This window comes from Cydia pomonella, chromosome 8 (assembly GCF_033807575.1).
Source record: "Cydia pomonella isolate Wapato2018A chromosome 8, ilCydPomo1, whole genome shotgun sequence".
Taxonomy (NCBI): domain Eukaryota; kingdom Metazoa; phylum Arthropoda; class Insecta; order Lepidoptera; family Tortricidae; genus Cydia; species Cydia pomonella.
Genome location: NC_084710.1, coordinates 12,606,095 through 12,678,183, shown reverse-complemented (window position 1 = coordinate 12,678,183; position 72,089 = coordinate 12,606,095). Strand labels below are relative to the sequence as shown.

The 72,089-nt window shown below is 36.9% G+C and overlaps 3 protein-coding genes across 3 annotated transcripts in view; 1 reads left to right on the top strand and 2 right to left on the bottom strand.

Moving 5' to 3' along the window:
• The window catches only part of LOC133520609 (cytochrome b5-related protein-like), a 2,876-nt gene extending 384 nt beyond the window's left edge, over positions 1 to 2,492 (bottom strand). Inside the window, exons 1-4 of the mRNA XM_061855126.1 lie at positions 2,191 to 2,492; positions 1,364 to 1,767; positions 877 to 1,068; positions 249 to 479 (exon numbers count right to left, since the gene is read on the bottom strand). Coding sequence (XP_061711110.1) covers positions 249 to 479; positions 877 to 1,068; positions 1,364 to 1,767; positions 2,191 to 2,445 — 1,082 coding nt within the window. The 5' untranslated portion in view covers positions 2,446 to 2,492. The remainder of the gene's footprint in view (positions 1 to 248; positions 480 to 876; positions 1,069 to 1,363; positions 1,768 to 2,190) is intronic.
• Positions 2,493 to 46,263: 43,771 nt separating this feature from the next.
• On the top strand, positions 46,264 to 48,660 carry LOC133520608 (ommochrome-binding protein-like). The gene is made up of 2 exons (XM_061855125.1): positions 46,264 to 46,371; positions 47,528 to 48,660. The coding sequence occupies exon 2, from the start codon at positions 47,528 to 47,530 to the stop codon at positions 48,353 to 48,355; it is 828 nt and encodes a 275-aa protein (XP_061711109.1). The 5' UTR covers positions 46,264 to 46,371; the 3' UTR covers positions 48,356 to 48,660.
• Positions 48,661 to 54,644: 5,984 nt separating this feature from the next.
• LOC133520607 (ommochrome-binding protein-like) lies at positions 54,645 to 59,968 on the bottom strand. Its single transcript, XM_061855124.1, has 2 exons — positions 59,597 to 59,968; positions 54,645 to 56,394 (listed from the first exon to the last, which is right to left on the bottom strand). The coding sequence occupies exon 2, from the start codon at positions 56,392 to 56,394 to the stop codon at positions 55,564 to 55,566; it is 831 nt and encodes a 276-aa protein (XP_061711108.1). The 5' UTR covers positions 59,597 to 59,968; the 3' UTR covers positions 54,645 to 55,563.
• Positions 59,969 to 72,089: the final 12,121 nt, after the last annotated feature.

Below are 72,089 nucleotides of genomic sequence, written 5' to 3'. Positions count from 1 at the left end.
TGATACAGATGAAATCTACAGATTGCAAAGATTTCATAAGATAACACAAGTTACACTGCTTTTCAGAAATAAATTGTGTTTGTGGAGTCAGTTTATAATAATTAAAGTTGTTTATTTCGTACTTAACTGTGTACCTAAGTATTTATTTTTCTAAAGACCACACTACGCAATGTTTGTCCCGTAGAGACGGAGTTAATAGTATTTGTGTATTGTTATCATTTGATATTCCGATATCAAATGTTAATTACCTGGGCTGGTCACCATCTTTCCAAATATCAGGATGGTGGTGCGCTGCATTGGAACCAATTTTGTAGAAGACCAAGCTTGCACCGGCAACAATACACAACCAAGTGGTAAACACGTGATAGAAAGTAGCTCCGCTGACTACCCACATCCACAGTGGCACCAGAAAACCGACCAAATCCGTGATGCGCCAATGCTTCTTGAAATAGTCTTTGCGGAATATGGCCGACAAGTTCCTGTTTACAAAAGATACAATGTAAGATGATGATTAGATTGATTTACCAGATTTTAAACCACAGAACGCCTATATTCGCCAAGAAAAGCAGAAAGAGGCAAGATTATAAAGAAATTACTTTTTTAACCCGATTACGATTTTATTCAAAATAAATATTTAAGTAAAGCAAAATATAAACCGTCTATAAAGTGATCCTAGTCTAATTTAGCTTAGTCACTTCACACAAAGATTCTCATTAAATAAACTTCTAAACAAGTTCACAATAATTATGATAATGATGATCATTTATACGAGTGTTGGTCGCTCCACAGCTGGGTGTTCACGCTGGCCTAGTGTTGGTCGGGCACATTATGTTCTTAAACTACATTAATATAATTGTTACCAGAGACATTACCAACCTTACAAAGAAGTTATTGATAGCTGCAAACGGAAAGTATAAAAGTTCAATTAGAAATGCGAAGTATCTGGAAAAGAAAGGCTTCTCTTTTCTTGGAGTCCAAAATACTAAAGGCTCAAAGGCACTGACTTCCATGTCCATAAGAGTATTAGGATACAGATGATGAGATAGCGCATGCGATACTCGGAAATCCCTGTAAAAATAAATTTACATGAATCCGCCGGCCTAAATATTGGTAATTCTATGTTCTATTAGAGATGCTCAGGTGTAAACCACTCCACAACTACACTGTAATGGGTGTGCCGAATAAAAAGAAAGCCTCGAAAGTATTAAGTGTGTGAAAGGGTTTAAGAAGTACAATATTTTCATACATTGTACATTCGAAATCTTCATTAACGTCCCGTGGTCTCGATATTAGACATTTTTCTGTTTTTCGTGTTTAGTACTATGATTATTTCACAATACATATTAAATAAATGATTACTAACCGATAAGACCACATGCTCATTGAAAAAAGGTACATCCTCCAATTTGACCTCCTGTGTATATAATTATGAGATGCAACTACTGTCCACCCGAGCATTAATGAAGCGAGCATCCACGACAAATTCGCCAGTATGGATATTTTTGTATAGCATGAGAAAGCTGCTAAAAGTAAATAGGCTGCGAATAGGCTATCTATAATCCTGTCCGACTTATTAGTAACATTTTTTGGAATCTTTGGCAATTCTTCAATAATAGCTCTCTTCAGTGACCGGTAAAATCCATTCTCATCGAAAGTGAACGGGGAGTTTCTTGGCGTTTTTGCGTCTCTTACGTAGTATTTTGCTAAAATTTTGTCGACAGATTTACTTAAATGATGACACTCGTAAGCTTCTGTGATATCGGTACCCTGAAAATAATATTAGTAAGCATTTGAAAATTAAAATAGATTTTTTTTGTTTAAATATAAGTTACGTAAAATGGGTATAATGTAGTAATAATTTATATTCTGCACAGCGTTTAGCAATAAATTAAGATACCCTGTATGTCTGTTTGTTGGCACTTTTTTTAAAATGATGAGCCATTTTAGACAAAATTTTATTTATATTTAAGATAAGAGAGTTTTTATCATAGAAATCATGCTTCAAAGGGTAACTGATGTGCATTTGGATATTAATTTATATTCTGATATAGGTAGTTTTAAAATGCATGAATTATACAAAGATTGCATTACGAGGTACGCACGCAACAACTTACAAGACATAATTACGAATAAGAGTTTAAACAAATTATTGATGAAATTATCTGTTAACATGCCATAAGGCAGGATTACCTTAGTAAGCTCCAACCAATCCGCGCCACCGGGATGTTTGTTGATAAACGCATCTAAATCGTATAGACCATTATGCACACGCCATAACCCCTCGGCCCCGTCATCCATCGCCTTTCCCTCTAGCCATTGTACCGAGTCCTTTAAACCGGTATCCCTTAACGACGGGTACTTTAGTTGAGGGAACGTTACATGAGTCTTTTTCTCTATAGCTCGTTGGTTAGCTATTTCGATATACTCCGCTCCTTTCGGCGCCATGACTGCGTCTGCGCTCTGTGAACTTCAAATAACAACTACTCGTGTTTACAACTGTACACCATTTTATCTAAGTTACACACTGTGGTATCATATAGACCTTCACCTTATAATGTCAAGTCATTGCACTGGGGTTATCACCATTATAAATTTTCTATTGGGGTTCTTAGGATGATTATTGCTATTCATTTAGACCAGTAAAGGTTTTTGTTAAATGGAAGAAAACAGTAGGGGATAGCGGGGCTAGAAGTTCCGATTTTCCAACAACATGATGTTTTGATATAAAAATTATGGATATAATCTTTATAATATCGAAATGTTCAAGAAATGTTTATCTCTCTATGTATTGGTATTACCTTTTCTACTAATATCTCAACAGTTTTTTTAAAGAAGCAATTATTGGGGTTATCACCATTATAAATTTTCTATTGGGGTTCTTAGGATGATTATTGCTATTCATTTAGACCAGTAAAGGTTTTTGTTAAATGGAAGAAAACAGTAGGGGATAGCGGGGCTAGAAGTTCCGATTTTCCAACAACATGATGTTTTGATATAAAAATTATGGATATAATCTTTATAATATCGAAATGTTCAAGAAATGTTTATCTCTCTATGTATTGGTATTACCTTTTCTACTAATATCTCAACAGTTTTTTTAAAGAAGCAATTTTTGACAAATTTCGGAGCGGAATATTTAGCCCCGTTTCCGGGCAAATGGTTTCACCTTTGAAGCAACTTGTTCCGCATTGATTATGTCAATAAATTATCAATTTAACTTAGCTATCCTTTAATAAGACAACTACAAAAAACACAAAAAAACTTTACTGTTTATGCTTTACACTAATAAATTTCAATGTTTCTTGCCAAATTTTATTGCTACTTTTTAAACGTTTTACCTAGGGCTCGCGGTCGTGTCCGTGATTCGTGAACCCGTAGCCGTGCGCCCGGTTTCGTGTTTCACGGCAACGGTTTTATGGTCCGTTCCGCACGTGACATTCGGCTACGTGAAATTAGGGTACGTGAATCCGTGTAAATCCGTGTAGGCGTGATCACGGCTTCACGTATCTTAAGAACACGCCGGTTCGGTCCGCCCGCGACGTTGAGTGAAGATACGATGCGGTCTCTAAGAGCTACGAATAAACATGTATCGTGAGTTTTTTATTCATAGCTCTAATTTCGTTTCATTACTTTTGAATTAAAATTTATTTCCAATAGTAAGGCCTTATAAATATTAATGAGTAATAAATGAAAGGAACCAAACATTGATTACAATGAATAGCTACTTTAATAAACGGGTTGCTAAAATACGACAAATAATACGACAGGAAAACTCATTATTTGTGCGATCATTGCACAAGGTACATAAAGCTGTATCTCCGACTCTGGTGGCATATCTCCACACCCAACTTCTCTTCATTGTTAATAGTTTAAACACACCATTAGAGTAACACTAATCATACACTAACAATAAAAAAAAAAAATACGAAACAACAACAAAAATAACTTTAAATTCACGGCTAAATTAAAACTTGAAGACCAACTGTGATGTCAGGAGAAACTAATGACAATGAATGTGAGTTCAAAATTCTAAACTGCCCCCTCCAGATTAAATAAAAAATACCACGAATTTGTAAAACAAAACATCGCGGTCACTTCTTCCAACTTCACGAACAAAAGGTAAAGCCCACAGCTACTTATGTATGAATGTTTGTTTCATTTTAATAAGTCGCTCGCAAATCTTATTATCTTTGTCTGCACGTGCAACTGCACTTATTATCTACAAAAAAAAACCGGTATGTTGGCTTAGCTTGTTAGTCATACAATAAAACACTCTAACAATAATATGTCATTATTACCTTCAATCTAGAAACAAAACAGTACTCTTTAATGTGCCGAAAGTCCGAAACTGATAAGTACTGCAGCTGCGTACTTTTTTTTCCGTGGCCCCGTACATGTGTTTTTGTTGAATTTGTTTACCTGTATTATCTTTATCATACCTACCAAAGTATAGCAGCCCGCGGCGCTATATCTGCCGACGATAGCTCAATGGAGAAGGCACCGGGCTGTCGCCACCACTCCTACTGCCAAGACCGTGACCACGGCCCTCTACGTCGCCGCGTGAAGAGGGGCGAATACGATGCGCGAGGAGATAGCTAAATAAACTACTGTTTCGCACAAACTCACTTTTATTAAACGCGATACAAAGGTATAAAAATACTCCTACAGTCCCTACTACGCGATTGAACCGCTTCTGGTTCTCTTCCGGTTGGTTTCTTCTTGAGGCTTCTGGTTGCTGGATCACTCGACGACTGACTACCATTTCTCTCCGTTCCTTCCTCGCTTATATACGAATTTCGTAGAAAAGGAACACCCTTACGATAAGGAGATAAGACGCGTTTCGATTCGTTCTGAATCAAGCCCTCTGATTGGTCGGTTACTTGATTCGGCTTTGTTCGGGTTAAATCGTGTTATCTCGTTATCGTTTACATCACTATAATTCTCACAAATATCTAATTATTGACTTAAATATTGCATAACACGCCAACTCGGTTACTAGGTCAGTGAAACAAAACAATAACACCTGTCCGACTCGCTTACTTCATGAATACAAAGCCTATTGTTCGCCCGCGCTCGGAACAATAGCCCGTTTCTCGACGGTTTACAGCATGCTATTATCTAATAGCTAGGATTACGACAACATGACCTATATTAGGGTGTTAAGCAATTCACGCTCTACGATTATACGTAACATTCAGTAGTCTAATTGAAGTAATTACTGCGATAATAACCTAAATATGTGCGTCTCATAGTACAACTGAGCGTAATCGAATTCTGTACGGGAAATTGACTGACCAATCACGATCGAGATTTTCTGTCTCACTGTTTTTTACCTTTCCTTGTCTTTATTTGCGTGTGATTGGCTATAATTATGAACCAATGAATAAGTTTTCTTTATTTTCTTATTCCTTCGTTCATCTCGCTCTTCGAATAAGGATTTGGGATTTAGGGTTTGCGTGACCTAAATATCGAATAATACCTGATATAACGAACGATTACATAATTCTTATGTCTAATAACAATCTAATTTTCTGCTTGCCCTACCTAACGGATAAAATCTTTATTTCGAATACAGCCTTAATCGTATTTAAACTTAACTAATCTTAGCGTCATCTAAGTTTTCAGTCGCGTCGCTAACATTTTGTCCCCGCAGTCGAAGACTCCTGGTGCATGGGTTGCGACGCGATGACCGCCAGTCTGCAGCTCGGCCTGCGTAGCGTCCCGTGCCTCGTCCTGACGTCTGCGGAGCGGACCCGTCCATCGGGGCCTGGATAGACGACCTCGACGACTCCTTTGGGCCATACACTGCGAGGTCCATTGGGTTCAGCGATGATGACCACGTCTCCCGGCTGGATCTGTCGTCCTCCCTCGTCGGACGATTTACGTGGTGCTAACAGGGGGAAGTACTCTTTCGTCCAGCGCCGCCAGAAGTGGTCTGCGAGCGCCTGTGCAACCTTCCACTGCTTCTTGTCGTTTTCTTCGTAGACTCCGATCATAGGTAGGTTTGCGTTGTGCAGTAGTAGAAAGTGTGCCGGTGTAAGACTTTCCTCGGATTGCGGGTCGACGTTAACGTGTGTGAGAGGTCTTCTATTAACGATATTCTCGATCTCTGCTAATAGTGTTTCGAAGACTTCTGTTCGCGGTGCTCTTGTATGGAATGTGTACGCCATTGCCGTCTTCACGGTACGCACCATGCGTTCCCAAGCTCCGCCTGCAGAGGGATTACCAGGCGGGATGAACTTCCATTCCATCCGATGATGTAGACCGTAAGCACGTAGCTGTGGTAGCCACTGCTTATATGCTTCTCGTAGCTCCGTTGATGCCGCCTTGAAGCATGTCGCGTTGTCGCTGTACATCGTGTGTGGCCATCCTCGTCGCGCAGCGAATCGTCGTAGGGCGAGTAGCGCGCTGTCCGTCGACAAACTATGCACGCTCTCCAGATGGATGGCTCTGGTGACTAGGCATGTGTATAAACAGACCCAGCGTTTTTCTCTTCGCCGGCCTATAGTCACGTACATGGGGCCTAGATAGTCTTGCGCGGTGTAGGTAAACGGTCGTTGATAAGCCTGTAGTCGCTCGGGGGGTAGGTCTCCGAAGGGCTGCGCTCGCGGTGAAGCTCGACGTAGCTTGCAAAGTGCGCAGTCTCTCGCTACGGCTTTCACTATCGGTCGTAGATGCAAAATCCAATAATCTTGACGTAACTGATTTATCACGGCTTCGTTATGTATGTGCGCTGATCGTCTGTGGGCTCTCTGAATCAGCAATCGAGTGAATGAGTCTCTGCCGTCCAGTATTATCGGATGTAGTGACGTGTAGAGTACTGGAGCGTTGCCCAATCTCGTTTTCATACGTAGCACGCCGTCGTCGCATAACTCTGGTGCTAGCGTATATAGCTTCGATTTCCTGTCGATTTCGCGTCCGATGTGCAGAGTACGTATTTCGTCTGGAAAGCTTCTCCGTTGACTATTCTGTATCCACATATGCTCTGCTCGCTTAATGTGTTGCACTTGTAGCTGTAGTCTCCTATTCTTGGATTTCAGCTTATCGATGAAAAGTAGCACGTAGGCTGTAGAATTAATCAATCGATCGTAATTACTGAAGCGACGTATATCGGGTAATACGCTTGATGGCTCCATTTTCGATGTCGTAGTCGATAAAACGATTCCTGACTTGACTTTCAGCTTCCTTTCAGGAAGATCTTCGGTGCGGCTTACTGTAATATCTCGGCTCGGCCACTCCACCTCGTCTAGGTAGAGAAACTGCGGTCCTCTGTACCAATCATCCTGTATATCGATCCTCCTTGTAGGCTTGCCTCGTGTAGCACGGTCTGCCGGATTAAGATCGGTCGGTACATATCTCCATGCTTGACGATTCGATTTCTCGGTGATCTCGGCTAATCGATGTGATACGAATGGCTTATAATTTCGTGCGTCGTCTTTGATCCATCCTAGTAGGACTCTTGAATCCGTCCAATAAATCACTTCGTCGATGTCGTATCGTTGCTCATTGCAGATTGTTTCTGCTAACCGTACTCCGATGACTGCCGCTGTTAGCTCCAATTTCGGTACGGATAGCACCTTCAGTGGACAAACTCTGCTTTTGCCCGCTGCTAAACTTACTCGAACCTCTTGCTCTGAGTTTTCTATGCGCCAATATGCTGCAGCGCAATATGCTTCCGTTGACGCGTCGGTGAAAATATGCAGAGTATATTTCGTAGCAGCTCTCGGTGTCTCGTACTGTCGCGGTATGCGTAGCGTAGCTACATGTTTCAGTGCATTCAGCCACTGAAAAAAGTCTTCAGCTTCTTGGTATGGTAGCGGTGCGTCCCAATCCGTTCCTTTTGACCAAACTCGCTGAAATATTATCTTCGCGCTTATCACGAATTGAGCGATAAGTCCCATCGGGTCGTAGATTGACATTATCGCGCTGAGTAACTCTCGTTTCGTCGGTGATCGCTCGTGATTCTTTACTGCGTCCGGTACGCGCAGCATCTTCGTATTGTATCCTAGAGTATCGGTGCTAGGATCCCAAGTCATTCCTAGAACGGTCTGTTGCTTCTCGCCTAGATGCGTCGGTTCTTGTGCGTGAAGCTCTGGCTCGATGCTCGCTAACAGTCGCTCGCTGTTGCTCGCGTAGCCTCGTAGGTGAAAGTTTCCCTCGGCGTGAGAGTCTCGTACCTGCGATGACACTCTCAGTAGCTCATCTTCAGTCTTGTAGGACGCCACATAATCATCCATGTAATGATTATTGTGTATATCGTAGACCGCCTCTGGATACTTGTCCTCGTTGTCGGTTGCGTTACGATTGCACACTGAATGCGCGAGAAACGGTGACGATACGTTTCCGAAACAAACTCTGTTTAGTTTGTAGACTTGCGGCTCCATGTCTCTTCTCGTACCTCGCCACAAGAATAGCTGGCTCTGCTGGTCTTCGGCTCGAATCTGGATTTGCAGAAACATCTCCTGTATATCTGCTACTACTGCGAAGCTCCATTCGCGAAACCTCAGTAGTATACCCAGTAGGCTTTTTAGCAGGTCTGGTCCCGCTAAAATATAGTCGTTCAGACTATTTCCTTGACTTTTCGCGGCACAATCGAATACGGCTCTTCCTTTGCCTTTATTCAAATTGAAAACACTAAAGTGCGGCAAAAACCAAGTCTTGTCGGTTTGCGGTGGTTCCATAATACGCTCGGCATATCCTTTTTTCAGCAACTTCTGAATCTGGGCTTCGTAGTCCTCCGCGAAGTCCTTGTCGCGACGCATTCTCGCTTCCAAACTATGTAATCTTGAACGCGCCATAGCGTAGCTCGGTGGTAACTTCACGTCGTCTGACGCCCATAGCTGGCCAACCTCGTAGCGATTTCCAACTTTTCTCACGGTTTTATTGAATATATCGATGGCTCGTTGATCGCTCGGACTCACGTTCTCCTTTTGCGTTACGCCTAACGCCTCGATCGACCAATGTTTCTTCACTTGCTCGTTGAGATCTTCATTCCCCATACGGCAGTGTAACACGGTTTGCTCGTTCGTACGAATAATGCGTGGCATTCTACCGAAAAACGCCCAACCTAGTGGTGTTTTCATAGCGCACGGCTCGTTCTCGCCGCCCTGCCTGATTTCCGTCGGTGTAATCAAGTGACTATAATCACCTCCGATTAACATCTGTGGTACGCCTGTTCCGACGTAGCATTCGTCGCCTAAGTCCGCCAGATGTTTATATTTGAGTAGTTGCTCCTTATTGAGCGACTGTGACCTGATTCCTAGGCCATCTACGGTCTTGACGGTAATCTCGTGTTCGGTACCTCCTTTCGCCGGTCTCACGGTGGCCTTAACAGTCTGTGTTATCGACGTGTGCTTGAGATTCCTTATTCCTCGAATACATAACGGCTCGTCTTGACCCACTGCACCTATCTCATCAGCAACGTCTTGATCGATCATCGACAATGTCGATCCGTCGTCGATAAAAGCGAAAATATGCGCTGTTCCTTGCGGGCCTGTTACCGTTACAGGCAACACTTTCAACAACACGTTGTAGTTCGGGGTCGATGACACGTAGACTCGTGGGTCGTTGTCTTCTCGTTGCGTAACTTGCGTAGATTGCGTCTCTTGTGCCGCCGTCGGCTCGATCGATGCCGTAGTAACTCGCGCTACGGCCGCTCGTTGCGTAGCATGAGTCATCGCCATCGCGGTATTATCACGGAGCTCCTGCGTCGTCTCCGCGTGGAGCAGACGATGATGCACGTGCGGACAGCCTGCCACACCGCACCCTTTCGCCTTGCACTGTATTTTGAGGTGCTTCGCGTCCATGCACCTATAGCATATACGGTTGAGTTTTGCCCACTCCCATCTTGCGCCTATGCTCTGTGCGGCTAGCTTGCGACATTCCGGCGTTGAATGATTGCCGCCGCAATACAGGCACGTCGACTTCGATGTACTGGCTTGACGCGTCGCATACGTCACCTTCTGTGCTGTGGCGTATCGACCTCCGGGTGTGGTAGCGGGAATCGTATAACGCGGCGCGGATGTATTCGTACGAGTGCCGGTCGCGCGCGCGTTCAGTGCTGCTGACGGTACCTGCGCACGCCTCGGGGCTGCGCGGGCATGACAAAACGCCATTTCTTGTTCACTTTCCTCCATCAGAAAGTCAGCAAGTTGCAGGATCTCAGGTTCGTCGGTATCACGATGATTGCGTGCGTAGTCGCACCACCTGCTTCGAATATGGGGCGATAACCGGTCCGTTACTTCGCGAATCAGCAACGGGTTGTCGGCGTAGTGTCTCCGATCTATATCCATAATAGTGGACACTATGTTCATAATTTTGATTGCGAAGCTGTTGAGATCGTTCGCTGTAGGTCCCAACGCTGGCAGCTTGCGCAAATCTTCGATTGCTCTGTCTAGCAATACTTCGCTCCGATCAAATTGCTTTTTCAGTATTCGTATAATCATATCTGGACGAGTTGCGGTCGATAGGACGTGTGACACACATGTCTTCGCGTCCCCGCGTAACGCCATACGCAGTCTAGCGACGTTCTCGTAGTCGGTAAACTTGTATCTTCTCGACGTCTCGGTGTACGTGTTGTAGAAACTTTGCCACTCACTCACATCTCCGTAGAAGTGAGGTAGTTCGAAGATATCCTTCGGTGCCGGACGAGCCGCCATTTGCATCTTCTCGAATAACTGCAACATAGACTCCGCTACGGTTCCTTCCTGAGTGAGCTGTGTACGCTCCGTGTGCGGCGTACGTGGCTCGATCGGTGGCGATAACGATCGCCGACGGTCCTCGCGGCTCGGTGAGCGACGTCGAATATGCCTCTCTTCCCGCGTGGAGCGCCTTGGAGTCTCGTAATCCGGTGGGGGCTCGTTGGCTAACCTCTTCTTGGACTTGACGGGCTCGGTTAGCGTCTTGTCCTGCGATTCGTCCATCCATGTCAGGATGCGCTGGTGTTGCGGTCCGATTTCGCTCCTATCGGATGCCGCGTCGGATTCACTGGCTTCTGCACGAATTTGCAGCTTCTGGGCTTCCAACCTCTTCTTCACTAACTCGGCTTCTAACTGCAGCTCCTTCTTCTGAATCTCCGCTAGCCGCTCGCTCGCCTCCAGCTCGGCTTGCGAGAGTCTGGCCTCGATGACGGTACTCGCTTGTGAGCACACGGACTGCGCACGGGTGTGCCTACCCGGAGTGCTCGCCTCCTTTGGAGTATCCTTCGGTCGTTGCGATGTGGTAACGTCTTTAACCACTGTCTTCGGATGACGTAACGGGATCGGTGTAGGTCTCGCAAGACGTCGCAGGCGTTTGTTCAGGTCCCTACGCCATAGCAACATCGTATCTTGCGAGGGAGACCTCGGTGGCCTCTGGTAGACGTCGTCGATCGATAATGTAGCCGCTGCGCCTAACGGTTCCGCACTAGCAGCTCGATGGGTGACCGCTGCCGCGTCGGCCGACTCGCCAGGGGGGAGGGGAGGGCGCTCCGCGTCGGCGTCCTCTGTCCTCTCAGCGTGTTCGCGGGCAACCTCACGATGTTGGGCCGCCGCCGCGCCTTCGTCTAGGAAACGCTGCCTGTCTTCGTCGCTCTGTACCGACGTAGCCTTCTTGGTCCGAATTATCGGCATCTTGACGATGTCGCACGATGGGGTTCTTCACGCAGAGTAGAAGCTGATCTCGACGGTCTTGATGGGCTGACAGTTGATCCGGTGCTCGAAGGACCAGGAAAATATAGCAGCCCGCGGCGCTATATCTGCCGACGATAGCTCAATGGAGAAGGCACCGGGCTGTCGCCACCACTCCTACTGCCAAGACCGTGACCACGGCCCTCTACGTCGCCGCGTGAAGAGGGGCGAATACGATGCGCGAGGAGATAGCTAAATAAACTACTGTTTCGCACAAACTCACTTTTATTAAACGCGATACAAAGGTATAAAAATACTCCTACAGTCCCTACTACGCGATTGAACCGCTTCTGGTTCTCTTCCGGTTGGTTTCTTCTTGAGGCTTCTGGTTGCTGGATCACTCGACGACTGACTACCATTTCTCTCCGTTCCTTCCTCGCTTATATACGAATTTCGTAGAAAAGGAACACCCTTACGATAAGGAGATAAGACGCGTTTCGATTCGTTCTGAATCAAGCCCTCTGATTGGTCGGTTACTTGATTCGGCTTTGTTCGGGTTAAATCGTGTTATCTCGTTATCGTTTACATCACTATAATTCTCACAAATATCTAATTATTGACTTAAATATTGCATAACACGCCAACTCGGTTACTAGGTCAGTGAAACAAAACAATAACACCTGTCCGACTCGCTTACTTCATGAATACAAAGCCTATTGTTCGCCCGCGCTCGGAACAATAGCCCGTTTCTCGACGGTTTACAGCATGCTATTATCTAATAGCTAGGATTACGACAACATGACCTATATTAGGGTGTTAAGCAATTCACGCTCTACGATTATACGTAACATTCAGTAGTCTAATTGAAGTAATTACTGCGATAATAACCTAAATATGTGCGTCTCATAGTACAACTGAGCGTAATCGAATTCTGTACGGGAAATTGACTGACCAATCACGATCGAGATTTTCTGTCTCACTGTTTTTTACCTTTCCTTGTCTTTATTTGCGTGTGATTGGCTATAATTATGAACCAATGAATAAGTTTTCTTTATTTTCTTATTCCTTCGTTCATCTCGCTCTTCGAATAAGGATTTGGGATTTAGGGTTTGCGTGACCTAAATATCGAATAATACCTGATATAACGAACGATTACATAATTCTTATGTCTAATAACAATCTAATTTTCTGCTTGCCCTACCTAACGGATAAAATCTTTATTTCGAATACAGCCTTAATCGTATTTAAACTTAACTAATCTTAGCGTCATCTAAGTTTTCAGTCGCGTCGCTAACACAAAGATTTGCAGAAATTTACCCTTTTGTTTCTTTGGATTAGGATTGCCTTGTTTATATTTAGGCTACGTTATATTCTTTGATAGTAGCCTTGATTTAATAATGACAACCAGTAGCACAGCGTTGCTTAAGTTCATAATTTTATAATGATACTTACACCGGAGTTTTACACCTTATGTTTATATTAGTGCAATGCAACGAGCAGGTCACTAGTTTTGACTAAAATCAATAGCTGGTTATACAAAAAACAGAATAACCCCATAAATTATTTAGATATAACCATTATATTCAAATCGATGCAAAAATACAATTTAAGTTTAATTCACACGTAAATGTTTGTCCGATGAACGTCCCGTATTCAATATACTAAGTGGTAACTCAATTCAATAATACCTAGTCCTTATTTATTTTTCTCCCGGCCGTGTCGAACTTACGAGACGTGCGATAAGTACCTATCCAACGGAACCGAGCCCCACGAACGCAGGTACGGGCTACGTATCATGGCGTGTCACGGTCACGGCGTGTCACGTGAATCCGGACGCGAACGCAGGTACGAGGTACGTACCTTGCCGTGTTTGTGAAATTCGTGATCTTAGTACCGCCGGGCTTAAGAACCCGTAGCTACGGATCGGCGTGTATCACGGATATCAGGAGCCCTTTTACCTGCGTTTGTTTTGACCTTGTCTGTTTGTGGTTTTGCGTAGTCTAAATAAGAAAATCCGGCAAAAAAATTTTTTTGGGTATAAATGAGGTCGATCAGTATCTATTTAGATCTTGGAAACACCCAGCCCCTTTAAAAAGGTTCTCCTTGATTTTTATGTACTGACGTACCGAAAACCGAATGGAATCAATTTAATAAATACTTGAACAATAAGATATCTAACTAGTCTCACTACAGTTGAGGAAATTATTACATTAATCGGTCCCTAATAGACACATACGTACCGATTAGTTTAATTAAATCACAAATATATTTACAAGTGTAATATTTTGATAGCCCCTGAAGACAGACACTCAACTATTGTTGCTAAAATAACTAAAATGGCTGCCAAAGCTGCGCGTTACTTGACAGTATATTAATACTACGCACTTTAAATATATTGTTATCTTTCTTCCTTACAAAGTTAATATCGTAGGAACAGCTTACCTCGGTAACTTCTAGCCCCACACTCCTCTACCTTACTTAACAGAATCGGGCGTTACTTTGCAGAAATCCATATTAAGTAATTTATTATTTTGCGGATTAGCATAGCAATATTTTTGTTTCAGAAAGTACTTCAGTTCGCTAAATTCAGTAAGTGCTCGTGATGACGAGTGTATAAAATTATGTGCACAAATGGCTATGCTTTAATAATTCCCTTAGCCGCTTGGCACGTAATTGTTTTGTTTGTAAAGTTGAAACCTTCTATTTTTTAATAAAAAAAAAGTGAAATATTTAGTAAAGTAATTTCACAATTAAGTAACTTGAAATAATATAATACTCATTTTTAAATATTATACACACATGACTTGACAACGACGTTAAGTTGTTAAACAAGCCTGTTTAGCCTTTTAGATTTCATAATAACCAGTGCAAATGTTTCCAAAGGGTCCAAAGGGTCGGCAACGCGCATGTAACACCTCTGGAGTTGCAGGCGTCCATAGGCTGCGGTGACTACTTATCATCAGGCGGGCCGTTGCTTGTTTGTCACCGGCGTGGTATAAAAAAAACTCGAATAATAATAGAACATCTGAAAACATATAACAACTCAAAAATACGCGTTTCACAGGTACTAATTTTTTTGCCGCAAATTCACATAAGTGAACAATAACTTATTTAAAGAACTTAACATATTTAACTTTCTTTAAAGAATTAGTGCGTCCTTTGCGCGAAAGGGGTTGCGATCCTCGCTCTGGGTCGTATTATTAAATTTTAATTGTAATTTAATTTGTCATGTAACATGACTTGAAATTTAGATGTATGTAATTTAGTTATGTTTTATTCGTAATATGGATTTAATTTATTTTATTCTGATGCATTGTTGCGTATCTTCCTAAAATAAATAACTTTTATTAGATAACAATATTAATACGATTGAACCTCGTACAGTGTTACAACCCATATCGTATGCCATCTTACACAAACATTGGCGGCTCTCAAGATCATCCCTAAATCTCATTCTACAACCCAGGCTAGGTAAGGATAAATCCCTTTACGAGAATCGGATTTCTAGTAGAATTTGCCTCCGTCTTGTATTGCATCATATCTTGTAAAGGTGGGTAAACTTTGATATTAGTAATATCGCAGTCGTATGATTTTTATGTTAAATTTTGTCTACATAAGTTGAACATTGTTTTTTTCCCCGAAAGTAATTTTCAAAATAATACATAATCAATTATTGTTTGCTCTGAATGGAAGCGAAAACGTTTTATTGGCCATAACAGAGCTCTATCACTATTATTTCATTAAATAGATTTAGCCATGTGAGTTCTTAAAAATAAATAACTAAAGCCTATTGCTCTACGAAGAAGGAGGTCCCAGGTTCAAATCCGGGTAAGGACATTTATTTGTGTGTTCATCACGAACTGTTCTTGAGTTATATATGTTATCAATGTATTTAATTATAGCGTCGCCTTCTACCCATAGTACAAGCATTGCTTGTTTTGGGCTAAGTTGAACTGTGTAAGATTATTTCCAAATAGGTAACGACGATATAATATAGATATATGAAAACGTCCATACCGAACAATAGTAGTAGTAGAGTTTCGATAGAAACGCCAATAAATGTCCGTACCGGGACTTGAACCCGGGATTTCCATTTCATATGCAGCTTTATACCACTTCCTGCAATACCAGCCGTCCTTACTCATTTTGAAGGAAAAGAGAGAGAGAGAGAGAGAGAGAGAGAGAGAGAGAGAGAGAAGGTATATTCGGGCAAAGCTTTTTCCTTCTTTTAAGAACTAAACAATTGCTACCCATATTTTTCTTTTATCTTCTGACCACTGACGCGCGAAATTCGTTAGCTTTGTACGAGTAACGAAGAACGTCCACAAATTAAATGTTATGTGTTACAACGCCAAGCTTTCTCGCTTGAGTGGATGGTACTTAAAAGGACTCTCGATTTAATAACAACATGACTTAAAAATAAGTCGCTCGGTAAATGGGAAAGGTTTTCTCCGTAAAGGTTCATAAAAGTTAATGATTCTTTTAAAAATATTACATTCAATCTTCATTCATCATTACGTACTTATTTCGTCAAAAAAATTAAATCAGCTTGTATATTTTATTGAACGGTATATTTAGCTTAGTCGGTAATGACCCAAACTACGAATTTGGGGACCTCGAATTCAAGTCCCAATAAGGTAAAATTAAGGTTGATTTCTATGTAAATTTTTACCTGTATAAGTGATTTATTGATCTCACAATATACAATTTCACCTAAAATTACACATCTATTTTTATGTATAATTATTGTCACCTACGCTACGCCCTTATTAATTTGGAGCTAGGTTTATCTGCATAAAGTAAAGTTATTTGTTGTTTTTTTTGGGGTTTCGTAGCTCCAAAGATGAAATGGATCAAGTATAGGAACTCCATTTGCCTGTAAAGACCCTCAAGACTAAATAACGAATGCGCCGCTATCGAGTTGAAAGTTAATCTAATAATAATTCTGCTAATGTGAAATTTGTTGTTAATTTCTGCAGTAAAGGACAAATGAGTTGAACATGCGATACGTGAAGAATATACTCAAGTATGCTTGGTGAATGTCGATGGCAAGCATAATAGACAATAATGTCTTCGCTTGTCTTGCAGACTACGCCTAAGCACTTTGTGGGGACTCTTGAACACGCCCCGCTTGAGTACAATCGGCGTCACACAAAATATAGTACGAAATAAGTTCCCATAACAGAATCATTATAGTCAGTTAACCTCTTTTTATGTATTTGAACTCGTTATGTTTCATTGTAAATCATTTTCTTGTAATAATTTAGTAGGCTACTCAATGGTAAGTATTATGTACCATTATTATATTTCAGCGAAAGTAACTAAATGCAAGTTTAAGTTTAGGTTTCAATATTACAGACTATAAGCGCAAGTCGTCTCCGAGCCCTATCAAATTTCACAAGGTTCCATTTGGTAGTAAGCGTGAAACCTAAGTTACGAGTGAATGAAAAGATTTGAAACATAATTAAAATATCGTGGCTTCAAAGTAGATTAATGCCGCTCAATAAATACAATAAATATATTAATTTATAAAGTGTTTGTTCCTATACAGATTTAAATTCAACCCGCTGTCGATACCATCCCAATTACGTAGCCAATAAATTTGCAAGCGGAAGATAAGCCCCACATGTGCTGGTAGACTAAATCGCCTTTTCATTAATAATGAACAATATACAGTAACATGAACTAATTTAAAGTTTGATGTAAAATCATTCACCTAGAAAACAACACATAAAATATAAAATTTACACACACAACACACAATTTTCATATCATATCTTGCCTAAAGACTAGACTAAAACCACTAAACTCTCGAAACTTCCTACTTTGAGGCTACCAGAAATTACTGAAGCGCTCTAATAATCCATTAATTAACCGGATTCAATAAAATGCCATCGCGTTGTGTTATATCACCCTTTCCTCCATACGAGGAAACTTACTCACTATAATTACTTACCTTCAACACATGGACCTATAAGTTGTAGGACTTAATTTCCTCCAAGTTCCGCTTACTTGTAAGACGTGATGGATAGAAGCCGATTGAGAATGCCTCTTTGGTGAGTGCAAGCAAGTCTTTCACAAATAACCTAACACCAGCTCAATAAATTACAGATTGTACATTTTTATTATCCTATTTACCTACGACAGTTAAGTAGTTCCCTTATTTTGAACGCTTGCAGACTGAAGTTATCTTCAGATCTTGGCAATTCATTCTCCACAAATTGGCCATTCATCCTCACATAAGCGTGAGTTATTGAGGTGCTGCGGTCTTCTAGATAAACATCTTAAGCCGTAACGCGGTATTAAACTCATAACAAAAATTTAATTTTCTTCCCTTCAAACCATTATGTTAATAGTGGCGTTTACATTTTAAAATTAACTTTCAGGTTTATTACATCTTATTGTTGGTCGGTATAATAATAAATAATACACTGGATTAAATACCAATAGGTATGTAATTATTCAACAGTATAGTTCTTATAGTTTCGGAAAAAAGTGGCTGTGACATATGGACGGACAGACAGACAGACATGACGAATCCATAAGGGTTCTGTTTTTAGCCATTTGGCTACGGAACCCTAAAAATGAAAAGCAAATATTTAAATGATAGACGAATTTGCGCAACCGACCGAGCGCAATATGAAACTAGTTTTCATCAAGAAAAATCTTTATTTACTTACATTTCCTCCTTCCTTTAATTTTTCCTCATATTTTGGAGGGATTCAAAGTGGTTTAAAAAAAATCTAAACAGTACGAGTACATTCAATATAGGTAGGATTAAAGCAAAAAAAAACATGCCCACTTAACAATATACCGGAACTACCCAAACGTTATTTTTAAACTGAATAAAATATACGTGACTGAATAAAAGTGACAAAGCCCTCCAGTGACGGAGACTGGATGTATATAATATATATTATATAGTAGTGTGATTAGGTAATACTTCAAAAATTACATATCAAAATATTTGATAAAAATATTTGATTTGTTCCCAATGTTCCCCAAATGTTTCTAAATTCTATATTGCGTTTTTCTATTTTGACGTTCTGTTTGATATATTTGCCCATGCCAACATGCAGTTATCTAGTACTAACAATCAGATAAGCGACAGACGTACATTATTGTACATATCGATAAAATACCGCAGTATCTTAAGACGAAATAGGGTCTGTACTAATATAAATTTTAATAAAAAGTACATAATTTTACGTAACATCGTAAATATTGTAGCAGGCACGGTAGTTATGCTAATAATGATTGTAGTTATTACTCCAGTTGTAGGTATTATATACTCATAACCTGTTTTGCATTTTCATATAATGTTCATATTCATAGACTAAAAACACAGCGAGTGCAAGTGAAGCTCGCAGGATAGAACAAAAGCCTTTGGTTTATTGTTACGAATACAATACACCATTGATGTCAAACCGTTCACAGGAAAAAAGCTTGCATAGGTGTGACGGTTATACCCAGTATGAAGTGCCATGATATTGCAAAATATTTCAGCCAATATTTTTGCAATACACCTAGTATTTCAATATTGGAATGACTGTTGAACTTGTAAAGCATGTGCAACATATGAAATTAAATATCCTGGGCGGTAATACGTGAGTTATTTTAGCACGCAAAATACGTAACTTATTTGTGATCTCATTTATGCGACGCTACTTTAATTATAAATATTACCAAAACACATCATCATCATTATAACAGCTACATCATCATCATTAAGACATCTTCACTCCATAATTAAATAGAGGCTGGTAGGGCGCTACCCTGTTTCAATCAGACCTGCATCTGCAGCTTCAACTTGAGCAAATGTCAGTGTTTTCCACATTGCGATGTCAGCACATTCGCCAATCAAGAGCATTATGAATACGTACGTGTGTCTAAACCTACTACTAGTAGAAGTTATGCAGCCAGTTTATATAATTTCAAATTGAGTAGTAGGGGATTACATTTTTATGGGTTAAAATTTACTGTCAATACTTTGCCAAGTATTCATCAAATCAAATCGCTTTAACTTCAATCTTTCGTTATTTGTATGTTACGTTATGTTTAGTTAGTTGCTGGAGAATTTAGGTCGACCCCTCCCTCCAGTAGGTATACTAGCTAGATCTTCTTAGGCATTGAGTGCTTGGCATCCACCCGAGATGCGTTTGATCTTAAATCAATACTCGCATGTGCCAGATAGCTCGTACGACATAAGAACACTCGACGTCTCCGTGGAGACACAGCATCCACTTAACAATAAAATCGGCTCACTAGCTTTATTATGACATTAAAATCGCAGGATCGTTGTTATTTAGAGTCAACCCTGTGTATCAAGGCTAATTTCTCATAGGTGAATTTAGTAAACAAACTATAACATTTTATTCACTATATAAAGAAATATGCCTTATAGTGCGGATAATACTAATGTGTGCTAGTCGTTCCAACAAACACTGGAAAAAATATGGGATTACTTTTCATGTAAGTATAGTTTAGTTAGGATCATATTATTTTGATTTCTCTTGAACAAAACGGGTTTTATATGGGGATGATGTTATGCATTTTAATCAACCATTGATATTAAACTTTCATTTTTAATTTGTTCAGGTTGTTGTTTTAATAGGTAATTTAAATTTGTGTGTGTGAATCGTCGTTGTAGGTGGAGGTTTTCTAGGTGTAATTTTTTACTAAGTCCTGGTATCTCGCTGCTATTTATAACTTTTCGTTATAATCGATATATGATGATACGAAAGGACCTTTATAATGAATCTGATATAAAAAATGAAAAAAAAAGTCCGCTATCTTGGATGTCTGCATTTTGGCTCTGATCGAGGTGAAAATCGATATCTAAGGATTCGAGCGGCCCTTCATTATGATTCTGAGGTCAAATTTGGCAAAAACGCCCGATCACTTAAATTTCTCCGTGTTAGCTTTTATTATGATGAAAATCGACATCTGAGGATCCGAGAGGACCTTTAAACTTATTAAATTTGAGGTCAAAATTGAAAAAAAAAAGAAACGCCTGCTATCTTGGATTTCTTCACTTTTGCTTTGATTAAGATGAAAGTTGAAATCTGAAGATCCTAGAGGACGTTCAGTATGATTCCGAGGTCAAATTTGGTAAAAACGCCCGCCATCTTGATCAAAGCTAAAATGTACAAATCCAAGATGACGGGCATTTTTTTTTTTTCATTTTTGACCACAGATTCTTTATAAAGTTTCTCTCGGATCCTCCAATATCAATTTTCATCTTGATTAGAGCAGAAACGGAGAAATTCAATTTTTTTACCAAATTTGACCTCAGACTCATAATGAAGGGCCACTCAGATCCTCAGATATCGATTTTTATCTTGGTCAGAGCAAAAAATGGAGAAATTCAAGATGGATGGAGCTTTTACCAAATATGAACTCAGAATCATAATGATATTGATTTTCATCTTGATCAGAGGAAAAATGCAGAAATACAATATGGCGAACGTTTTTTTTCATGTTTGATTTAAAATTCGTTATAAAGGTCCTCTCGGACTCTTAGATATCGATTTTCATCTTGATCTGATGAAAAATTCTAAAATTCAAACATTCGGCATTTTTTTTTTAATTTTCTCAATTCATAATAAAAGGCCTCACGGATCATCAGATATCGGTTTTCATCTTGATCAGAGCAAAATTTAAAAATCGCAAATGCCAGCTGTTTTGTTCCAATCTTGACCTATCAAATTTACATTAATCTGACATATTTCTGTGCCACCTAACTAAATGTCGCAGGTGCCCTAAGAGATGAACGATACAATGTATTAATTGGTTCGAAGGCTTAATTGCCTTTAAACACGTGCGACAAACGAACAAATAATAAGCCTGAATATTAAAAACACTTTAAAATAAAATTGTAAATTATCATACAAAAATATTGCATTTAAGACATGTTTTATATTGCATGATAACGTCTACTTAGAGTTGGTTTCCATTGTCATGTATTTTCTAGTGACAACGCTACAGCGAATCACAGCGCCTCATTTTGTAATAGACCAATCGTAGTTTGGGTGGTTTAAATTGACTAATCATGGTCAAATGAAGTTTCGTCGAAGAAAACAAGACCTAAACTTTGACGAGTTGCAATTGGTCCGTTATGGGTATTTGCATGTTTTAATAGTGGGGCCACTTTTACGCTGATATTTTGTTTGACGTTAGTCTTCTGTGTTTTTATCGTTCGCTGGTATAGGTACTATTTTCTGTATAATTTGATTTGGTTTTATTTTATACATACCTATTGTTATGATTTATTATTTACACTATATTTGCATGCACGTAACAGCAAATAAATCTTTTGAATTGATTTGACAGTAATGTCGCGCTGCAAAACTGTGGCAGTAACGCTAGTGCAGTTTGAATCTGATTGTCACCTTAAGGAGCTTTTAATTGGCAAAAAAAAAACAAAATTGACAATTTTGTTGCCGAGTGTAATTTTTTTCAAAAATATATATGTTTATGTCAGTAATTGTTAATTAAAAAGTTAGGGCAGCTCTTCTAAGACCATTTTACTGCTGTAGCACGGCATCTAGTAACTGTCCGCAGTGCCCCAGTTAAAAAAATCCATCCTGTATACTTACTCCATCTCGGCATGTAAATTATCCTCACGCAATCTTGAAACTACCTTCCAAAGTTAAACGAAGTTTGTCCCTATTTATCGAATGAAAGTTTTGTTGTATCTAGAAAATAGTTTCCGATGTCTGTTACGGCCGAAAGTTTTAATACCAACCCTTGTCGGATATGACATGTCAGGATATTTAAATTAAACGTAATGTTTTGTTTTGTAAAACAGGTAGTAGGTACTTAAGGGTAGTTTTTGAAAAATCGTAGCGCTTCTTGAGATCACAATACGGTCGCCAAAATTTTTATTAGCAATCTTGAAGCCTTTTTCCTAATAACTTCATCGATTCGAAACCTGATGTCTTGACTTTCGCTCGATAGAAAAAATCACGAGCATAGGTCTAAACCGCACTTTAAACCTTTATATCAAAAACAAAAAGTATAAAAAATGCTTCTAAAATTTGTTAAAAATTCTAAGAAATAAAATTAAAAAACACACTATCAGAGATGGCTAACTTACGCTAACGCTCATTGAGACTGAGAGAAGATCCTGATCTCACGAAGCCTTAAAATATATTTGAAGTTTCCAAATACCTATTCTTGTTTCTTTAATGTCCGTATTTTTTCATAACAGCGGCAAACGTAAGCCTTGCCGATTTGATCGAAAGCGGAAATAGTAAGTAGCATATGGATACCTACTTGCTAAGGGTAAAGCGCATGGTGGTCATATTTTATATGAGTAGGTATATAGGGAAACGCCGTATTGGCAAATTAAGGACAAAATGCAAATACCTCACAGCCGTCATAGTACATTCTTGGGAGCTCTGGCTAACCAACAGATTACCAGTAGTTGCTGTTGGTGATCTGTAAAATTAAATTGCGGCAAAGAGATAAAATTATAGCAACTATGACTTTTCCTCTGTAACTTTGTAGACCCTCTCCTCCACATTCGGCTTTGTAATTTAACGGGCTGGGACGTTTAAGACTTGTGATTTTACGTTTGTCAAGACTTTAACTATTTCACAAAGCTGAAAGATTTGAATTCCCCGTGGCTATAGTCTGACATTTATTTTCTATATTTGTGTTGAATGTATTTTGTGGCTTTAAGTTTAAGATTACCTACATATTATTTATTCAAACACATACACTTACAGTTGAACTACCCAAGACGCTTATGATATAAATTAGTAATGTATCCCCTGAGGCGGCAATGCAATGTTTTTAACTATCCCGACGCCCTGGACCATCCGGCTGTCAAAGTTTGCAAGTTGGCCAGGCTGCTCGCTACAGGCCGATAAGTATTAAATGCGACGAATAACTATTTCTATCACGGTCATAATTGCAAAACTGGTAGAGTAAAAGAAAAGGAATCAATAAAAACGTAGAGCACATCGTCAAACGTATTAAGTAAAGTAATGTAATAATCCATCGAGGTGAATTAGGGCGTTACCACACTAATCGATCGATCCATTTGTCTAGGTAGAAACTATTGATCGATGTCGATTGTTCCATGTCGACGTCGATCGATTGGAATGGTGACACCCTTAGTTAGTGTTTGAAAATGGCGCGCTAAGTTTCAATCGCTGTGTATGGAAAATAAACCAATAAAAAAATATTCGTCGTAAATACCATGCTGACAGTGTTTTCAAATATGATAAGATTCAATATATTGGGTGCTTTTGTTATCACTGACCAAACTCTGGGGGGTGAATATGTAGGTCATACTGAACAAGTTTAAGTATGCTATGGGGCCAAAGCCAAACCCAAAGTCGCGTAAATAAATCAGGTGTTCTATAGAAAAAAAAAACATTGACCAGATGTTTCACAAGTGTGCAAAATGTAAAAAAACCTTCAACCAGACTTTATCATTAATAGCAATGTTATAACGTACAATAAAGGTTACATACAAGTGCACAGCATTGCAGTGTGCAGCAGGCGTGCTGTAGAAATATCACCGTCGATTATTTTGGTTAATTGAGTTACCACCGTTGCCGCATTGCCGTCGCGACTGGACCGTTGAATTCCGTCACTGAGTCCACCGAGGGCGAGGCTATTGACAATGGCATCACTTGTTTCCTGCTGCTGGATGCCGCGTCTTGCAACGTTGCTCAATAATGCAGTCGTAACCGGAATGTAACTTAAACCTATTCAATTAATCACGCTTATTCTGTCAAGCACAAATGCCACTACGGTTATATTGATTAGTATAAATACAATGCCATTTTCGATCTCATGTGTAACAGGAAATATGAGATAGGGAATAATGGGCAAGAAGCGGAAGAATATTTCTCACTAGAAAAAATAATGTTATTACTTCCACCTCTGAAACGAACATCTTGCGGAAAATATTCAGTAAATTATCATAATACCTGAGCCCATATATATATATATATATATATATATATATATATTCTATATAACAGTAAATTAAAAAATTAGGCGTTTGAAGTCCTTTCAATTCATCTCTTTAAATATAAACAAGCAAAATGTAGGCATTTTTGTTATATTTCGCGAAACTGGCTTGACCTATATGAGTAAAAATGCCACCAGCGCATTACCGATATAATAATCAATCCCGCTGGAAGACATATTTATTTACGTGTTAACATGCGTTATTTAATGTAAAACTCCTACACCATTTCAATAAGCAACATTTTATTTATGGACGTGTTTCAATACTTTCAATATGTGTCACTATAATGTTAAATAGATAGAATACTCTTTATTGGCACACCTCAGTTAAAAGATACAAGAAAATAAACAATTGATTAAATGTAGAGACAGACAACAGGCGGTCTTATCGCTAAAGAGTGATCTCTTCCAGACAACCTTTGGGTAGCGGAAATAGAGAAGTTAATCGAAAAAGTAGGTGTTGCTAAACCGTAATGAAGCCTACATTCACACACAATTACAGTGAATAAACATACACATATAAGGAATACAAATAGACATACATATAAATATATATAAAATTAACCGAAACATAGCTACATATGACAGTTAATGTTACTATGTTAGTAAGTGTAACTTCTGCCACCCAAATCATACTCATTTTTCCCAGATAGCAATACCATACAATAGGTAAGGTTGGAAACCTTCACAGTCTCGTGGTGGATAACTGGCAACGATTATTTGAATTCAGAAATATCGCACTACTGAAGGAATAAAGATCTGCAGGCGATTCATTCCGAAAGCGGCAATTATTTATGGTAATCGATATTTGTGTTATTACTGTTTGAAGAAAAAAATGAATTAAATATTACCAGAAATCTACAATAGAGCTCGAGCGTTTACATTCCCCACCGCAGATAGACCGTATCCCTTTACAATACTTACTTTAACGAGAATAACAAACTAAACTTTGGGGCAATATTAAATACCAAGGTATTTTTAGGTTTCAAATACATATAACTGTTATTGCACGTTGTATGGGAATAAAATGACAAAATACCAATAATTGGGTGGGTAATAAAAACAGTTAAGTGAAACTTAACCGCCTGACCGCCTGTTGTTACCTGGTTCTATTTTCCTTTAAAATTCATTTGTAGTTTTACATGTATGTAAAATGTATAATTGTTGGTGCAATAAAGAATATTTACTTACTTACTTACTGCCACTAAAAACATTGGTCTTCCCATCTGCTACACCGTAAGGCGTAGCACATATTGCTGGTGTACAGAAAAAAAAGCTTGTAGCAAAGACGTCTAGCAATAAAGCAGCATGTGCGACAAACTTTTGTTTTTCCATAAATGCATGGGCCTCGTAGCAAACAAATTGAGAATAAAGAAACTTATCGGTATTTGGAGACGATTACACCTGCATCGATTGGTGTACGAATTGTTACGCACATATATTTTAAATAGTTTTTTTTTGCAATAACAGTGTGTATGTGGTCTGTGGTTGTATTGTTTAATATGGGTGGGTAGATTTGTTATAAGTTTTGCATTGTTTAGTTTCTTTATGTAACGTGCTATTTCGTCTTATACGAGTACGTAATATTTAGGTAAAATCGATTGTGAAATGAAAGGAAATAATTATAATTTTTTTATATTATTATGTACGTACTTATAATATACGTATTGAAAAGCAATAGTAGGTACATTGTATTAATATTATAAAATTAAGGGCGGTAAACAAGATTTACGAACGAGTGGGAATTGAACAAACGAACAAACTTAATAGGCACGAATTAGTAATTCCTGTACCGCCTGTGGCACAACAACGTTTTCATCACGGCTGTTAGGAAACTAAAGGAAATAAATAAAACTTCAGCTTAATTTCGGACGTACATTAAAGCTCAAGGTCGAGATTTAGAATTTAGGAACCGCATCGCCTACAAGTAAACTTTTAAGAGCAAGTGTGATGAAAATATGTCTCCACGGCTGGCAAAACATCCCATTTTATGGCTTGCTGTAAGGACGAGAGTTTCTTGTATATTTATAATAATAACCTGTCAGCTTTGACAGTCCTTATGGCAAGCGACAAAGTGGTACGTTTTGCCGGCTTTGGACACATATGATTAACAGGCAGGTTAAATCAATATTACATTTTTTTTTAGTTTTCCGAATGATCCTTGTATAAAAAAAATATTGAAGCAACTGGTTGTAAAATTGTTTTCTCACAACATTATAAAATACTAGATTGTGTCAAAAGAGAGCAAATTGATGTATTTACGGGGATAGTAGTATATATAAAGGCGAAGCGAAAAAGTAGGCAATAATTTTGCTTATGAGTAACACAAACCTACTGCTATTCACATTCATCACCTACGGGGAAAATAGAAATAAAATGTAAAATATTAAAATAGAATCGTTAAAATTTTATACAAAAAACGGTATATTAAAATAGATAATAATCGCTTAGATCCCTGATTTGAGGGAAATAATAGCTATTTTCTGAATAATGTGGTTTGAAAGCGGATTTTGTTTTGATGGATCTTATATCTACATTTACGTTACATGTATAATGTAGTAACCAAACTCGAAAAAGAATTCTTCAATGGAAGTAAAGGTGTGCTGTGCAGCCTTTGCATTATGCAGTGCCGTTGAGCACAGTTTAATTAATTTAAAATAGCTAATTAAGTAGAGAGAGAGGTATCATATTTATTGCTTTTTTCTGCTTACTCTTACTTTCATACTTTTACATCTCTTAAATTTACTATCCTCTGTCGGTTCTTATCGATATCGATGGCCATGCCTAGAATCGGATTGCCGCGTTCCAATCGATGTTTTTAAATCGTTTACACGCGGCTCATGTCTCCCATCACTCGTGACGTCAAAGTGTCTTCGCAAAATGTTACACGCTCGGTCCCCTTATAAATCGATCAACTCTTTTCTTCTATCTCGATATAGTTCTGTGGCCTAGACAGTTTGCAAGTGAAATTGAAAGTTTTTAATGAAGATAAGTGAAAAATAAACTATCCGAAAAACAAGGCAATCAATTAAGTAGTTTGAAAAAAAAAACTGTTTTTTTTTGGCATAATGACATAATGTTCAGTAAAATAGGTATTTTTACAGCTGATAGTACTCGGCTCCAGTACCCCTAGTGTAACTAATTTCGACAGCGAAACGTGACGTACGCGTTTGCGTTAAGTGTCATTTTGTATGAGATTTTTGACTTTCCAAAACGTCCCGCTTGGCGCGCTGTTCAAAAACCCATACAAAATGAGACTAAACGCAAACGCGTACGTCACGTTTCAAAATCGAATTTATTTACACTAGGGGTACTGGAGTATATTCAAGTATGAAACATGGTTTTAAGATGTTTTTTCGAGAAAATTGGAAATGAAATTTGCTACGTAAAAACTCCCTGTTAATGAGATAATTAAATGAGACATGAAAGAAAGTGTTAAACATCTTGTCAGTTAAATGCACATAATGATTATTTTTAGATTTTTTTTTTTCGGTAAATGAAAATCAAAACTTTATATAAAATGTTTTCTTAATTTCTATTTAAAGTTAATTGTTTTAGTTGGAAGTACTGTCTCTTAAAATATCGGTAGCTAATATGTTAGCACGTTAATATAAGATTTTTATAAAGTTGATGTTTTTTTTATCCTATAACGATTCTAGATTGGCACATTCATGTGCCAATTTAATTCAATTGAATGAATATTAATAAATTACTACAAATCACCAGTATTCATAGGTAATTTTCAATCAATCAATTTAGTTTTAATCTATATTTATATGTACCTACCCCTGACTTACATTATGGAGAGATAGCGGGAAAAAGTTTAAAAGTACAAATACATTCTGCTTCGCACCAGTAAAACTGTACTACCAAATTGGTCATCTATCTTGACACAAACGTTACACCGTAATCGAATCCAACAAAGAAGATAGAAAAAATAAACTGGGTACGTGAGAAGAAACCCGGATCACGCCTACTCAGCACTTGTTTTGTAAGTCAATGAGAACCTATGTAGTGACGATGTTTGTAAAAAAACTCATTGCATATTGAAAGCATGTGTGAGCACGGCTTACATATGCGAGTATGTACCTCGGGTTGAGGGGGTGTTGAGGCTAAATATTAAAATGTCAGTGAGATGTATCTTTTGACGCAATTCTCCATCACTAGATGTTTTTATAATGCCTATTAATTTAGCTGTTCATGATAAAACACCGACGTGTTAATAATAAGTTATTAGCATGGTCCTTTGCCATGGCTTTAAACCAATGAAAAATGTATTTTTTTTACTCTAAGAACAGATTTAATTACCTTCTACGCAAAAAAAATAATTTATGTTTTTTTTACTAGTAGACACACTACTATTTAAACTATAGACGAAATAAATGTCATATACAAAGGAAAAAATTACCATATGCTCCGGCAACCACAAGTGCTCAGGGCTGGAATCGAACCGGTGTCCTCCGTTTGCGCGACATATAGCTGAACCGCTTGGACACCCGGGCTTGTTGGCATGGGTCGAAATTTCCAAGTATATGACAATTTCCGAAGGCTTGTGGCGCCCCTTGTGGTTTTTTCCTTTGTATATGACATTTATTTTGTTTCTAATTTTTTTTAATTATCAATGTAAATACGTAATAATTAACCGTCGTAGTGTTTCTTCACCGACCAAAGATTGTCCAAATTGATGTTTATTAACCGGCTTTATAAAGGAGGCGATTCTCAATTCATTAGATTCATCCCCAAAGTTAAATATCATGTGCCTTGTTCTTGTGTCAACTAAAGGCTTTCTTTTTTAAATGCCTCTAACGCTAACGAAAATGGAATAAAAATTTGCACGCCACTCTATTTGCTTTAGAACGCTTAGGTATATCAAGCAGTCAGCGGTTAGCAGAACGCGGAACTCCTGACTGCTCTCTTTGCGCGTTGGTTCTAATTTTATTCAAATTGTGTACTGCAAGTCGCGGTTGAAAAATACGTTTTATGCATATTCCCTATTTAATCAAAATTAAAATGTATAAATAGATGTACCATCTATTCAGATAGTGAAGTTCACATTTCTACTTGAGTACATTAAGTGTCTTTTAAGACTAATTACCTACTAATTGGACTAAATACTCGTAATTAGGCAGCTAATATCAAACTGCGAGTAAATTAAGGAGGCTAATTCGAGCTTACATAAAAAAAAAAATTGTTTTCATTCATGCAAGGTCAATCGAAGAAACTACGCTTTATTCAAATGTGGGAATATTTATTTCTACTCAGAATCACGAGGTCCTTCTAGGTAATAAACCATGATGGGTTCAAAATATCCATTTTTCGGTCCTATCATCCCGTTACCGTTATACAAAAGGCCATCTCTGGATAAGCTAAGTGAATCTGCCCCCAGCGAGTTTTGGCTTGTTTTTTTGATGATATGGTTTTATATTAATAGCAAGTATGCAAAATATCAGCCCCCCAAATGTTATAGATTTTGGTAAAAAAAATTAAATAAATAAACTATGTTCTTCCTTTAATATGTTTTTTTTTCTAGCGAGCCAATTTTGACGTGCGTGGCATATATTGTGCATATAGAAAAGGCAATAATACGACATCAATTATATGACACATTGCCATACAAAAAAAATATTTTTTTTAAAGTACTTTTACGTCAGCGACACCTCCAAGTTTTTCACCAAAGCTAGCCTCTGTAATAAGCTACAAAATGAATGTATTTACTTAATTTTATCTGTGGTATAACAGGTTGTTTTTGTTTTAATTGAATACATCACTATACATTTTCTCTACCCGCTCGTTAAAACTAACCAATTAAAGCCTTTTTAGAGAAACGTGTATTGAAATTTAAATGAAAAATTAATATAATAAAATTAAAAAGTATTAATTAATTCTGTGCCGGTTAATTAGTATTACTTACTGTTTTCCTGGAATCCATTTTTAACTAAAATTATTTCCGATAAATATCTAAAGTTTATGTGAATAACCGGCACAGAAGGAATTAATACTTTTTAATTATTTTTTTAATTTTTGTATGTGCCAGTGTTCATTTTATACATATTCACTTAGCTTATCCAGGCATGGCCTTTATGAAAAATGGTACTTAACGGAATGTAAATAAAAAACTACACTTTTGTACTTGAGTACTAAAGTTGTCTGGAAGAGATCGCTTACAGTGATAAGACCGCCTGTTGCAACCTTTCTTTACAACTGTTAAATTTGTTTTCTTTGTGGTGCAATAAAGAATATTTACTTACTTTTTTTCCTAATATTAGGATAGAAAGCGATCGTGAGTTTGAGTATTAATAAAAAGCGGGCAAGTGCGAGTCGGACTCGCCCATGAAGGGTTCTGGGTTACCATTATGACGTATTAAAAAAAACTACTTACTAGATCTCGTTCAAACCAATTTTCGGTGGAAGTTTGCATGGTAATGTATATCATATATTGTTTTTAGATTTTTCCTTTTGTTATTTTAGAATTTACAGGGGGGGGGGGGAACACACATTTTACCACTTTGGAAGTGTCTCTCACGCAAACTATTCAGTTTAGAAAAAATGATATTAGAAACCTAAATATCATTTTTGAAGACCTATCCATAGATACCCCACACGTATGGGTTTGATGAAAAATTATTTTTTGAGTTTCAGTTCTAAGTATTTGGAACCCCCAAAATTTTATGTTGTTTTTCTATTTTTGTGTGAAAATCTTAATGCGGTTCACAGAATACATCTAGTTACCAAGTTTCAACAGTATAGTTCTTATATTTTCGGAAAAAAAGTGGCTGTGACATAAACGGACAGACAGACGGACATGACGAATCCATAAGGGTTCCGTTTTTTGCCATTTGGCTACGGAACCCAAAAAAATACAAATTACAATAAAATGGCGTGGCGGTTCGGTCGTAGGTACGGGCAAATTACATTTTGATATCATAATGTGAGTTCGAAATGAAAGTGTTTTTAATAAACACTTCTACATGCAGGAGCACTTATAATATGAACCTTTGATATGAACATATTCTGCAATAATGCTCTAGTTATATTTTGATCTTATTGTCACACCAATTTACAGAACTGGAGCCAATTTATACAATTTTGTAGAATTATTTGAATACAAAAGAAAACAATCAGTTTACGATTTCTTACTCTTCTTTACCCCTAGTGTAAATATTTTCGACAGCGAAACGTGACGTACGCGTTTGCGTTAAGTGTCATTTTGTATGAGATTTTTGACTTTCCAAAACGTCCTGCTTGGCGCGCTGTTCAAAAACTAGGTAAGTATTTAAACTTCGTTTTTTCATTCTATTCTTATAAAACAAAATACAACATGGCCGGCTGACTATTAAAATTTACAAAGAAACGACTTTTCCTTTTAAAATCCCACAAGACGTTAGAGTCTATATATTTTAAACCACATTGAACGTTGCAATCTCCAAGTAGTGTTAAGCTAGAGTGAAATATGATACATCAATCTTTACGTGTACTAGGACTCAGTGAAATCGATTGAGGTCAATACAAGTCATACGTCTTAGTCAGCTCCGAGCTCGTGCGATGCACTAAGCCCCAAATGTAGGAGTTTCAGAATAAAAATGGGAACGTGCAATGTTAAAGGTAATTTTATCCGACAGTGGTTAAAATGATTGAATTATGTTTTTTTAAACTATTTACAGGTATTATTGTTAGTGAAAATGCAAAACAAAACATACAACCGAATTGCTCCTTTTGAAATCTTGAAGTCGGTTAAAAAATGTGAAAATAACTTTCATTTCAGAAATCAGAAATATACTACACACTTTTATTTCGGAATCACGACTATTATGTATGTCATATTAGTTTCCATTCATTGTTTTATAGCAACAGTAAAACTGACGAAACTTATGTACGGCACGAGTAGGCACCTATAGTGGAAAATATAATTTGACTACATAAATCTTCTCTATTCTAAGAAAATTCACCAAAACGATGTTTACAAATGCCGCAATAAGCCGACATAATAATCATTGAGTAGGTATGCATTTTTGTTAAACTACGTCTGTGGCAAACAAACATACGGTATGCCGCTTGATAGTAAGCAGTCTCCGTAGCCTATGTACGGCTGAAACCCCAGAAAGGTTATGTGCGCGATGCCGACCCTAACACCCGCACCCTAGTTAAGCTCTGGTAACCTTACTCACCGGCAGGAACACAGCACTACGAGTATGAGTAGGGTCTAGTGTTATTTGGCTGCGGTTTTCTGTAAGGTGGAGGTACTTCCCCAGTTGGGCTCTGCTCTAGATCTGTAATAATACAAATTCAGTCATTTAAGTACCTACAGTTTACAAATTCGGTGTCAAAACAAGTTTTAAAAGTTATAAAAGGAAATCTACTGATAAGATTGCCTAAAGATTTTCTCGCCTCTCATTAATTTTTGAAACAAACCTCACGCCCAACAATTTGTCATGCCGTATGAGTTGTGTGCTTGATAATAAAGATAGACGACGAATACATCTACGACTATTTCACTATATACCTATATCGTTAAATATTTTAGACTGATTTCAGTAAATTGCTTATTATCGTTTGATGTCATAGATTTTAAACATAAAACGGAATATTCTGGAGAACAATTATTAAATCCATAAGTATTTACATACGATACACTTTCATGAGTATTTGCAATGAATTTTCTTAGAATCCTTAGCTCCTAAGCTTAGACCATACACTGAAATTGCATCAACGTTTATTATTTTAAACAGTTCCATATTATGAGCCTATCGAACAAAACAGTAAATTTTAATAGCTAAATTTGATAATTTTGAGTAGCTAAAATTTAGAGACTTCGTTTATTTTTATCGTTTTTTCAATACATAGAAATGTTCACACAGTTTTTACATTACTGTTTTGTATTTTACTCTTTTTCAATCATTAATCTCTCGAACTCGAACGAAAAAATTGTTATAAAATTTTATTACAAAGTATAACAAGAATTGATGAAAACTTAGGGACGGAAACTTTAAATCCCGTTCCATATAAAACAGCGTAGAAACTCTTTTATAAAGCGACATTTTGTGATATAACCCCGTATGTAGTGCATGTGACGAGAGCTAATATACGAGGCAATATCTCATGGCTTGCAACTGCGGCCGCGTGTCCGGGGACGGGAAGTACCTACAGAGTTCATTACATGTACCAACCGGGCATTTTGAGGACTAATAGGGCAGTAACGAGTTTTCTCTTAGCCATTATATAGGCCATATTTCAAATAAGATGTCAGCCAAATGTTAACAAGCTGTAAAAGTACAATCAATAAAATTGGACACATTTTTTTGTTTATTATTCAGAACACATACTGTCACATAAAAATAAAGATATATGTTAAAAATAATAATAAAAACAGACCTGGAGACCTGGAAATATAAACATGTAAACATCAAAAGATGCAGAAGCGTTTTTGCATAGTTTGGATCTCATATGTTCTTTTAAATCAGCAAGAGAGTGCTTAAATGTCACAGAAATACTCATTATAGTTTTTCGATGCTCGTTTGAAAAAAGTATGTCTAGAATAATTAGTACGTGCGAAACTCACATAAAACAGGACACAGCGTGACCATTAGCGATACCAATAATGATCAATGAGGTGTATTCTGATTGTAATATCAAGTTATACATTTTGTTTATTCTACCTGAAACGACTCTTTTGAAACTGACAGATTATATCCATAACAAATCCAGATCAAATTCATAGCCGGCTATTAGACACAGAATACGCCTCCATAATCATTGTCACACTTATTTATATATTAATTACTTATTAATTTAATTGGTATGTGTTTACAAACGGGTATGAATCGTGTCGCGTCTTGTTAGACAACAAGTGAGGCACGTAAATTAATTTGCAAAATGTGTGAATGTTATCAAAGGTTACAAGTTGGATAAACTTTGACAATAAGAAAAACGCATTTATAAATGACATAAATATCGGTTAACTATGTCAAATATAATAAAAATGAAAAATGAACATGTTTAGAACACTAACCAAAAATAATGCAGATAAATCAATATGGTTACAAGTAGCATAACCTACACAACACTTTTGATTACGTAGTAGAAAAATATATTAAAACAAATTGGTGTTCAGAAAAATGTGCAGCAAATATTCGAATGCTTATGTAAGTAGGTATTTTCGATCGATTTACATCATCAAACAAGAAGGCCCCCAACAAAATCGGTGATCTTGATACAAGAACCATTGGATGAGAGTAACTCACAGTCATTGTAGACTACGTACTCGTAGGACATCTGTCAGCTGATATGATAATGATTATGAACAATCAATGTCGTTACGAAATGCCCCTCTACGAAAACTCCAGATGGAAAAAATAAAATGTAATCTCATGTTTGACGCGGGGTGCTGTGTCCGGTTGTCGAAGAAAAAACACTCCCAGTAGCTTGGCGCTCCTTGGGGAGCCATAGGGAATGGGTGGGACAGGTCCCGTGACACAGCCTTTGCTTAGCTGGCCGTGTAGGATGGAGTCACTAAAGATGTTGTCTCCAGGGAGTTTTTGGTAGCATACGTAGACAGCTGACTAATTATGTGATAAGTACAGTGACAACTCTTTACCTCCGGCGCTCGGCTCAGTGTTGAAATTTGGCCATTACGTGGCACAACAATCACCCTCTGCCGAAAATAAAACTGTTTACCATTTTTTTAGGCCGACGTCCGGAATTTAATCAAATAGCCCCAGTAGCTAGTTTATCCTTCTTCTCGCAACCGCTTAGCAGTACTTTCTAAATTCCATTCCATGTCTCTGCGTGTGTTTAGCATCCACTCGCTATACCGTGTTTTTACAGGAGGATAAATTGAGACAGAAAAATATGTGTTGACATGTAATATTTTAAGAATATTATATATAAATGAGTTTGAGCAGTATGAACACACTTGTGTCTCAATGCACGATTTTCTTGCATAAATCAGATTTTTATATGAAAAAGTTAAATGATAATTTCATAAAGAAACTCCCCGTCTTTAATTTGCATACATTAAAAATATCAGCTCAGGAGCTAACGGATTTTACAACCCCAGACTACTAACCTTGTAGATATATATAGTAACTAAGGTAAAACAACCCACTATACCTAACTTGATGCGGCCAATGATGATCCGTATATCAGTTCCTCCAATACGCTTTTGGATAGACTTGACAAAAACATGTGACATTTACAGTTTCCCCATACAAAAACGACTGTCATAGGGATCATCACTGGCCAAGTATAGGCTAAATCGAAAGTACTTACGAGTATGTAACACTTTTCCCCATAAATCATAGTACATTTATTATACGGTAATCTACAAGTACTATTATATCCGACAGTTTCTGAATAACGTATCATTTCGAGAATAAGTTTTCGCCAATAACAGTGTTATTTGAGTCATTCAAAGTAAGAACGTGACTTCCAATAGAAAGAGCCTTTTCAAAGCAAAGAATTATTCCAGACCTATTCAGTAAATAACGAAAAACACTTAAGAGACTTACAGAGCTTTGCTTGTTATACACATTTATACAATACATGTATGTCGTTCCTAGATCACTCAAAATTCATTCACAGACTTTCATATGAAACAAATAAAATTTCCTTTTGTTTACGGTTGAGAGTTTATCACTCGGTTTCAAGTGTTTTATAAAACAGACAGATCCACTACATCTAAAACATACCACACCACTGTGCATAAAACTGTCACCATACTGTACATTCGAAGTTCCAATTACAAGGTCCATTGTGGCGCCTTGCCGTCGTAATGAAGTAGTCGGCGGGCGAATCGACTGTCCGATAATACAGTAATTTATGGGGCCATATTTCTCGCTGCGAACCCCGATGGGACCCTTATGACGATCACGAGGCGGAGTGTATCGGGAAAAATTGTTACAGAAAATCTTGTACAAACAGTGAGATAGAATTTTTGAGCGATAAGGTATTGACAGAAGAATTGAACTTATTCAAAGCTAGGGTAATCTTCCTTAACATCGTCCAGCTCCGTATTAGCCAAAAAAGCAGCTATAAATATTTGTATAAGCTTAAAAAACAGCTTTTTTTTGCTCTGTAGCTGTAGTAGTTAGAAACGCCATAATAAAAAAAACGCAGTGGTTTAGGCAGTTGAACTTAAGGATGTTAGCTTCAATTACAAGTAGATCTACAAATAATTTAATTTGCATATGTAATTAAGATTGTAAATACCCCATTAAAATGCGTCTTGCGTAAAGAGTACAGGAAAATCAATACCTAGATTTCCTAATGAGTAATTGAGGGAACATACAAAATAATTTCTGTATGTACTAATATTTCTTTGTAAATTATTCTAAGGAAACATGTATATGCATATGGATACTTACTCATAAGCAGCACTTGTATTTAGTAAGAAATATAAGCAATATTATGGACTTAGAAAGGAGTTTTCACCGTATTTAAAATCAGTCCAAGTCGCCGTGCCTTTTTAGGGTTCCGTACCCAAAGGGTAAAACGGGACCCTATTACTAAGACTCCGTTGTCCGTCCGTCCGTCAGTCTGTCTGTCACCAGGCTGTATCTCTTGAACCGTGAATTTTCACAGATGATGTATTTCTGTTGCCGCTATAACAACAAATACTAAAAAGTACTGAAGCCTAGGTGGGCGGCATCGAGTCGCACTTATCCGGTTTTTAGATATTTTTAGCTCGGTAGAAATCTTGTGGGACGGATTTGACAATATTTACGGCAAACGTGCTTTTGATGATTTTAGTTTTCAAAGCCACTTCAGTTTCTAGATATGTTGTGGCAAACGTCTGTGTTCAACACGCCTTGCGCCCTGTGTCTCAAATTAGTCTGTGGTGTATACTTTTACGGCAAATGATGATGGAATTTCGTTTTGCAGAGTTGGTTCTTTTGACTCACAGATTGATTTAGGAAGGCTAGTCATTCAAATTTTTGCTGCAAAATTTTGACTTTAGGCGGGAGACAGGAGAGGGAGGGAGGGGGGGGGGGGGTTAGAACAGCTTATGTTAAAAAGTTAACATTTTACTTGTGATTAGTTATTTGTTAACACAAATAACTAGGTAATTAAATCAAGCTAGCCATGGTACTATTATTTTTTAGATATCAAATAATCTACATGTTAGTCCATAAATGACTACTTTTAAATAATATTGTGACATATAATATGAATTATTATGAATAAATATATGAATATGAATACTTTTCTTATTGATTTAATCGAAATTGACACAAACCTTAATGCAGATACCTGGCCGCGTAGCCAACGTTACAATCGTTAACGCTCCGTAGCGTAGCGTATTACTTTTCCATATTAGTGCGACTGTGACAGTTGCGTTTCGTTCGCCACGGAGCGTGAACGATATGCACGTTGGCTACGCGGGCTGAACAGAGTCTTAAATAGACTTAAGAATGTATGGGACAAACTCACTGCCTTTTCACTCCCACCACACAAAAAAACCAAGGTGGCTCCCCTTCCTAAAGGTTTTTAAGATCCTAAGGTTTTTAAGGACTGACTATGTATAAATCTAATATCAGATATGAATTTAGCATTAACATTCAAAACATTCTCCGAGAGATCTCCCCGAGGTCCTAGTCAATTTCAAAGTCCTAATGGGATTCCTTGAGGAGTTGGGCTGGCTGGACTAACCAAAACCGCGAGAAAACGATATCTAATCAACTTGACCATATAACACAACTTTCTTTTTTAATTTTGGTACGTTAAGTCAACATATTTTTCCTTCTTAATTAAACCAATCTATGAGTCAAAAGGACAACTCTGCAAAAGGAAATTCTATCATCATCATTTGCCAGCCGTATATAGCAATTTTTTGTTGTATAGACGCCACTAACTGTAGGTATCTATGTTGCTGAATGCAGGTTTGTGTATAGACACTTGATTGGCACATTCATGCGGTTATGCTTTAAGGGACTTACCTTTTTTGTCCCTAAGGCCGTTTAATGGGGAAATGAAGTGTCAGTCACAAACTTAAGTACCAAAGTAAGTAGTAAACCTCTCGACAAGTATAGGCCTACAGTCGGGGCGGGGGTCGGGGGTAGCCCGTGTTGTATTTTTTAATCCACAAGGTAAAAGCCATGAGTCAAAAACTTTATTTTTTTAGTCTTACAGGGCAGATTGGACTTTAAACTTCTTTGTGGCCCCAGAATTTATTCCACGTCATGTTCACTCGACTGAACATATTAGATACATTATTTACCTAGAACAGCAATTACTCCTATCCACTCACAATATATTTTCAATTCAATATACTAGTCTATATAAGTAAGTTATTCATTTTTTCTGTTTAATGTCAGGGAGACCTTAAATTCAACATTTCCATCTTCACCACTTCGATGGTTGGCATTTCTCAACTGTGCGATCTGCCTCCCTACCTCGCTCAGCTAAACTGTGGAATGAACTGTCTCCTGCGGTGTTTTCGGACCGATACGATCTTCAAACCTTCAAGAAAAGAGCTGTTCAAGGCCGGCTATACACATACAACCCCTTTGGTGTCCATGGGAGACGGTAATATCTTACTGTCAGACAATTTGTTTGCTCGTTTGCCTCCTATATCATAAAAATTTGTGTACCTATTACTTCTAGTTTATACGTAACAGATATCACCTCTTTTTTTCTACATTAACATAATATTGAAAATACTAAAATATTATTTACTGTTGGTATTTATTTTATAAATTATTAAGTATTCTTAAAAGTTTACCTATGACTAAATAAACATATTTATTATAATAAGACTTGATATATAAGCGGCGTACACCTCACGACACCCCTCATGGTAGGAGATCTTACATTTTTGAGACACAGCAAATCGATTGGAGCAGGCGTTCCTGGGGGTGATCTGAGCTGATTTAGCCCGGTTGCCACAAAGTTCCCCCCAGCAGGTGGGCAGGGGTGGGGGGGAAAATTCACTTTTTCTACCATAGTCCCAATGCCTGCTGCGACCGGTTCATGAGTGTCTATTGCTGCGCTTGTGAACGGAATCTAGCAGGCATTTTACATGACATTATAGCTCTCCAAGTGGCCTCTACGCATTGGATCTATTTCCCTACGCAAGCTTATAAAAAGGCCGGGATTCATAGGCTCTTGAAATCCAAGCAGACCTGATGTATAAATTTAATATAATAATTACAACGCAGGGCAGCTTGTGGTGAGCTGTTGATGAGTAGCGTCCCCTCGTACCAGAGTTCCTGAGTATTTCTGTCATCCAAGAGGTCAGCTTCCTCTACCTCTGGCTCACCTTAGCCGGCCCTTTGTGGGGGTCCTTAATGTGGGGCGAGTCACCATCTGCTGGAAAAAATAAAATTGCATACCATGTTGTTGGGTAGGCGTCCAGTTTTTATACCAAAGCCCAGCATATAATACAATCGCTTTAACCCAATACCCTAGTTCATTTTAGATTCTATCAACTCTCAATAGTCCTTACACCCAGGCGGATGATGCCTCTGCGTGCATCCCATCACACGGGCAAGGTCAGCATTCGCTCGGTGTACCCGGTGTGCACGATAGCCGCAGGCTGGATGGAGTGCATTAAAGACTCGAGTTTGCAATCTTCTTTCGCCCGTTACACACAACGTTTTTCATCACACTTGCGAAGAAAAAACTAAATTTTAAGCGAAATAATTCTATAATACGGTGACATTTCAAACAGCCATATTGTCATTCTTTGACAGGTTAGGCATCGAAGGTGCAGACCTATGGAGTGTGGATTAAAAGGAGTGCAATCTCTTATGGTAGAACTGTTGCAAAAGTGTCCAGCTGTCAGCTATAAATTATAGTTCCAAATATCTCCAGAGTAGCGCTAGAGTAGCTAAGAACCTAGGCGTTATTGACGGAGTGAAGTGCGCTGTCTATGATTTGATTTTTTGTTCAAGTACTCTAGGTATTGTAGCGCCACCTATTTAAGGTTTTTTGATTACACTTTTTGGTATATGGAGATTTCTTTCCTTACCTCCACCTTCCATATGCAGACCTATTCAGCATTCAGCCACGATTGACAATTCGTGTTAAAATTGTTAAAATATTTTAAACGGCTCACTATAAGCGAATCGAAGAAAGACGGACATTCGTACTTTTTTGCGAACAACGTATTTAAAAAATTCTATTCGATAGATAATGAATGATAAATAAATGTGTTATAATGTTTTTCAAAATAAGGCATATTAAAAGTAGATTTTTTTTACATGGGGCCCATATTTAGGTACCCTATTTCAAAGAAACTATGAGAGACCGTGTCTCCTAACCTTCAGGATATTATTTTCCTACTTTTTTAGAATACGAAATGATAAACAGCCTGGTTTTGTAGGCGCTTTTTTCTTGCTTAGTCCAGTCAAAAAATCATCAAATACGCATATTTTTCTTTATGCTTTTTTGTAAACTTATGACGGTTTTTGATATTTTTATGCTATAACCATAACAATTAATTACGAATTTGACGTTTTATTGGCTCGTTTACTAAAAACATAAAGTTGTTTGTTTGTAAAAACATCTAAATGAACAGGCTACTAGTCTGCAACTCGCTAACACCAAAAATAAAATTAAATATTCTGGCGGGAACAATACATTTGCCCTTCAGTATACCGGCATGAAATAAGATCTTTTTCAAGCAAGTGTGATGAAATAGTTATTTGTACAACAAGAGAGCAAAGTTTGATATTTCTTCGAGTGCTTGTTTTGAGTCCCGTGCAAGCGAAAGATTCTATAATAGATTCACGAGCGAGTGAATCTAATTTAGAATCTTGAGCGTAGTAAGGGACTCAAAAGCGCACGAGATGTAAATAACTTTGATCTCGTGTAGTACACAAAAATTTTCACGTCAGTCAGCCATCAAAAAATACAACCTGAAAAAATGTAATCCGTCTTCATCACTATTTCACTCATGTTTTCTGAAGGTATTCTAACAATTAACTTTAATTACCGCAATAAAACAAAACGAAAGAAATTTCAATAAAATGATACGAAAATAATGAATTAACGAACATCAATTATTGACACTTCAATCGTCAACTTTTTTTTGTTAAAAAAAACTTTGTAAGATACGGTCCGAATTGCGGATACTACTATTTGTCAACTATAGTAGAGATCGTTAAAAGTCGTTAAGTAGAATTATTTACTGCGTAACAATTGCGTAAATTTGTATAAGTATATTGTTTTGATTGTATAATAAAATACGTAAAATATGGTATTTTTATTAAATTTTAAACTTTTATTTCATTAATTAATTATTACGAATGAAGACTCGTAGGGTGTTTTGAACCGATGCGGTCTGACTTATTTCGAGGGTCTATTATAAACCGTCAATATATCGTTGAATTACGTATGCACTTTTTTGTCTCTTTCTTTTTGAAATGACGTGAAAGGGACAAAGACAATAGAATCCAAATACTTCGAACTTGTATTAGGCCCCGCACGTTGAAATGACATTCGAATATGAAGGTCACTGGAATATTATTTTGTCTCACTCAGTGAGCAAAATACGATTTTTCTCACTGTTTTTAAGCAGCAAATTACCCTTGTTCCAGCTGCTGACGTGAAAATTAAATATAACAGTCATAAAGGAGCACCTAAAGCGCATGACGCATTAAATGCTTTAATAAATTTATAAACATAAGAGTCGTAAAACCTAGTTATTTGCACGCGCCTTATTTTTCAACTAACGAAGTAATTAAGAGAGAAACATCAACTCGCTTGATGATAATTACATCCAACTGCTTGATGACTGTAACAGCTTAATAGGTCTCGCTGAACTGTAATAATCTCGTTTTAATTTCTTAGTTACATTTCTGAGAATAAAAATGAATTATCATAAACTGAAATAGATTTAATAGATGTCATATACATAGGCACTAAAGAAAAAGTGATCAAGCTCTCCGGTGGAATCGAATCGGCCTCTTCAGCTTACACGGTTAATGTCCTGACCAAAAAAATAACTTTTAGTTCAAATAATTTTATTTGTTCTTTAGTTGTAAAGAACAAATAAAATTATTCGTCAAACACATCAACGTAAATCAAATCAAAGTACTAAACTTTCAAGCGCACGTTGCGCAAGCATCTATATGTGGACCCGGGTACGTCCTTAAACTACGTCCAAAAGAGAGGTATGGGCATTGTGAATGTCATCTCGCTTTGTGTGGTAGGGCACAGCCAGTGGATGTCATTCCAGATCTAGAGCAGAGCCCAACTGGAGAAGTACCTCCACCTTACAGAAAACAGCAGCCAAATAACACTAGACCCTACTCATAGTGTTGTGTTCCTGCCGGTGAGTAAGGTTGCCAGAGCTCAATGAGGGGGGGGCGGGTTTAGGGTTGGCAACGCGCATGTAACTCCTCTGGAGTTGCAGGCGTACATAGGCTACGGAGACTGCTTACCATCAGGCGGGCCGTATGCTTGTTTGCCACCGACGTAGTATAAAAAAAAAAAAAAAAAAACTATCTGACAGATGTAAGTAATGTTTCACAGTAGGTACATGTACAACGTATATATGTACATATTTATGTAAGTATATCATACAAAGTGTATGTTTAAGTTTATGATTTCATTATATTATATTAATTAGTATTTAATTTGTAAACAGTAGGTAGTGATATCTTATTATCAAGTACAAAGCCTGCACCTAACAAGTCTCTTTTTGACCCAGTGGTTGACTGGTAGAGAATGCCTTAAGGCATTAAGTCCACCATTTATACTTAATATTTTATGTGCAATAAAGTATAAATAAATAAATAAACGTGTATTTATATTATGAAATGGCATTCCATTTTTTATTGTAAATAAAGTGCGAAGAGGACAAATGAAACGAATAAATATTCTAATTTTATTTCTTACTCAGGAAAACCGCGCTATAATTATTATTGAATTCGCATATGTATTTTGTCACACGCACTGCCGTCAGTAGGAAGAAGGGCGCAATTGGGTACTTGATACATTTTACATATTATAACAAAATTTAGCTAAATGGATAGAACATGAGCCATCCATTATAGAAAATGATATATTGAGATTGTAAAACAATAAAAGGCTCCAAAATCTCAAAATCTTTTGTTTTACTTTCAAAAAGATAAAAAGGAAATGGTACCATTCGAATCCATTCATTTTATTGAAAAATAAATTGTATAACAAATACGTAACATAAACGCAATATTTCAGGGTAAAAACAAATTTTTCTTGATCTTCCATACATTTCGGACAGACTAATGTAATATGACGTCACATTACAATATCATAGCGTCAGACTTTAACTTACATTTCTGACCTTTGTGTTGCTTAAATGCCATGAGTCCTATGTTTGATCCTCAGGAAAATCAAGATCGATTGACATTATTTACGAAAAACTGTCAAGTAGCCAAATTGGCTACTACATGTCATGACGTTGCAACCGAAAAAAATAATATTGAAACGTTTACACTAAAACTTCTGCTGTAACTGTATTAAGGTGGAGTTTGATTATCAACTGTTGCGACATTACAGTGGCGCAAGTCGCAAGGCGGCAAGGCCGCCGCAGTAATGTCGCTACGGCACATCATCATCTGCAGCTGATGTCTGAATATCCTTAACGACGACCCTTAACCTTAACCTTATAACGACGTAAAACATTCTGTAAATAGTGTTAGAAAGATATTTACTACATATATAATAAAGTATATATTTTTTGTAATATACATATTACAAAAATACCTATTAATTTAAGCGTTACATCTTTTCATCTTAGTCAAAAACCGGTCAAGTTCGTGTCGGACCACTTATAATGGTGGGTTCCATACCTTCAAATGATACAAAAAGCACTGCCAGAGGTGCACTACATTGTTTTTAATTAATTTTAATATTATAGTTTGACATATCGTTATTTTGAGTAACGTACTAAATGTCATACTACCGTTATAACTAATTAACGGCATACATAATGTTATTATTGGTATAATGGTCATAAGGTATATTTACTCTTCGTCTTATATTCATTTCCATAATGATTACATATTCGAAAACATATTATTTGTTCTAACAAGTGACATCACATAATTATTTGTGTGGCATAATTAGTTGCAAGATATAAATAGGTTAGGTTAGGTTGGAACTGCAATTACGTGCAAACGAATACCCACCTAGCAAAAGGATTCTGCAGGGGCCGCAGTTCAAACCTTACCTAACCCGTAAGGTTTGAATTGCGGCCCCCGCAGAATCGTAAACCTTGTAAAAATAGCTTAGGTAGGGTTACGTGGGATGATAATCTGTACTTCATTACATGGCCTGCATACTACTCGTTATAAAAATTATAGAATTAAGATATTATACAATATATGTATTTATACGTAAAAAATATAATATAACAAAAGTAATTATAAAACGTATCTATATACTACTTAAAAATTATATTACAATAGGCATTATATCAATGACAGTTAAAATGAAATCACAATACCTAAAACAAAAGAAACGTATAATAAAAATTACATTATAATATATATGGCATTATAACAAATGCATGATAGTCTTTTTTAATTATATAATTATATTAAGCATTAAACACCCCCTGCCAGAAAACACATACCTTCCACATATATAAATAAATGTATCTTAAAGTTTCTGTGACATTCGGACAGAAAAAACGGACGGACGGAATACTTTACTTTGCTACGGAATCCTAAAATGTTAGAAAAAAGTAAGTACAAATTAGAAAAGCAGTATGTGACTAATAACAATGGTCGTTTACGCCTTTACTACTTTGTTATAATTACAGATGCCTTTTAATAATAGTGTTAGAACTTGTTGCCGTATTCACGGACCAGATTGAAAATACGCAAGTGTTCTGTTTTGTTGACACTTTTTTGCGAGAAGTATCAAAAGTATAGGTAGTAAAAGTAAAGTGTAAGTAGTAAGTGAATGCTGATCATGGCAATGTTAAATAGGCTGTGACAGACGAACAGACAGACAAACGCACAAGTGATATTATAAGGTTTGCGTTTTTTCCTTTTGGGTACGGAACTCTAAAAAGAACTAATTTTTGAAAATTGTTAGTTGCGCCCTTCTTCAAACTGACGGCTGTATAGGTACTATTCTGATACTCAGTAATTATTATTCTATATAACAGGAAAACATAATAGGGTTAATTAGTCAATACGGTTTAAAACATTTTATTCATTACTTTAAATGTTTTATTACAATTCCGTGGAATAGGGTTACTTTGATCCCCGGGGTTACTTTGACACAAATTTTACTTCATGATTAAAGTTAATTTATACGTTTTCGAAGAACTGCCAATAATACCACTTGTACAGTGTTGTGAAATTTCCAATACGACCTATTCCTTGAAAAGGGTTGTTCTAGAGCTTATTCGAAATAATTAAAACCCAGGGCTCTAAACTCATTTGTTTTCAATTTTCATGATAAGTATTTGAGTTTTTGATTAGTTGATGATTAGTCCATCAACAAATTAAAGGAATCTATATCTGTGATTACTCTAAAATTTTATTAAAAGACAATTTATTTATAGCGGGCCTGAAATAGTTGCTTTCTTACAAGTTACCATGAACTATAAAAGTGAAACCGCCTTTGGCCCACAAAAAATATAAGTTTGATTTCCTTTTAATGAGATATCCGTTTAGTAAAAAGTAAAATGAATGCCAAGAATAATATACAAGAGATAGTGTTTGACCAAATAAAGAAGCTGATGGTAAAACAAGGTCCCGTACGTGGCTACGTATATAAGGGAGTCATTCTCTATTATATTTCACTGTGAACTGAACGGCAATAGGGAACAGACAACAAGGTGAGTTTCCGTGTATTAATTTTATTTACTTTTCCTATTGTGTTTGTATATTTAGCCGTGACATTGTATTAATTCAAGATGAATATAGTATTATTTAATTAGACTTAGACTTGGAAATATTTGATATCATTGAATATCCAAATTATTGATATTTGAAAGTTGATTTTGAAGTAAATTTAAATAAACCATGCACAATAATGCACAGTTTGAGTTTCAATCCCACTTTACTACTGGAAAAAAGTCCCTTTTATATAAATTAACATTGTTTTCATCACACTAGCTCGAAAAAGATCCTTTTTCATGCAGGTGTACTGAAGGACAAAGGCCTATATATTATTTCCGAGGGAGATATGAATTGTAAAAAAAAAGAAGCTGGGAAGTTAAAGCTTTTTTAAATTCTATCACAAATTCATACGAACCATGCCGGTTTACTTTTAAAATATTGATTTTTCTAATTAAATATTTTTGTTTATTAAATGCTCTGAGGAGCAGCTCCTGTTACACGGCTCACCCGATATAGGTAGTTAATAAACAAAGTAGGTATTTAATAAACAAAAATATTATTAAAAATAGTAGATAATAGTATTAGTACAGCCTACAGTTTAATAATGTCAATACATTATTAAACTGTAGGCTGTACCTACTCCTCAAAGTGAGCAACATTTGTTCAGCGATTAAAAAAAAACCTGTGTTTTGATTTTTAGTGCTTACTCCTAAAGTTTATTCTGGGACGTAACGTATTGCGAATTTTGTTAAGGTTAAAGCGTGACAAGCAACGGCAATTACAATGGTGATAGCGTACATTGAAGTAATAGTTAATGTGTATGAAAAGTAGGAAGTCTAAAGACTTCGTAATTTCTAAAACTTGTTAATTAAAGTTGTATCGTTTGAGAAGTACAATACCTAATTATGTTTTAATTATTTGCTCGTTACTGGGCCTATATTTCGGGAACAATTTTACACATATCGACCTAGCCCCAAACAACTAAGCTAAGCTTGTGCTACCCCATTTAAATCACACCGTCTCTTATTTAGAATAAAACTCAAAAGAGTTTACTCTTTTCAGTTTACTCTTTTGAGTTTTATTATTTTGATCTTCCTCTGAGGCTACATTTTGAAAAATAAGTGTAACAAAAATCTTTCATTTATGTTTCAGATGAAACTAATAATAACATTGGCGTTGCTGGCTGTAAGTTACGCTCATATTATTAAGTCAGCATGCGATCTGCTCTCCATCCAAGACATCATCTATCAGAAGGAGGTGCTGAAAAAAAACGTAAACGACCCGTACCAGATGACCATCGACTATAACACTAATACGCTCTTCTTCAGTCATTCTAGAGCTAATCCAAAGAACAACGAAGATGTATTTGAGTCAGCATATTTGAACTTGGCGACTAACGAATATAACATCATCCCTGGGATTTTAGGCGGATTCTCCGCTGCTGTTGACAACAATAAGCACAAAGTATATCTCGGTGGAAGAAACGGCATCTACGAATACGACTACGAAACGAAAAGAGCAACTCATGTCAACCCAAATGGATACAGCATTTGGCAATTATTTTTCAAGGACAAACTGTACTACACCGCCTACCCACAAGAAAGAGTGTACACTTTTGAAGGTGGTAAATCGTTAATAGTACCTGAACTGAAACGAACGAGTGCACAGCTAGTAGCTCTTGACAATAACTACAATATGTATTTCTCCAACTCATCTGGTCTATTTTGCTTAAATAAATCTGATAAGAATATTATTCAATTGGGTGAATATACCATTAATAGCTTCACGGCAGACGTAAATGGTAATATATACTTCTCCACGCCTTCTGCTTTTTACAATATAGATAATAACCAGAAGGTTAATAAACTAGTAGATCTTGATGACGTTTTCGGATTGGTTGTCGATGGAAAAAATAACTTCATTTACGGTACTGGAGATAAAATTATTAGATTATCACCGACCCAAAATAAATGTTTATAAAATAGCAATAATGAGTAGTATAAATATTACCATTTTTAATACGGTATGCAATATTTGTTATTACAAGACGTATATTACACACGGGCTGTTTTTTTTATCCGTTAACCAAATTTTACGAGGTGAAAATAAATAGGTCCCATAGTAAAATTTGCTCAGTATGACCAATAAATTCGAACAGCCATAAGATAAGGGTTGGAAAACAGCCTGTATACAAAATAATATAGAAATATTATCTGAATTACATTTTAGCTTTCCACACTGTTTAATGTTCATCGAAATACATATATAAATGACGAAACCGAAAAGATGTTTCATTTAGAGGAAAATAACTTAAGAAATACTCCTCGTTCTCTGGAGTATGAAAGATTATATGCACTCACGTGCTTTTGGCAACTGTAGTTAACAGCTGTCACCCTTATTTCATTATAATAATAGAGACTGAAAAATATCAAGCACGTGAGTGAATAAGGTATAATACGACTCGTTTTCATGACAAAACATATCGTCACTTAATAACAAAATGTAATAAAGGAGACCATGGAAAACCTGTCTGTGCAATGAGAAGTTGGTATTTAGCAATTGACAAAAACCCATTCTTGATATTAGACACGTTTGGAAATATTGTAAAACTAATTACAAGCAGAAAAAAATGTGTTAGAGTAAGTATACGTGGCAAACGGCTCGCCACCAAACACAGATGGCATAGAAGTAAACAATTCTAAACACTATAATATTTGATCCCGAAGTAAGGAATACTGTATAAAAGTACTTATAGGTATACCTTTTATATATTTCGTTGCCTAAGATAGACCTAATTGAGCTTATTGTGGGGCTTAATCAGCTTGCATTTTAGCAAGCTTGAAAATAATTATTAAAAATAAGTTGTTATTCTCACTCGAAAGATCGTAGCCACAACATTGAGCGCAAAACATTGATATAGGTAAGTAATATGCGTTTGAACCTGTTGATATTAAATTTCCATTTTTGATTATGGTACAAGATTTTCCTTAATTATTTAACGAGCGTGAAAGTAAACTTAGTTTATTTGGCGGCAGGTGTGCTATTCAGTGAAGCGAAAAATTGAAAGCCACGTGAGAAATGAAGGGACTAGTGACACGTGCGGATTTCACATATTCCCTCGGTGTAAGGGGTGTTCTGGTGACTTGCAAAGTTGAAACAGATAGTTTGAAACATATAGGATACTTTTGAAGAATATTTTAAGTAAAACGATGATACTTTCCGTGAGTGGCCGCGGGCTACCCACTGACAGTCAACTGCACAATTGCACACGTATGCATATCTATGTATGTACACTACATTATAAATATTATCATCTATTCATATATCCATAACATGGAGGCTAATCCAAACTTACATTTACGAAACAAAAGGCAGTTTTTTTTTCATTTTCTCGTGCGTCTCACTCGCGCCAATACATGTACAAGTAGGAGCGAAATGCACACGCGAATGATAACCAAAGTGTCATCATTTAGATATATTTTTTATGTTAAAGTGTACGTTTAAATCGGCCTTCGGGTTTTTGTAATGATTAAACACTGAGACTTCTTCACTAACAAAATCGAATAAAACAGCGTATTAACGTGAAGCAGAGTTGTCGAAAGTTCTCGCGCTCGGAATAACTTAGGGCTTTATCGCCAGAAAGTCATTCACAGGAGCAATGTAATTATTATGCGTTACGAATACTCCATTGTAGATATATTTTGTGGCCTCTAATAAGACAGAATAAATAAAGACTACAGATTATTAAACTAGCGAATATTTTGAACTTTTCAATTATATAGGAAAAATTAAAGTAGGTATATCAAATTGAACAGACTAGGAGCAAAATTGACCAGTTTTTGAACAATTTTGAACCTACTGATGCTAAATCAGTATATTCCCATCTGTGCCCCCCCCACGGTGACCACGGCGATACAAGAGGCGGGCACAGATGGGAATGATTTGTGTGCAGCGCCTATTCCCATCTGTGCCCGGCGGGGACAGATGAGAATCCACCGGTACATCTTATGGTTAGTATTATATAAAGACGCTCGGCGTTATGAGCGACAAATCCAAACCTTTTATACACCTTTAGTTTAGGTTAAACAAGTGCGAGTCGGACTCGCGCATGAAGGGTTCCGTACCATTTAAGACGTATTAAAAAAAAATCTACTTGCTAGATCTTGTTCAACATTTTACCACTTTGGACACACATTTTACCACTTTGGAACTGTCTCTCGCGCAAACTATTCAGTTTAGAAAAAAATGATGTTAGGAAGCTAAATATCATTTTTGAAGACCTATCCATAGATACCCCACACGTATGGGTTTGATGAAAAAATTTTTTTTTTAATTTATTGACGTATTAAAAAAAAACTATTCACTAGATCTCGTTCAAACCAATTTTCGGTGGAAGTTTGCATGGTAATGTATATCATATATTTTTTTTAGATTTTTCATTCTGTTATTTTAGAAGTTACAGGGGGGGGGGGGACACACATTTTTTCACTTTGGAAGTGTCTCTCGCGCAAACTATTCAGTTTAGAAAAAAATGATATTAGAAACCTAAATATCATTTTTGAAGACCTATCCATAGATACCCCACACGTATGGGTTTGATGAAAAAAAATTTTTTTTTAAATTTTTATGACGTATTAAAAAAAAACTACTTACTAGATCTCGTTCGAACCAATTTTCGGTGAAAGTTTGCATGGCAATGTATATCATATATTTTTTTTAGATTTTTCATTCTGTTATTTTAGAAGTTACAGGGGGGGGGACACACATTTTTTCACTTTGGAAGTGTCTCTGGCGCAAACTATTCAGTTTAGAAAAAAATGATATTAGAAACCTAAATATCATTTTTGAAGACCTATCCATAGATACCCCACACGTATGGGTTTGATGAAAAAAATTTTTTTTTTAAATTTTTATGACGTATTAAAAAAAACTACTTACTAGATCTCGTTCGAACCAATTTTCGGTGGAAGTTTGCATGGCAATGTATATCATATATTTTTTTTAGATTTTTCATTCTGTTATTTTAGAAGTTACGGGGGGGGGGGGGGACACACTTTTAACCACTCTTTTCAGTTTAGAAAAAAATGATATTAGAAACCTCAATATCATTTTTAAAGACCTATCCATAGATACCCCACACGTATGAGTTTGATGAAAAAAGATTTTTTGAGTTTCAGTTCTAAGTATGGGGAACCCCCAAAATTTATTGTTTTTTTTTCTATTTTTGTGTGAACATCATAATGCGGTTCATAGAATACATCTACTTACCAAGTTTGAACAGTATAGCTTTTATAGTTTCGGAAAAAAGTGGCTGTGACAGAATCGGACAGACAGACGGACATGACGAATCTATAAGGGTTCCGTTTTTTGCCATTTGGCTACGGAACCCTAAAAAGGAAAAAAAAAAACACTCACATAAAACGAAAAAATTAACAAAATACCTCATTAATACAGGGAAAGTCACAATTATCCAAATTGAACACCTATGTTTGTTTATTTCGATGCATAATTTGATGTGATAGAAAATATCCTGAATTTTGGTGCCACCAATAAGTAACCTAGACATAATACCTATTATAAAATTCATGTATATTTTTGTCAGTTTTGTCCGTCTACTTAGTGCTCGTCTTCGACAATAGAATAGGCCTCCTCTCTATTCCTCTGATATTCGTTCCACCTGCACCCAGTTATCACTAGCTAATTAACTATTGTCGTCTTCCCATCTCATGCCACGACGGGCATTCGCAGATTTCCACTCAAGAGTTCATCTCGCCCAGCGACTAGAATAGGACACCGCTTTATAGAGTAAATGGTACCCGGTATAAAAGGTATCCTAAACGTCATCAAGATACGTATATTCTGTTTGCCTATATGAATATAATGTTTTTGTTTTCATATACACCTTTATTCTGCATCACTACGCGTAACAACCGTAGCAGCCAATGGAAAATTAATTCAATAGTTTTCCGTATTTTTGCCCAATAAATTCCAAATTCCCAAGGCGGACGTTATGCTCGTTGGGGCAATAATTATTGGCTGTTGGTGCTTTACGAAGTCGTCAAAATTTTTATTATTTGGACGTACACTGTGAGGTTAACTAGCACCGAAGACTTTCAGTATCCACCTCCTAGATTTATAATCAGGTTGGCTCAATGGTACTAAATTATTACTTACCTATTAAAAGTTTCATATCAAATACGAGTATTAAAATTAAACTGGAATGTGCAAAGAATTCGGATCTCTATTATAAATTATAACTAATTTCCATCTCGGAACATTGGTGTTCCGGATAGCCACACCAACACGTAAAGGCCCTTTTGATACTTTAATGAATGTAAGGGTAACACCGAGCGGATGCTACCCTTGCCCGTATTATGAAACGGCACACAGAGGCAGCACCCGCCAGGGTGCAAGGACTATTGAGAGTTGATGGAATGTAAAATGAACTAGGTTATTGGGTATAAGCGATATACTAAATACTGGGCTATGGGATAAAAAAACCGGACGCCTGCCTAATAAGCCCGTATACAATTTTATTTCCGGCAGATGGTACCTTGCCCCCACAAGATGGGCCCCTACAAAAAAGCGACATCTAAGATGGCTCAAGGGCAACACCGATGTGAGAGCTGAGGGTAGAGAGATGTCACTGGGCGTAACCCAACTCACCACTTATGTTTCCACATCTACTTACCTTCGAGAACTCTCCCTCTGGGCCTACCGCGAACCACGTTCGACGTGTTACCTGTCGTGTCACACTTGTAAATTCGTACGTAAGTGTGACAGGGAGGCAACACGTCGAACGTGGTTCGCGGTAAGCCCTCTGCTCTTGCGACTCCACTCTCGGGGTCGTTACTCCTCAAAAGTTCGCCACAAACTGCCCTGCGTTGACTGATTGCACTGGTATCTTGGTAAGACCAGCGGGCGATGGGGTCGTCACATTCCTACGCCTACTATTACTTTTATTATTGGTGCGTTAGTTATTTAGTTACAATTGGAATTAATAGAAGTTCCGTTCCGTTTACGTGAATAAAATAGATACTTACAGAATATCATCTCCTATAGCTATATCAAATTTCTCATTTACGTAGATACTTAATATGTCTTAAGTAACTTTGTTTTAGTTTATAACATGTTGAGGTCTAATAAGTAGTTATTACTGCAGTGTTCTGCCAACAGAGTGCAGCACTAGAAAATGGGTCCATATTGGGTTGCATAAAAGTTTAAGTCATATCTTTGATACGCATAACAACGCGTGTCATAATCATCGTTGCGCATGCAAATGAAAAGTCATATTATATTCTTTCATACATTTTTAGCCATAATATTTGATGACATACATGGTAGTTGTCATATATTTTTGTGCATACCTAACGAACCTAACCTAAAATTTTATGCGTATTAAATTAATGACTATAAAAATTATGATATAACTGATTTATGACAAAAACCAGTTTTGCTCAGGAATAATTCTGACTAAAGATTTTTATGACTTACAATTGTATGCATAAAGTGTTATGACAATTAAAAATATGACAAATGTTGTTATGCGACCAGAGGGAGTCCCTTAGAAAATATTGTAAACATGTATTAACTTATACATACTATGCCTTAAACAATTTTTCAACCACTTTATACTATGAGTTTGATGCATCAAGGCGGTTTGTTTACAGAGAGTCAGATAACGAAAATCGAAATTTCGTTATCTGCCTCTCTGTCACTTTTGCATATTAGATCGATAGAGAACAAAATTTAGATTTTTGCGTTGCCTACCGGCCTTGAGTTTGTGCTATTAGCGCCCTCTACGCAGAGTTTTGCGTGATATTCCCTATTTCCTAAACATATTTAATAAAATTTGGGATGTACTAAGTATACCATACCACTCACCTTATAAGTATTTTTAAGCAAATTTATTTTTAAAAATGGGCATATTTAAAAAAATAATTTGCTAGGGAAGCCACTGGTTAGTAAAATCTTGTAAAAGTGGAATTTTATAACATCATTTTGACGGTTTAAGAACTTATCTCAGAATAATACTAAGAACTTACATGCGATTTTCGTTCCATTACGGTATATGGTCGACTGACTGAATTCATTGTAGGTACTCTGTAGTTGGCAATGTACTGAATATTGATTGCAATTGCATGCAAGTTCTTAAACAGTCTAAGTAAATGGGGCTTTAACTTCAAAACTTAATAAGTAATCCAAGGAGCCCAGCCAAGATGACAGTCGTACACCCAAAGGTTATATAAAAAAGTGTATAAATAAACTATTTGTCGATATAATTATTTATTGGTTTATTAAGTTGAACACTAAATACATAAGTTTACGACGCTAATCATGAAACATTCAAGATTTTTCACTGATTCATGTAAAATTTCAACCGCTTTGCACGTTAAAAGTTGAATTCAAGTTTAATGAAAGTTATTGCACTTGGTTTAAACGTAATTAACAAACTAAACTATTATTTAATTATTCTATTCTTGGTCTTTAGCAATTGACAGTACCTATTTAAAAAAAATCTTGTAAAACAGGCAGAAATCAATGAAACGTCAAACTTAAGCGGCACTATGACTCTTCCTTACTTATAGTAAAATAAAATATTTTCAGTGTTTAAAAACTGATGTTCATTTTAAATTTAGAATTTTACAGGATCTGTGGTTTACGTCTCATTATTGGTGCCACGTCCATTATAGGGACGTTTACTATAATGTTTTACATGTATTGGTGCCACGTCCATTATAGGGACATTTACTATAATGTTTTACATGTATGTTTTACTTAAACCCTATGTTAGTTTCTATTAGGTATGTACAAACGAAATTAGTCTTTACCATTTCGTGACAAAGAAAATTAAGTTCAAGGAACTACTGTCGGGACTGCATTGCATAACTGTTGGTTAAAACGTAATATAAACATAATATTATTATTTAGTCCGTGATAAAACGTTCATCGCTATGACAATGATATGTCATAAAGACGGGGTAAAATCTTAGGACCTGATTTAGACTAACAAATTAATGTCAATGTGATATCATTTTGATAATGCGTCACTTGCACTAGGTATATATTGGACCGAACGCGCTACTAACTAAAAATGATAATATTCGTACAAGTAATAATACTTTCCGATTTTTTTAGTGTAACTAACTGACAATAGCAAAAACTGTTCTTCTTAATATTCAGTCACTTTAAAAACAATTTTTTTTAGTGGTCGGAGTCAATCTGATAATTTTATCTCCTGACCCGTAAATGAAGTTATTATCTCCATCGACAACCAATCCGAAAACGTCATCAACATCTGCTAGTTGATGTACATTCATGTTATTATCAATATTATAAAAACCAGAAGGCGTCGAGAAGTACAGATTACCATTTATGTCTGCCGTAAAGCTATTAATGTTATAATCACCTAGTTCAACAATTAACTTATCAGATTCATTCAAACGAAATAGACCAGATGAGTTGGAGAAATACATATTGTGATCATTATCAAGAGCTACCAGTTGTACCATTGTATGACTCAGTTCAGGTACTATAATTGAGTTACCATCTTCAAAAGTGTACACTCTTTCTTGTGGGTAGGCGGTGTAGTAGAGCTTATCCTTGAAAAACAATTGCCAAATGCTGTATCCGTTGGGATTGACATGGGTTGCTTTGTCTGCCTCGTAATCATACGCGTAGATGCCTTTTCTTCCACCGAGGTATACTTTGTGGTTAATATTGTCGACAGTAGCGGCAAATCCGCCAATGATCCCAGAAATTATGTGAAATTCGTTAGTCTTCAGGTTTAAATACGCTTGCTCAAAAACATCTACTTCAGTCATTGGACTAGCTGCTGAATAACTGAAGAAGAGCGTATTAGTGTTATAGTCGATGGCCATCTGGTAAGGGTCATTTACGTTTTCTTTCAGGACCTCCTTCTGATAGATAATATTTTGGATGGAGAGCAGGTCACATACTGGCTTAATAATATGAGCGTGGCTTACAGCCAGCAACGCTAATGTTATTATTAGTTTCATCTGAAATATAAACGTAAATTAATTATTAATTTAAAATCCATATGTATTTTTAACTGCGGGATGGTTTCCAAATATTGGAGAAAGAGTTTTTATGCAATGCGAGTTAAAATTACAATTTTGTTTTTTTCCAATAAATCCCTCAAAAATATATTTTTGCTTTAAGATAGTGAACATGTTAAGTATGTTTTAAAATTTCACCATTTATTTTGAAATTAGGGGAGAACGGAGTCATCGCGGAGATTAGGTATTTCCGGCTACTAGAGTAAGTATCTAACGTCATACATTCGTCCGAGACCTGCTAATCCACTGGTTCAGAGTGTTCAGACGCGTTAGCCATCTTTACTTCTTTAATCAATAGTCAGTTTTTGTAACGGCACGGCAGGTCCTGTATGTACGTGTGTGAAGTTAAGATTTTAGAAGAGTTTTAATGGCAATGTAGTTTTGGCTAAGGATCGTTACAAAATTAGTTAATATAATAGTGGAACTACCAGGTGTCTCTTCTCTTACTATATACTATATTTTTTTATAAAGTAAAGTAAAGCAAATTCTTTATTTGCATTAAATGTGGTTAACAATAGGTCTTATGGTAGTTATAAGTATCACACATTTAGCCGTATTTTTAGCATGCAATATATGTACATTTTAAAAGTCTACTTACATGTCATACAACCACAGTGATAACCAGGGGTCGGACAAAAAGTGCGGATGACGTCAAACCACTTATAGGATGATTTCAAATAGTATTTTTGATTTTCATAAACAATTATCACTTATCATTTATCAACCTCTTTATTAAACGATATCGCCACTTGAAATGAGTAAGTACGTTTTTGACTGACACATTGTCAATCAGATGAACAATAAATTGACTTCGTTATTGTTTACCTATTGTATCTTCACGATTATATTTAGCTAAAATTTATATTTACTAATGTATAAGAAAACGCTCTAACATGTCATCTTTACTCAAATATTGTGGCAATCCCACAGACTTGTTCTAACTAATTTCAAATAATTATACCTAATGGGAACAAGTTTCGTGAAATTTATTTTATTCACTACAGCACCCTACCAACTGTATTATTAATTCCATGGATTTATTTAAGATTATTTTGTTACTTCATTAATACTACTTTGTTACTACATGTCACATGGAAGTTTAAATACAATCTCAAACATCATCCTGTGTGCAATATTACGTCATTTTTACGTCATCCGCACTTTTTGTCCGACCCCTGGTGATAACAAATAATATTAATTAAAAAGAAAATGTCATTAAAATATTTAATAATAATAATATAATAATTCAGCCTATATAAGTCCAACTGCTGGGCACAGGCCTCCTCTCAAGCGCGAGAGGGCAAGGGCTATAGTCCCCACGCTAGCCCAATGCGGATTGGGGACTTCACATACACCTTTGAATTTCTTCGCAGATGTATGCAGGTTTCCTCACGATGTTTTCCTTCACCGAAAAACTAGTGGTAAATATCAAATGATATTTCGTACATAAGTTCCGACTAACTCATTGGTATGAGCCAGGATTTGAACCCGCGACCTCCGGATTGAAAGTCGGACGTCATATCCACTCGGCCACCACCGCTTATTAAATTATACATATTAATTAAATTTAATATTTATTAAATTATTATCTAAGTAATAGCCAATTATACAATGTCCGTTTGAATCTTTTTATGTAAGAAATTTCCTAAAAGACATTATGTGACAGTTATTTTTAATTAATGCACTTTTACATATACCTATTATTTGTAGGATCTCTAGAGCGTAATCTTGGATTTGCAACTTGTTTTATAAATAAGTTAGGGATAGACGTACATACTAGTTAAGGTCGGTAAAATCAGTTTTTTTTTGAGTTTCCCCAAATAATTAGTCCAAATCTAAGCAATGAAGCAACATAGCCGGGGTAGGCAATAATAGCGGTTATTTCGTCACATAAGTGTTGTAATCGCCTCAGACCATATGAAAGTTTTCTAATCTTTTTAATATTTTTATTTCGTTGAAAATGTATAGTCGGGTGATTTGCGGACAGTTGCTGTGGGGTGATCTCGGACGTCCGCAATCACCCAGTGTAGGTACTTCGGCTAAATGCCGATATTAAAAGTGTTGAAATGTAAATTGTCCTCGGTGCATCGTGTGTTGAGTCCTTAAGTGAATTGACTATAACAACAACACGCTGTACTTAGTCTATGATAGCTATGTGTGGTTGTTGTGCTCTTTCTTTTTGTCAGCCATAAGAGGAATATATAACCTTGTCGTATAAATTAATTTTATTTTAACATAATGTAAGTAAATGTTCTGAGCCATAAAAGTGATAAATAAGCTGTGTGCATTTATCCCAAAGTATTCTTAATTATCCCATTTGATGACAGTATTTTCCCCCACCTTATTGAACAAATACAGACATAAGGAACTTTGTTTTTTTTTTTTGCACATATTTAATACAATATGAAATTAGAATATACGGTAGGTGTCGCAAAGAAAAATAAGAAAAGTCGAATTGAATATAACCAAACAACACAAAACATTCATATAAATAAACATAAGTCTTAAATACGTCTAACCATAAACATACAATTATAACAAAGTATTTATTCAATAAAGAAACAACAGTGCCATTAATAAAAACTTAGGGACGGGAAAGATAGTATTCCTTAAGGTTTGATTTGAAGGAATGTCCAAAGTTTAGCTATAAATAAAACGAGAATGATTACTGCTTAGGATTTGACTTTTATTTGAGTTGTCCCTTAGGTGTCCGCAATAACCCCAACATCCCCTACACCATGATGAGGTCAATGATCGTCAACATTTTTATAAAAGTACCTACGTAGTACGTTTAATCTAAAAAAATCCTGCCATGTCCTATTATCAAATATTTGCATAAAATATCTCCTGAATTATTTAATGCATACGAGTAATCTGCAGGGTGGTCCAGGAGACGTGACTAGAATCAATCCCACGCATTCAGTAATAGGCAAATTTGAATGTACAATGACATCAGAATGATATTATTACCACTTTTGCAACATAAACATATTCGTCCAAAATTTTATATTCCAGAGATAAGAAACATTTAGCTATAAATAATGCATTTCATAGACATTATGATGGCATCTATGTAAAAAAAATGTAGTAAATAAGTACCGACGGGAATAAAATACAACAAAAAATCAGTAATGAAACTCACCTTTACGTCTATCACCGTTTGCTGTCTGGTCTACAGTGTGATGTGAAACGCTGGAGAAACCTATATATAAACTTATCTACGTAACTACGTGAGTTCAAGACCTCAGCGTTATCGTATATGTATCGGTATTAATAAAGTGCGGCGCTTTTAATTCGCCAATGTGAGAGAAATAGAATAAAGGTACTAAAGTCATAACTTCATATCGTTTCTGTCAGACAACTAAATCAAAAAGATTGCAATTTTCTATTAAACGCTTACCTATGTCCAATTTTACCCACACCCGAACATCAGTCTCGTAAGCTTAAAGATTGGACTTAACAAAGTTTTGTATTATATTGTATAAACTACTCGTCTCATCAAAGTCAATTAACCGCTTCTGGAATGGTGCCCAGCTCTCACATTCGCACTAATATGGAAGAGTGATAGAGAGAGAGATGACTATGCTACGCTACGTAGCGTTAACGATTGTAACGTTGGCTACGCGGCCAGGAGGATGCTGGTGGCGTTGCCCCTTTGCACCGCCGGACTTAATTGTGGGCAAAGAAAGAGCCCGCCCTGTGGTCGCCCAAGACGCCTATTAGTCAGACCGACACTTCTATTATGAATATTTTTGTTTTGGTCGACCATGGACCCAGTATTAATTTGTATATGCTAAGTATTATATGTTTCTCAGGAATGCATATTATTATGCCCGCTTGAGTGTCTGGGCCTGGCCTTTCGGCCGACCCTTCAACGTATCTACGCTAAAAGGCAGCCAAGGCTCCAAGGCACAAGAGTGCAGCCATCAGGTCTTTTGCCTGCCGAGTGGAGGAATGCCCCATGAGATGTTTTTCTGGAGGCATGAAAGAACTGCACGCGATAACTGCGGATGCCAGGGAATGGCTATCAAACTTAAACTTTGATTATAATGTTACTTTTGAAAGCTTGATTTGTATTTTATTTTTCCAATAAAGCCATACGATAATAATAATAGGTCTCTTGCCGCTAGTGGCAGTAGAATATTGACATTAACGCCATCTAATATTTTTTCAAATATAATGTAAGTTCATAGGTACCAAATATCTTTAAGAACAAATCAATTTCTTGTTAAATAACAAATGGCTTTAGTTACACTTTTATCTCCAAATAATAAACCGAAATAGATGTCTTATATCAAAGAAGTAGACGACTGACTGCTGGAGAGCTTGGTCGCAAATTATTTAGTATATGACATTTATTTTACTTTAAGTTTAAGTTTTTTTTTTTAATAGTCACCATTAATAGTCTCGCTGACGGCATCGAATGATTAGCAAAATATCATATTGATTGATTTCTATAAATCTAAATCCATAATCATGAAATAAAAAAATAGGAATAAGTTATCCTCTTATTCTTGTACGAAAAAAACATAAAGCAATTAATCTTTTTAATTAAGTTGTGTATCGACGCCCATATAGTAAAGTTCAACTAGACACACGGTAGTGTGTCAGCCAAGTTCACAATGCAAAAAAGGCGACACACCAGCCGTGGATTTTACGTCATTTTTGACCACATAACTTAATAGGATATATTTGACCTATACAATTGCAATTATAAGAGTCTTGTTGTGAGTTACAGTATTGTTTTAACTTACCAAATCCTGAATTTCAATAAAACACCTCTGATCTTTTAACTCTTGTGAAAGGTCAAAGGATTTAACGCCTGAAAAACACTTTTTTACCACTGACTGACTCACTTATCAAAAAGTTTTTGTTGAGTTTAAGTTGATTTTACCTAGAAACTTTAGATGAACTTGGCATTATATCACATTTATATTTTTGGTTTTGTTCAAGAACAAACTATCTTATTTATTTTACTGTGTGTGAAATGATGTTAATATTTCAAACCCCTTATTTTTTCCTAATCTAAACCTACTTCACCTTCAAATAATATAGCGACTGATTTGTTTTGAAACAAAGCAATCTAATTACTTTTTCTGCCCTCCGGGCAGAAAGCGTCAACTTTGCTCCCGCTGCGCTAAACGAAGTTGCCGCTTTCCGCCTCCGTAGAGCAGAAAAATAGTATGTGCACCGCGGGAGGAATCGTAGGACATTCCATCCCGTGTGTTTGCCACCTTTCGCCTTCGGCTTGCGTGACAATTTTACACGTGGCAAGCCATGTCCTACTTTTCCTCCCTTGGGACAAAAATAACTATTTAAATACATTGAGACCAGTAGTTTAAAATTCAGAATTAAAACTGAATATTTTATTATGTAATAATTAAGAAGTTTTGGTGATAAATAGAAAGTTCACATCGCAATTGAAGTAGAACATCGTTATCCTTCTAATGTAACATATGAAGAAAAATATTGACGACAGAAAACAAGGCAACTGTCAACGGCGTAACGTTCCAAATTTAAAATTACACCGTATTTGCCTGTATTTTACCGCAGATTTTTACAGATGAGTATTGTTTTCATAATTTATAAGCCTAGTTTTTTGTTTATTTGTCTAGAATTATTATTTGTCAAACTTTATTTTGTGCTACCTTTATATGTTTTGTGAAGAACTTGGTTTGTAACATAACAGGATTCTAACATATCAAAATATCTTAATTCATTTTTAAATCACTTCAAGAACAATACAATTATACCCTGTGGTAATGAGTGAACTTGCAAGATAGTGAATTATAAAGTTTACTCTTTGCAATCTTACTTAGAAATTAAGGCAGTGGAGTTATTTTTACTTTATTTTAGTCATTATATTTTGTTAGAAGCATTGAAATTCATTACATTTTCTGGCTCAGATATCTCACATTATGAATATATTTACAGCAAAAACCACTAAAATGACTACACGCAAGGATGTCTTGGTGGCTAAAGTGCAACAATTACAAAAAGACCTCAAAGAAGCCGCTGTGTTGAATACAAAACTCCTCCAAGAGCAGGAAGAGAGTGAACAGGAATTTGAGCGTGTTGTTCGAACAAATACAACTCTCAAAAGTCAGCTTGCAAACCAGGATATTGAATTTGAGGACATGCAAGGGCAGCGGGATGAACTTCAGGCTGCTGTTGACCGGTTCCAGCAATGCCAGGAGATACACGAGCAGGCATTGCAACGCATTCAGGACCTGGAACAACAGCTGGAGGAGTCAGAGTCAAAAAATATTTGCAAGTATTGCTCCGGCCAGTCCGGACCGCCTAACAATAATTTAAGTATTTTTGCTGAATTTAATAGTTTTGAACTAGATTTAGATAATGAAAACACAGGTAGCTCCCCTATGGTAGGAACTGTAGGTTTTACAAGTTCTGTGCCCATAGAGGGCAGCAGTGATAGTATAATTACACTGAAAGGCTCCAAGAAAATAAAAAAATATTTAAAATTAAGTAGATTCATAAAAAGATCAAAACTTTTAGTAAAACGCAATAATTCAGTATTCAAGACACTACAATCTAAATGTAATAGTGTCGCCTTGAGTGTTGAACTTCTAAATTGTCAATACAAATTAGACCGAACAGTAGAAGAGTTGAATCATCAATCTGATGAATTAAATAAATTGGAATTAAAGTTAAAAGACCTCAATAATAGAGACGAACTATCAAGTAAAGTATTACAGGAATACATAGCCTTTATGAATAATGTTCTAGAACCGGGCAGCGGCTACCCTCTGCGCATGGACTCGCCGCGGCCTCCGACGCGCCCCGTGGCACCGGAGTCGCCCGCGCTGCGCGCCGTCCTGGCCGCACCGTGCTCGCCAGCGCTGCGCGCCCTCTTCGCCTCGCGCGCTTCCCTCGCACCCGAGCTGCGCCGCAGTCCCGAGCCTGCCCCCAGCCCCGTGGACACCACGCCACTGCAGCCATCATCACCGCCGAGCCTTATTGAGCGAGCGTGCCTTGTCGAGCTGGCTCCGTCGCCGCCGAGCCTTGTCAAGCTGGCTTTGTCGCTGCTGACCTATGTCGAGCCAGCTCCGACGCCGCTGCCCTTCGTGGAGCCGGCGGCCCCGCCGCCGAGCCTCGTGGTGCCGGCGGCCCCGCCGCCGAGCCTCGTGGAGCCGGCGGCCCCGCCGCCGAGCCTCGTGGAGCCGGCGGCCCCGCCGCCGAGCCTCGTGGAGCCGGCGGCCCCGCCGCCGAGCCTCGTGGAGCCGGCGGCCTCGCCGCCGAGCCTCGTGGAGCCGGCGGCCCCGCCGCCGAGCCTCGTGGAGCCGGCGGCCCAGCCGCCGTGCCCCCCGGCAGGCCGCGCGCCCGCGCCGCCCGCCCCGGCTCGGGCGCCGCCCCCGCGCCGCGCCCCGAGCCCGCGCGGCGGCCCCCGCCGCACCATCCTATACTCTGACGAGGTGGGCTCCGGCCTTGGCGCGCTGCTGGCGGAGCGCTTGTCGCAGGGCGTCCTCAACAACTGTCACCCGGGGACCTCCGCCGATCGACTGATAGAATGTATTTCTACAGGCGAGTTTGACCGCGCCTCCACGCTTATCGTTTTCTTAGGGAATAGTATAGACTATACTAAGCGAGATATTTTAAAATTATCCGCTACGCTGTCGGCGATTGACCAGAGAGAGGTTGCAAAAATAATTATCTGTGCGCTCCCATATAGAATGTCGAGCAAGGTCAATAAAAGGGTATTTCACTACAATTCTTTATTGTATAACCTTTCCTTGTACAGTAGTACGATTTCGTATTTTGATACGAATAAATTTATACAAGATTTTGTTATGTCCCATAAAAGAACTTACCTACCCAGAAGATGTCTAGTAGAGTGTGCTAACCTGTTAGCATATAATATTGAAGACCCCGTCGTGGCTAGCGCGGCGTCTAATAGCCTTAAGTCACGTAGTATTTTACGCCTTGGTAGCGTAGGTTTTGAGATGGAGCCGTCTGGAGATTTGAATTTAAACTAACCGCTACGACAACGTGTGCACCAGCCGGCTCCGTTCCTATTGATCACTGCGATGCTAGTATGTTTAGTAAAACCGATTTATTGAACTTAGTTCACCAAAATATCCAAGGATTTGCCTGTAAGGAACTTGAAATTGATTTGTTTTTACAGTCCGATAATATTGACGTTCTCTGTATTACTGAACACTGGCTTAAAGGTCATGAGTTTATGTTTAATTTCAATAATCATAATATAGTAAGTTCTTTTTTTAGGAAATCCTGCAATCGCGGCGGGTCATTGATAATGGTGAAACATAATTTAAAAAGTAAGGAACGTAGAGACATTGTTGACATGTCTGTGGAACGGCATATAGAACTTTCCTGTGTTGAGTTGGAACAATTTATAATTGTATGCGTGTACAGGCCCCCATCGGCGGACTATAACTTATTTGAATCGGTCATAGATGAAGTACTTAGTAGTATTTTTAGAACTCCGAAAAATATAATTGTGTGTGGCGATTTTAATATTAACTTGCTTGAAAATTCGCCATTTTGTGGAAGGTTATTAAATACTTTTAAATCCTTCAATTTAGTCAATGTATTTTGTGAGCCTACTCGAATCACAGCTACCAGTGCTACATGTATAGATAACATCTTTAGTGACAAGGATGCGATTAGTAAATCTGTTATTAACAACCTAAGTTCTGATCACTGTGGATTAAAAGCGTCTTTCAGCGGGAAAACTGAAGAAATTCCTCAAGATACCATGTGCAGGCCGATTTCCGAAAAGCGCCTAGATTTATTCAATCGTAAAATCACTAAACAATTATGTTGTCTTTCATGTAATCAGGATAACCCTGACTGTTTGAGTTCCGAGTTGTTTAACTGTATTAAAACGGAATTTGATGCCTGTTTCATTCAGAAGAAGGTGCAAGGCAAGGCCAAGACTAAATTTTGCGACTGGGCTACGCCGGATATTCACGAGAAAAGACGCCGACTATACGACTTGTATGATTTAAAAGCAACTGATAAAAGGCCGGAATTTCTGGAGTACGTTAAGAATTTTTCTAAATCTTTTAAGATGATGTGTGTCGCCGCTAAAGCTGATTATTTGTCCAAAAAGATCCTAAGTTCTAGTGATAAAGTTAAAACTGTATGGCAAGTAATCGGCAATGAAACTGGAAAACGTAAGATGAAGGATCCGCACTACACCGTACGAACTGCTGACACTTTAGTAAGTTCTGACCGTGAAGTGGCAGATCATTTTGAGCGGTTTTTCTCGAATATACCGGTAGAAACAACAAAGTCTCTTAATTCATCGCCAGACGTCGCTGAAGAAATTTTGAAGACAAATGTGGCGGAATGTACAGAAATTTTCAAATTTTCGTATGTCACTCCGAACATAGTTCTTAAGACTTTTAGGTCATTAAATATAAAGAAAACAGAAGACCTATGGGGTCTGTCAGTCAAAGTATTACATTCCATTATTGAATCGATTGCACCATACTTAGCTGAGATTTTCAACAGATGCATTGATGCTGGATTTTTTCCAGATATTATGAAACATAGCAAAATTATCCCGTTGTTTAAATCAGGAACAAGAACCGACTCCACAAACTTTAGACCTATTTCAATACTACCGGCATTAAGCAAAGTGTTCGAGAAACTTATTCTAAATCAACTATCGTCACATTTCAACAGAAATAAACTGCTTGATAGCAATCAATTTGGTTTTACCAGAGGTCGATCAACTACTGACGCCGGTGTGGTACTTCTAAAACACATCTTTGACGCTTGGGAAAAAGCTCAAGATGCTATTGGAATTTTCTGTGATCTGTCGAAGGCATTTGATTGCGTTGATCACGAAAATTTAAAGAAAAAATTAAGTCACTATGGGATAAAAGCTAGTGCCCTTGACCTTGTCTCATCGTACCTTTCGAATAGAACTCAGCGAGTAGTTATTAATGGAACTCAATCGGCTGGGTCCCCGGTAGCCCTCGGAGTGCCGCAAGGTTCAATTCTTGGTCCCTTCCTGTTTTTGGTATACATCAATGACCTACCAAAAGTTGTGCAAGAAAGACATGATATAGTGTTGTTTGCAGATGACACTTCCCTTATATTTAAAGTGAACAGAAAGGAAAATAGATTCGAGAGCATTAATGACGCGCTATCTACCGTATTAAACTGGTTTACGGCAAACAATTTGCTTTTGAACGCAAAGAAAACCAAATGCATAAAATTTACGCTACCTAACGTCAAGCAGGTAAATAACAGCAAGATTAAAATAAAAGGTGATACGCTGGAATTTGAAGATCGAACTGTTTTCCTGGGAGTCACTTTAGACTCAAAACTGCAATGGCATGCACATATAGCCACTTTAGCCGGCAAACTTAGTTCAGCAGCCTATGCAGTGAGGAGAATCAGACAGCTAACAAACGTAGAGACGGCCAGGCTGGTATACTTTAGTTACTTCCATAGTGTTATGTCGTATGGAATTCTGTTGTGGGGAAAAGCGGCAGACATTCAGACAATATTTGTACTGCAAAAGCGAGCTGTACGTTCCATCTATGGACTGGGCGCTCGAGTATCCCTAAGAGAGAAATTTAAAGATGCAAGCATTCTTACCGTTGCATCTCAATACATACTTGAGAATATTATGTACGTTCGGAAAAACATCAACGAATTCAAGCTTAACAGTGATATCCATAACTATAACACTAGAAACAAGCATAAACTTGCTGTGCCCGCCCACCGCCTCCGTAAGGTTAGTACGTCTTTCGTCGGGAACTGTACACGTTTTTATAACAAAGTTCCCACTGATATAGTGAATTTGCCTCTTAACAAATTTAAGTCACACGTTAAGAGCTCTTTGTTAAGTAAGGCGTATTATGCTGTGAATGATTTCATAGATGATAAGGATGCCTTTAAGCCAGTAGCTTGATCTTGATAATATGATAAAAATGTAAGTAATAGTGTTTTCGTTTTCTTTCTGTGAAATAACCATACTAGCGTCCAGTAGAACTGACACAAGAGAACATCATGTTCTCGTTTGATTGTATTATTTTAGTTTTGGACACTTAGAGACCTTATACACCTCTAAGATTTTATTTTATTTTAAATTTTATTTTATTTTAAATTCAATTTTATTTTAATACCTATTTTAATGATTTGGACACTTAGAGACCTGTACATCTCTAAGTCAATTTAAATTTATAATTTAGTTTTATAGGTAGGCACTCCTTATGAATAATATGTAGTCGCGTTTATGTGGCGCTATGCCGTCTTTAATGTAACTTACAAGCACAAATGTAGTATCTCACAATTTTTTATTATATTTTTATTAATACAACCCGGCAGCTTGAACATGTCATGCTCGCTAAAAAGTCTTTACTTACGGTGGCGTCGTTGATCGGGTCGCCACTTTCCCGAATGAAGGTTGAGGGAGGCGATGGCTGAGATACACGTCATACTCGTGAACGGGTGCTGTTTGTGGAGACCGGTCTGTTTAAGCTTACACGGGGTACAGGTTATGTTAAAGTATATAACTTTACTTTTGAGTGACATTAACGTGAGACACTTCATTCGGTTCTTGTCTGTTTTATTTTTTTTGTCTTTTAATTATTTATATAAGAATTCAAGCCTTGGCGACCCTCTACATCTCTAAGGATAATTTAATATATTTTTTATATTTTATCTCTGACACTTAGAGACTTATACATCTCTAAAGAATTTTAGTATTTTATGGTTTTATTTTTTTATCATAGTTTTTTTTTGTGTAATTTGACATTTAGAGACAGTATACATCTCTAATAAAGTAATTATTATTTCATAGATTCGATATTTGTAATTGTTTTTTTTATTTTATTTATTGTTTGTAAAAATGGACATGTAAAAGTGCCCCTGTGGCCTATTTGCTGAATAAATGTTTGATATTTGATATTTGATATGTGTGCTTTTTCTTCAAACATAAAATTCCTTTGACTGTTCCATTACCGGCATCAATTAAACAGCCTACGTTTTGTATAACCTTTGTGAATACCAAATTAGATCTATGACCGTAATTGCTTTTTACTATGGACGCGTTAAAAAGTTAAATCGCTTCAAGTTGATTAATCGAAAAAGTTCATTTTTTCGCCTTCTGTTAAACTTTTGATAGCCATTGAAGCACTTTTTGTGTGCAAAGGGGAGCTGAAAAATGCGTTTTGTGTCAACCCCGTGATACTTTTTATACGCCCAGTGAACCTAACAGAACTGTCACATGTTTTGGATTATAATAAATTAAGTTACTTTGGTTTACAATATAAATGACTAAAATATACCTACCTTTTTGAGCCCAAAGATAAATGTTGGATATTGGTTAAGATCCTCTCTTATATCATAACATTAAAACTTTGAGTGATGTAGAAGGCCATTTCATGCCCCTCAAAAATAACACAGGTAAACAGAGGTTTTAATTTATACATAGGCATGCCGTGATACTTATTACAGAGGAGTTCTAGATGTACCAAATTGATCTTGACTGGTAAAAAATAAATTATTAATTCTTAGACATACTTTTTTTACAGAAAATGGATACATTAAAGTGGAATTAAATTTAGCTAAATAAATCTACAACGATATTTCTCAAGACTTTAATATTTATTTTTTGTGTTAATTTTTAAACCATAAAATCTTTTAATAATGAATTATAGATTAAATTATGCTTAACTTAGAGAAACCTTCACACGAAATATAAAACGGTGTTTTGTCTGAAAGTTAAATTTGTTGCTGTTACTTTCAATGCTTCCGGCTTACTTTGAACTCCAGACGATTGACATTTAAATCGCTAAAGAAAATACAGTTCGTCTGATTTCCGCTGAGACGACGCGCCGCCTCCGTCGCCTCACTCAGAAATACTTTTGCACTTCAATATGAAGTACTTGATTTATCACGGACCCTCCTCAATGTTGAACAAGAGCAATTTGCGAGAATATACGCAAACGTTCCGCTTCACGTATTGGCGCTTAAATGGAATTCTCTTAAAAGGTTTTCCGAAATACTTATACCGAACCAAGTCCGTCTTTTTGTCTGATAATTTGAAATGAGTTCGTATCGTTTTATCAACCCTTGTTTCGACGCTATTAAATCATATTTACATAAGTATTTGGTAAGTTAATTTGTATGTCGATTATTCATAAATTTAATCGATTATAAATTTATCTAGAAACGGGGCCATTAGTCATGCATTTAGATGTAGTTACATGTACCTATGTACATGGTCCAAGCCAAGGAAGTCTAGAGATATAGTTTTTTCTGCGCTCATTATTAAGTTTGAAGTAAAGTTGATTGACTTGAATTAATAAACAAAGTTAAACAAATACAAATTACGATAACAAAACGTCTGTGTCTAAGTAAGACGGCACTACTAAAGACTTCGTACAGTTATACTAAAGACATCAATCTTGTCCTCCGTTTAATGGAATGCGTACTAAACAAGGAGGGTAGATAGGTAGCCATTATTACCTATAATGATTGATAAAATGTAGATGTAATATACTACTGTTAACAATAATTGAAATCTTCATACAAATTGACCATATAGGTATTGATAATATTTTAATTTTCTTCACTCGATGTGTAACGTTCGATTCATGGTATTATATATACCTACTTTTGCTATACAACATGAAAATATTAGTACCTTCGGAATATTAAATAGCAGTAAAGTTTGTTATTGAATATAGCAGGGAAATTACATTCCACTTTCATTCCATGCAAAGTAGTAAACCACATTTATCGTCATATGTGCAACGTGCATTTAGAGACAATGTGGGGTATGGGGATATCTTAAGAAAATAAGCGACGAGAAAAGCTTTTAGGAAGATGCGATGAACGCACAACATGTCTATAAGAAAATACATTTTACGTTCATGGGGAAAAGAACGAGGAATCCGGTAAGTATATGCGAAAACAAAAATAATATATGAACATAACATAACATATAAATTCCTTACGTCGACCAACAACATTATTGGATATTCTAATACGTAAATAGCATTACGTTTAACCAGCCTGACATCTAATTTTGTGAGGCAATTTATTCCGGTCTTAACATACGTTAAAGAAGAGCGCATAAGGGAAGTCTCTTACTTTTCTCAGTGCTTGAATACAGAGTACGTTTTCATGAATCACATTTCAACGACACACTACGATGAATGCCTAACACATCAGGCCTTTCGGAACATTCAAATATTTATTTGTCTGCCGACATATTCAAATGTATACTGTTTGTGTCGAGGGCCAGGCTTAGGCGTTTACATAAATGCACGGCTTTTTATACAATATTTGAATGTGAATGAACTCGAAATACGTTTTCCTTAATGTTCTTATTAGGTACATCGAGATAAAACGCATTTGAAGATGGGGTTCAAATGCGTAGAGTACGCGTAGTATAGTACGCGTACGCGAAGTATAATAACAAAAAAAACCGGTCAAGCTAAAGTTCGTTTTACTCGCGCACCGAGGGTTCCGTGCAAACTTTGAATTATATCGTTTAATTATAATTGTGTACAACGCCATCTCTCGGCAAATTGTCTAAAGTATGCACGTATGTTGGGCTTTCGACGATAATTCTCTATTATGTGAACCGATATCAAATTGATCTTTTATTTGAAAAAAGGTGTCTTTAATGTAATCTCATCGAAAAAGGATTAATATAGATCCTTCGCTGTTCACACTGTTTTCCAGTAACCTAGCGGACTAAACGGTATAAATAAATAAACAAATCTGTTGTAATTATGACCGACACTATAATAATAGTTTAGAGGCGTTCTACGCCTGCAGAGCATGTAAATTTTTCATCTACGAACAAAAAATTCTCTTGTGAATGAAGAGAATTCTTCCTGCTTTCTTTACAAGGTATGAGTAGCTTTCATCATGGTGTAGGAAGTGCTTTGAACTGCATGCATAAAGAAATGTTTTCCAAAGGGATTTGTAAAGGAGGGCGGACAAGCACTGCGGGAAATGAAGACAATTTCCTAGTGCACCGCAGCGTCGGAGACGAAATTCAAGAGCGCAATTCAAATTGTTTTTGACAACATTTTGATATCGCAAATTGTCGTAAATGGTTGCCTTATGGAACTTAACCGGTGACATCGCCAATTATTAATAAACATAGCTGAAATTGAAGCATAGTCATGAGATGATCTTGGATAACGTGTCGTTAGAATTATCGACTTTCTGTCAGATTCTCTGGAATGTAGCTGTAAACCTATATTCCCTTGAAACCAGCATTGGGCTACTTTCAAGAGAATCTTCTCGAATAAATAAATGTAACATGTGACGTCATTAAAAGACATTCTCGCTCTGCAACTTTGCCTTTTCCAACACTTTCTTTACGGTTGTTGTCTCGCGTCAGACACAATACAGCGTGTATTTTTGATACGACCGCATAACCAAAGGGTAATTAGTTTAGACTTAAATGAACACACTATAATAGGTTTTATAAAAAACAGACGACTTTTATTTTTCCATATAACATAACTCAGCAAACAATGTATCATTACTTTCTTATAATTCAAAACGTTTCATTTAATGATGCGACGTCACAACTGTCACAAGTGCGGATGAGGTACGAAATACATTGCCGCTCGAAAAAAATTCAAAAACTAATCATGCTCTGGTGG

What these genes read in the sequence shown, in the direction of transcription:
- LOC133520608 (XM_061855125.1), top strand. Translation starts at nt 47,528, where the DNA reads ATGAAACTAATAATAACATTGGCGTTGCTGGCTGTAAGTTACGCTCAT.
- LOC133520607 (XM_061855124.1), bottom strand. Translation starts at nt 56,394, where the DNA reads ATGAAACTAATAATAACATTAGCGTTGCTGGCTGTAAGCCACGCTCAT.